Source organism: Netta rufina (genome assembly GCF_964035555.1).
Source record: "Netta rufina genome assembly, chromosome: 2".
Taxonomy (NCBI): domain Eukaryota; kingdom Metazoa; phylum Chordata; class Aves; order Anseriformes; family Anatidae; genus Netta; species Netta rufina.
In genome coordinates, this window is record NC_140124.1 from 89,911,194 (window position 1) to 89,983,282 (window position 72,089).

Below are 72,089 nucleotides of genomic sequence, written 5' to 3' on the forward strand. Positions count from 1 at the left end.
CTCAAAACCTCAGTTTAAAAACCATCACTTGTCCCCAGCCTTTAAAGCTGCCTGGGAATATTCTTTATTTCCATTAATTGTTCATGCTTTTTTTTTTTTTGAAGGCCAGACACTTAAGTTGCTGATTGTTGCCTTTGAAGGCCTAAACCTCCTTAACTTTACCAAAATCCGTGGGAGAACAGAACTGCTCCACGCAATCCAACTCGCAGTATCTGACGTCTCTCAGCACCCGCTAATTGGGAGAGACAGAATGCCACTGTGGATTAATGCACCTTCTTTCACTCTGCGCACCTGAGCTGAATCTAATCTGCACAAAAGTGACTAAAAATCAATCTAATCTGACAGTGGTGAAATTATTAGGTATAATTGTATGCATTCCCAGATCCTTAGGTGGAGGAGACAGATTCCTTAGATCCTTTCGGGAGAGGAATTTAAATGATTTACTTTTTTTTTTTTTTTTTTTTTTAATCAAAATAGTAAAGAAAACATTTGCTTACAATCATAAAAGATGAAAGGTGATAAAGACATTATCTTGTGTTCATATCAGCACTTAGTATTTGCGACAGGAAGCAACACACCCCCATGCCAGAAGTGTGGTGGAGGAAGGAAGGAATTGGGGGAAGGGAAAAACCTTGAGAAGTACTCAGATGCACCATGTTTAATTACACAATACCGTGCATTGCATTGTCAGTGATGGGCTCCTCTTCATTCAGAGAAGCAGAGATCTTAGCCTGCTCACACGATGAAATCGTTTGCAAAATTCCCTGTTTGCAAAGGGCTGTATATGCCCACCTAATGCGGAGACGAGCACAATTCTGACTTGCAGCTACTTTTTCTCTTTGCTCTCGCTCCCGTTTGCTGAGCTGTACTCAACTACAAATTAGGAGATGAAAAAGGCATGGCAACAGGCTGACATAACCTACTTTTTTGGTCAATAATCTCAGCAATAAAACACTAAACAGCGCTGCAAAAGAATCTGGTTTGCTTAAATACTAATCATGCCTATTGAAAAGTTTCAAATGCATTTGCAAATATGTTTACTCTCTGACATGACTTACTCAACAGTACATTGTTAACAATGTTCTTCATCAAACTCTTTCTTCAAGCAGGAAAATGCATTCATTTCAGTATTCCAAGAACGAAGACACGGATGATGAAATCATTGTATTCTGAACATCTAAAAGCACAGCAAATCTGTGGGTCAGAACTAGAAAGGTATTGCTGTGATTAAATTAAAAAAAAAAAAAAAAGTGTTTGGTGAAGGAAATAGAGTTTCTCATGTGAAAGAGAATCATCATTCTCTCCCGCAGTCATATTTTTTGAAGATGCCCACAAGCATGTGGACAGTGGAGATCTAATTGATACTGTATATCTGGATTTCCAGAAGGCTTAAAGAAACTAAGCACCAGCCGAAATATAAGGAGGGTTCTCACACAGATAGGTAACTTGTCAAAATAAATAAATAAATATGTATTTTAAATTATATAGATGGCTACAGGAGTTAGGAAAGTAAATATTACCCTTAGAGATCTGTGCTGGGACTTATGCTGCTCATTGTGTCCATAAACAAGAAAGGGCAACAAAAGCTGCTCTTGTTACTGCATCCCCTCCTAAATAATGATTTAGGGTAGTGGAGGTGAGGGCTTGTAATGAGGAACTGCATAGAGACCTTACGTGACTTAGTAATTAGGCAAGAGGAAATTCGATGTAGATAAGCATAAAAAAGATACACAGGAGAACAAAGCTGTCCAAATTTCAAAAATACAGCGAGTTGACCAGTACTACCCTGGTAGAGAGACCTTGAGGTCACGACGGACAGATTATAGAAACATAAACTGAAGTGCTCAACAGTGGTCAAAAAGAAAAACAATTATTGGAAAAGGAATTGGCAGTACAACAGAGAACATTGCCTTGCAATCTATGGGGTGCCTGCATCTTAAACGCTGTGTGCAGTTTGTGCCCTCCATCCCGAAGATAAAGTAGAGCTGGAAATGATCCAAGCAGGGCAACAAGGAGAGCCCAAGTACCATCTTCTGTGTAAGAAATGGCTGAGTAAGCTACAGCTCTTGAGTCTAGAAAGAGGAAATATTTAAGATTGAATGGCAAGTGTGGGTCTCTCCAAAAAACAGCAACCAAAAAGCATCACATTAAGCTAGAAGGGAGTCGGGTTCAAAACAAGGAGAAAGAGGCGGGTCCTCGCACACGAGATTCAGCTGCAAGAACTTCTGGTTGTGGGGCGCTGTGACTTATTCAAGGGGCACTGAATTCACAGAGTCTACCAAGATCTACTCAGTACCCAGAAATCATCTGCAGCTCACCGACAGCCTGAGCCACAGGTGGATGAGGGCTGGGAGAAAACCGCGAGGCAGCATCCTGTGCAGTTGCCCTGCTCGCAGCCTTCCCCGCACACCTGCTTTCAGCTCCCGCTGAGGGTGGCGCGTGGAGTTAAACAGCCTGACCCCTGCAGCCAGCCTCACGTCTCCTCCTTGGTGGGAAAGCACATGCTTGTATGGGTGAGGAAGGAATTGACAGAATCGCAGAAAACCGAGCTGGAGAAATTCTTGAGAGGTCATCTAATCAACCCGCCTGTCTCCTGGCAGAAGCGGCTGCGCTTGATCCTTTGTGGCAGGTGTCTCACCTGTTTTTCAAAGCTTTCAAAAGCGAGCTATTCTGCGGCGAGGCTGGCCTCCTCCGAGAAAAAGCTCTCTGGAATATAACCCACGCTGCAAAGTTAATCCCTTTATTTCTTCATCATTGCAGGCATGGAGAGAGACGGGCCCAGCGGAGGGCAAGGCAGCGGGTGGAAGGCCTGGAAGGCCTGTCCTGTGAGGGGGCTGAGGGCATCTGGGTTGTCTCGTCTGGAGAAGAGGACACCAAGAGGTGACCCCGTGGATCTCTGCAGCGTCCTGAGGAGGGGATGCAGAGGGCAGTGAGGGTCCCTGCTTGTGGTCGCCGATGGCAGGGCACAGGGAACGGCGCAATGCTGGGCCAGGGGACGGTCACGGAAATCAGAACAGATTCTTCTAGTGGGGTCATTGCCAGTAAAAATAGCACGCAGATTATGGCTAGTCTCAAAAGAACAGCCTATACTGCTTAGTAAAACTGTCTCTGATGGGCACAGAGAACAGTTTGCTCCCTCCTTTTCTGCAGAAATCTCCCCCAGCCACCTTTCCACTCCTCACGCCACACACATAACTTGGCTTCTCCACCTCTCCTCACAGTCCGTGCTCCCTGCACCTCGGATCATCCCATCCCTCGCTTCAAGAAAGACACGAAAGGTTGAGAGAGAGTCCAGAAGTGTAATGCCCAAAGCAAGACACAGCATTCAAATTGAGCCTCAGCAAAGCTTTGACAAGCAAAAGGATTACAGCCTGTGCCTCGCAGGCTCCCTGTCGCGCGCCTCAAGGCGCTGCAATGCCGGCGATTCACATTCTGCTCAGAGCGCACCCGGGCTCTGCGGCGCCTTCTGCCGCAACTCTTATCCTCCCGCTTTCACCAGCCCGTGATTTATGGAGTGCCCATCGTCGTCAGTTGTTTTTTTTTTTTTTTCCTGTCTTTTTCCTTCCCCTCCAAAAAAGAGATGACTTTTTTAGGAATTCCACAAAAACGGCGCTGATGCTTCTCTTGGTGACCCCACACACGGACCCTGCAGCCTTCCCACTACCAACAAGCTGGACTCTTAAACCACTGACTGCAAAATGAAGTATGAGTTTGTGCTTGTCAAAATAAACAACCAACCAAACAAAAGCCTTCTCTAGGCTTGGTATCATCTGCAAATTTAGATTTTATTTTTTAAAATTTTTCAGTCTGTCCTGTCCCCTGCGTTGCACAGTAGCACTCAGCAGAGTCTCAAAGCCCTTGGTGTCTCGGTACAGTTCCAGTAGCTTTGCACACCCATGAGACCCATCAGTTTTTTCTAGCACTTGAATTCGTACTTTGCATTTGGAGAAAAAGAAAAAAACAAGACTAGCAACCAACCACCAAAACAAGATTTTATCAAGCAGATGCCATCTTCCGCTTTTGTTCTGTTTTTCCTTGTTTGTTTTCTTGGTTTGGTGGTTTGGTTTGTTTGGTTGGTGTTTTGCTTTTGTTTTGTTTTGCTTTTTTTTTTGGGGGGGGGGAATACTACAAAAATATTGGTAAGTGTACAAAGCAAATACCATTCACAGACTGCCCACTAACACTTACTGTTGGCAATATTAACTTATTTAAATTTATATCCTACTAGCAATAAAAGCACCACAGCCTTGCCATATCAGCAAATGCAATGTTATACTATAGAACTAGAAGTGCTAGGATGCTGGAAGGCTTGCTCTAACAAACAGAGATGTGTATGAGCTAATTCCCGTGAACAATTTATTCAGAGACTTCAACTTCTGCTCTGCTAATGAATTCCAGAGGACGTTTATATTGCTGTGAATTTATTCTTTATTTAAAATTATTAATAAATTAGTTATATGACCATACTCAGTCTCCAGATTGCTTGCAAACCATTTTCCATCCCATCAAGATCTTATGTTAGTAAATCAGGTTACTCAGCTAATCCACATTTTCTTCAGTCCACAAACCTGCAGCGGTTTCAAGGTGGCTACTGCATTAAAGATTATGCAGATGAGCATCATGACACTTCTATCTTTCTCAGCTGCGTATTTCAGAAATCACGAGCTTGTTCACATGCACTGCTACAGAAAGCCCTCATCATGCTTCCTGAATGCAAACTAAATAAGGAAATTCTTAAGCGATTTTCACTTTCAAAAAGAAAAGATTAAATCTAACTGGATAAATCATTTCATAAAGCCTTTGAGACAGTGGGTAAATACACTAAACATGGCATAATAAATAATTACCTGGGATATACAGGGTATAAGCTTCCAGTGACTGCACAATGCCAAGCTTCCTCATTTCACAGCCTTAAGTCAACAGAACAATGTTTCAACTCAAAATCAAACACTATATCATCTTTTCTTTCTTTTTTCTTTTTTTCCCCCACTCTTTTACCATAGTGAAGGCTGCATTTAACATAACCTCTTGGTTTAGGTGTCTCCTGCCTACACAGCATTTTGGTTAAGCCTGCCAGACGCAGCAGGGATGCAATTTTTGGTCAGAAGTCCACATTTCAGGTAACACCACTGTTGTTGCCACAAGCTTGCGGCCAACGTAGCTTTGCCAAGCTACAAGCAACAATTTCAGATGAAGTGCAACTCAAATCTATCCCGAACAGCATTTTGAGCCGCCTCTTACTGCTCGTTTCTGATATGTCAAATTCATCAAATTTTAAAATAAACTGAGAGAAGGAGAAGATACTAGGAAAATGGCACAAAAGGCATTTCTAAAGAACCTGTTTCTCTTTTTGTGTTACTACGAATATAGAAATGGCTTTTTCAAAGCTTCTAACAGGAAGATTGCATTCAATGTTAGATATTTGATGTGTGCAGAAAAAGGCCTTTAATATTACAGAAGTAGTCTCCTTAATCCAAGGTTCAAATGCCTATTTTAAAGGCATTCGGCATTATATTTAAACAAAGCTAGTGCAGTGCCTGCAGCTGCAAATTGCAGGGAACAAATGCAAATCACAAGAGTTCACACTGCAGGCTCTGAAAAGTCATCAAAGCCTCCAAGTACTTTTAAAGAATAATGTACAAAATGCCACAAGACCTCACAAAGTACCCTGCAGGAATCCATCGCTTTTTACCTGATGGAGCGGTGAAGCTAAGAACTTCAATCCTTTCTTTACCCAGAACCTCTATAAAAATGCAAATAGCACCCAGCAGACATACGTGCAATTAAGAGGAAAAAAAAAAAAAAAAGCTTCTTTTAAAAATTTAAATGAAACTTAACTAATTTTAAAGAGTTGGGAACTTGGAAATTGTAGCACAAATTGCATCTGGGCAATGCCACTTGAAGATGGATAACTTAAGAGCATAGTTGTCTGACACCATTGCTAGGCAATGTTACTGGTAAGAAATAACTATCATCACCAGATGTTTCTCAACTGCCACTACTTCTTACAGTGAATTCAACTTTAAGTAATACCTACCATCTAGCAAAAAGTTGTCCCTATTTTGTAGACACAAAAATACACGCAGAAAGAGGTTACACATTAATTTTTACTACCTTCTTTTTAATTCAATAGATTATGTACATTCTCTTGCACCATTTTAGACCCCTATTCATTTTATAAAGTGTAGCATACTTTTTAAAATAAAATAATGTGAGATAAAAGGGTGAGTGAATGACTGAAGCCACAGATGATTTCATTCAAAGGCCTAATTTTTCTAGTCGTACAGAAGTAAGACCAGTCGGAATGCTTCAAGCCAAGCGGCCAGGTGGGATATAAATTAAGGACTAAAAAATATTTGATTTCAAAGTTTGGAATAGAATAAAGTAACAGTTGTGAAGCCGGCCTTTTCCTTTGGATAGAGCGGAAGGGTACCAAGGCAAGTGGCTCTGAGGCAGGCTGTGTTTTCCCCATGGCTTCTGCCTATGGATCTGCTCCATCATGTGTCTCTGCACCTCAGGTACATGCTTATTTAATTTTCTTATTAGCTAGGCAGCAAATAAAAAAGATAGACCTTGCAGTACGAGTGCAGGAGATGGTGTTCACCTTGAGCCAGGTTCAAAATGAGCAGCAGGAAGAGCCACATCTCACTCAGCTAAACCATCGACTGCAATTTGCACTTCTTCAGGCAAGCCCTGGTCTTCAGGACAACGCAGCTGCCCACTGACGCATGTGATAGGAGCCCAGCCAGGTACACATTGCACTTCATCACCAGAACAGCACCTCTTCGTCTTCTGTGGGGCCAGGTATGGCAGGAACTCAGCCTTACAATCTCACAGCCCTCCCAGCATCCCTAATTCCTTCCCACATCCCCTGCAGACACTCTCAACGTTGACATTGCCATTACTGCTATTTTCCAATGAGTTGTAGGTCTTCTGGGATTTTGCAGTGTTTGGCTCCCTATAACATTGCATTGCACTCAGTATTTCTGAAATACCCATGGGCCTTCTGATTTTGCTGTTAGTAAACCGCTTGATAAAATGGGTACAGATAAGAAAATGCCTGGCTGCATACTATTTAAAAACGTTCACAGATGCAGCATGCTAATCCCCTGCGTGATTCACATGCAACATCTGCTCTACAGGAGCATCAGAGATGGTCCTCCCCATTAAAGCACTCCTGAGATAAGGTATGCCCTCTTTTAAAAAGGCCATGCCTGGGAGCTGAGCACAGGGAAGAGGTGGGACCCGGCCCCAGGAACGGAAAAAGACTGACCAAGATGAGAGCAGCACTTTGAGCAGACAGCAGAGCAGGTTTGGCTTTGTCAGGGGATACAGATCTTGGGCAATTCTCAGTGCCTCCGCTAACTTCAAACTCAGGTCACCATCTTGAGCACCTGATGGGTGTCTGTCACTTGAAGAGGGAAGAAATGCAAACAGTGTAGCACCTGAAATGATCCCCAGCAATAAGGACAAATACAGTGATATCCGCCAGTTTGCCCTAAATGCTGCTGGCAGCTCAGGAAGACAGCAGCTATGGTTGGGAAGGAGAAGATGGGACTTGGATGTATTTGCAGAGCCTTGCTTACACTCCTGGAAAGCAAATCCTGCCCCGCTTTTCTGTTGTATACACAGGTGCCTGGAGCACAGCCTGGAAGACCAGGCCTTTGTCCTCAACCCTCTTTCAGGCCACCTTCAAAGCTTTTGTTTCACACAGCATGGCCTGGCACCCCTACTGTGACCAAGATCAGGCCTCATTACAGCACCGTCTAAAAACGTGACCTAATTTTTACGCTCGAGTGTCAACTTCTTGGACCCCTGCCTCTCCACGAGGCATGTATTGGGTCACGATCTCACACAGCTGCAGCTAAAAGACGAATGGTCAGCCATTGCGGAGAGGTAGCTAAAAAAAAAATTATGGTAAGGCATTGACCAGTATGTTGAAGGCAGGTGCATAGAGAGGCTAAAAACAGTTTTATCAGTCATGTAGTTTGAGAGTTGTCTGCAACCCCACCATTGCCACCAAGCAGTGTTTTGGGGTTGGGTACTGAAGAGCACAGAGAGCAGGAGAGCTGTCAAAGCACTCGGGGACACAGTCCGAAGCTCTGCAAGCCTATTCAGACACGTCACTGCAGTGCAAAGTCACCGCAGGCTCCAAAGGCGAGGGCACACTGCCTGCCTGAGTCACCGGCCACGTCAGAGCCGGGCGTTGTGCGGCGTGCCTATCTACCTGGAAGCAGACAAATTGGTCACAGGATGGATTACCCAGAAAGCTGACTGTGGATGTCTGTCTGTGGAGTCATACGCTGAGAAATTTAATGGGCACCATGATTACCTGCAGCTTGTTTGTAATGGGTTATACAGTTAGTGCGGGGACAGCAACTGGGAGCACTTAGTGGGAGGCTCCTTGGAGCTCCTGGTCTGCAGCTGAAGGCACAATTAAAGCCAGCTGTTTTTGTTTTATTGCAGTGACTGATGTGAGAAGGCTGACACAGCCTCGGGACTCGCTCTGAAGGCGTTAAGTGTAACTTTGTCTTATTTGGGGCAGACCTGGGACAGAAACCCGCCTGCAAACACACCACCGTTACCTCAGGGGCTACCTCCCCCACCCCCCAAACACCGCACTCAGTCCCAACACAGCCTTTTATTTTTACATCTTTTATTTATTTATTTAATTCCCCGAGCGGCCGCAGCGCCCCACAGCCCCTCACGGGACCGTTGGGGCGCCATGGCAGCCCCTCCCCCGCCCCCCCTTCCCCAACCGCCTCCCGCCTGAGGGACGGGTGGCGCACACTGCGCATGCGCGGAGCGGCGGCGGGGGCCCTGCCGAGGGGGAGGGGCCCGCTCCCGCCGCCTCCCGGTGCCGCCGCACGGGGAGGGCGATGGCGAGCCTGCTCCCCGCGGCCGCCGCCGCCGCCTCCTCCCCCGCCGGCGCCCCGGCGCGGAGCAAGAAGCGCCCGGCGAGCCCGGGCACCGGCAGCGGCCCGGCCAAGAAGAAGAAAGTGGCGGCGGCAGCGGGCGGCTCGCAGGTAATGGGGGGCGGCGTGGCAGCGCGCATGCGCGGCGCGGGACCGCTCCTCCCTTCGCTCCCCCCGCCCCTCCCTGCCGCGCATGCGCAGGAGGGGCCGGCGGGGAGCGCGCGCGGCGGCCGTTGGGGCTGTTGGGGCGGTTGGGGGTGGGGCGGTGTCGTGAGCTGAGGGAGGCGGCGGGGGCAGCGCGGGACGCCTCAGGGCCATGCCGGCGGGCGTGTGGTGGCAAAACTCGGTCCTCAGAGCCTGATTCTGGGGGGGCAGCGTCAGGAGGAGAGTTCACAGAATCACAGAATTGAAGGGGTTGGAAGGGACCTCGAAAGATCATTGGGTCCGGCCCCCCTGCCAAGGCAGGTTCCTCAGAGCAGGCTGCCCAGGTAGGCGTCTAGATGGGCCTTGAATATCTCCACAGAAGGAGACTCCACAACCTCCCTAGGCAGCCTGTCCCAGTGCTCTGTCACCCTCACCGTGAAGAAGTTCTTTCCCATGGCTGATGTGGAACTTCCCGTGCTCCATTTTGCGGCCATCACCCCTTGTCCTGTCTCCACAAGTTATTAATACGCATTTCTTCTCACCTCCTACCTGTGGTAGCAGCACCGTGTGACACCAGTGCATGGCTCCCCAGGCCCCATCCCCAACCAAGAATGCCTTTCCCGAGACCACAAGGCAACACCTCATGCATCTCTGTGCCCAGGAAGAGGCCCAGGGTCAATACATCCTACCGTGTGCGCATAATATCTGTATAAACTTCAAAAGTAGAGTGTCTGGATTTCTTTTAGAAGGATTTCAGTAGCTAAGTGGTCAAAAAAAAAAAAAAAGTTGGGAAAAATGGTAGCCCTTTTATATGTTATCCAAGAAATAGTTTTTCTTGGTAGTATTTCATGACCTGTAGTAGTAGCATAGCCGCAAAGTATGTGCTACTGCCTGTTGGGTTGCTTATTTTCACATGAGCCATCAGGTCGGAGGAATGCATTTTTCAGCAGATCTTTTCTCCAGACAATTGGAAGCCATCGTGTACATGCCAGGGCACAGACAGAAACCATTCCCCGCTCCAAATGATGCTCTTGTAGCTCTTGTTTTCACCCTGTGGCATTTACATAGTTTATTTTCCTTTTCTGGTGAGCTTATCCCTAGGAGAGGCAGCACAAACCACAGTGATTTATGTAGCTAACAAACTGCACTGCAACCGTGAAAAATTAACTGCCTAGCATGATCACGTTTGACAACTTTTCAAGGTCTGTTAGAGATACGAGTCTGGAGCTTCAGCTTGGAGAGCACCGCTCTGCCTGTGTGTGCATGCATATATAAAGCCCTCTACACTTAAAAAAAACTTCTCCAAACACTTCAGCCTCTAAAACTGTTTCCTGAAGCTCACATCAAACTTCAGTCCATGGACAGCTTCCAGTATTATGAGACAAGCCATGATTTCTTGCCCGAACTGGGTTTTGATAGTGCGATAAACAGTTTTTGCAATTCTTCTCACAAGTGATTTGAGTGCAGAAAGGAGGAATTTCTCAACTTTACGTTCAAGTCAGCGTACGCATCCACTGACTTCAGTGGTGCAGATCAGTCCCATAAGGAAAAGGAAAAAAAAAACCACCTGAGGCTCAGAAGGTGTGTAACCTCAGGAATGGGACAAGAAGCAGCTTGTTGATCCTCCAGTGCTGCTGACTGGCTCTGGAGCGAGCCAGTTTAAACAGAAACAAAATGGGAGCTTTGCAGTTTTTGCGTTAGAAACAGTGATGACTGGGCACGTTCCTCTGCAGTACCTCTTTTAGTCTGTATCTCCACAAGTCCTGCGTAGGCCTGTTTATTTCTAACACCAAACAAGCAGCATTCTTCATCCGGCCATCTTACACTTGCACAGCCTTAGCGCACGTCACTGGCAGCACAGGTGTGGAGGCAGCACTTGTTATTCTTCTGACTGTTCAGTTTCCTAATTAACTTCTTTGATATCTTTAACAGCTTTTTACAGCCTATTTTCAGCCTTTCAGAAGACAGATATATCATGCTGTAGCTCAGCACAGAATGGTTTCTATTTTAAATAAACTGACATTGTGAAACAGATGGAGAAATAGCGAATTATTTCCTCGGTTAATTAGCAAACTACAGGTAAGAGGACCCCTGCCGAGAGGTTTCTAACTATTTGCAGGGTCAACTTAGGATCTGAGGACTCTGCTAATGCACTGTGAAATACCTCGTCTGCTTTTGGCCACTGCATTAACTACTAGCTTCTGCGGAGACCCTCGTGCCTGGCCTACTTCAAAGTACATTCACACTGTGCCAGCTTTGAATTTCCTCGCATCTGTGGCTCCATCGCTGTGAAACTCAACCAAAAGGGTTGTTGTTGTTTTGTTTTTTGGAACTTCCGCAAGTCACGTGAGCTTGTTTCTCTTTTGTGTGCTTCATGTCACAAATAGCTATTGCAGTGCTCATGCTCAAGACGTGTAGGTAGGTAGGGTAAGACTGTAGATATCAAAGAATCACCAAAAACGTCCTTATTTTCCAGAACAACCATTTTGCTTGAGGATAGCAGCTAGACTGAGTACCTGTGTGTGTTACAAACAAGAACGCACAAGTATCACACAGCATACAGGGTTTTTTTTTTAGCCCAATTTTGATCATGTTTCTCCAACACATGGTCTAGCATATGAACTGCTGCTTTCTCCAAGATACACTCCAGAGGCATTAACAAAAAACATTCTTCATAGTTTGTACGACTTGCTGACCCAAAGGTATTGAGTCATGTTTGCTTTGGAAGAACACTGCACACGGGCCTTGTCAGTCATGGCTACAGAAGGAGACACATGGTTTTTGGATACAATGCCTGTATTTACCAAACACAAAACGAAAAGTGAGTTTACAGGAAGGCAGGGCTGCAGATTGATTACATCACTTTTATTAGCCTTACACAGTTATTCCTCCCGTGCAGTCGTGCCACCGGAAAGTACCGCAGTCTTTGCTGCAGCAAGGGATTTTAAATGTTGAGAATCATTATGTACGTCGATGGCTAACCTCCATGTGTCAAAACCAGTGCTGCTTAGTGGCTTCTGTAGCACCGTTTGGTTAGATTCCTTGCCCAAAGATTTCCAATAGCTGCTGTGCTGGCTCAGCCCCGCTGCTGGCAGAGGTAACGGAAGCTCTGGGGCAGACTTGTCTCCAGGTCCCTTCTCTTTTTAATTACAAACGCTTAACCTGGGGTAGAATGAGTAGCTCGATACTGATCTAAAACTGCCACCTTAATATTCACACCATTACTTTCACAGATGATTAGAGCAACAGGAAGCGTTCAAAGGAGCGCATTCAATATTAAGATGTAACTGATGAAACAGAACGCTCGCACATGACAGCTAACGAGCTTAAAAGGCAAAATTTGCAGCGAGGTAAGAGAAGGATTTGGGGAAAAAAGTCTGTGATTTTGTCAGAGGACAAAGTGAAAATGTGCTAAATATTATGGGAAAAGCATATTTGCTTTCCTTATTTGCAAAACAACTTCATGCATGAGTGATGAAGAATGTAGGAAATGCCTCACTTTGAGAGTGACATCATGGTTTGTCTTACATTTTGAACAGATGTAAACTGCTTTGTAAAGTACAGAAACACACAGAGAGGGCTTTTGCTTCCTCTCTCCATCCTTGTAGCAACAGCAGGTCTTGGTACAATTTAGGAAATGAAGATTGAACTTCCTCCTCTGCAAGATTTCAGTGGTATTTAGGAGTTACTCACATTATTAAATGCATTGATTTTATCGCTGACTGCGAACGTTGCAGCAGTGCTACTGGAAACCGTTTTACCTAACTAGTGCTCATATGGGTATTTCACACCTTTTTCTGAGTTTCTCATTTTATGCTCAAAAAGAGAAACCATACAACGATATTGGAAAAGTCAAAACGGCTTAAAGTTTTTACTCTCTTAAATAAGCTCCTCTCATGCACAGTATGAATGTGGAAGGAGCGACTCCAAGATGTACCTAGAGCTCCATTTTTCTATTCTGAATGTAACTGAATGATGCCATTTTGCACTGAAATCTGGAGGGTTCTGACAGACAACTGCTCAGCGAGACTTCAGTATGTGCGTGGCTGCTGTTATGTATTCAGAAGCTGTCCACTAAAAGCAGAGAGCTTACCCGAGGACATAAATAGCGTGGAATTGGGCTCCAAACCATACGTAAATGTAATCAGTTCTCCTGTTCTGCTGTTTTACCAAGTCTATCACTGTAAGTAGGAAGCCATCAAATCAATTTTAAAACAACTTTGTTTTAAAAAGTCCATTTGATCTGCCTCTAATTTCCTGAAAAACGAGGTTAGGCAGGATGAGTTTAACTACAGAATCAGTGAGTATGATGGCAGCTACTGAGCAGAACTGCTGCTTTCCCCGTGTTCTGGGGCGAGTGTCTCCTCTGGTATGGCACGGTATAATAATGACTTTCTGATCTGAAAGGAAAAATTAACTGCTTAGGAATTCAGACCTGGTTTACAGGCTTAAGCTGTGTAACAACAAACTTACTCTAATTATCGTAATACTATTCCACATAAGACTTTCTGTAACAGAAAGGCATAATTATCCTCTGTAGCTGGAAATTAAAAAAAATAATAATAAATAATTTGTGTTTCTCACCATTCTGCTTGCCTGGAAAGAGACAGCAGGACCCTGATAGAGCACGATAATAGGGAGGAATAAGTACATCTATATTTGCCAGTTTATTAGAAAGCTATCATGTCATGCTCTAAACTAAAGTTTTTCTCCTTTTTTTAAGCATCTCTCAGCCCTTAAGGTTATGACAGTAACTGAAAATACGTGAGTTTAACCAATGAAACAGTCCCAATATGGAGCTACTGCTTGCTCCAAAGGGTGCCTTTAAAATCCCCTTGCTCCCCGGGGATGCTAACTCAAACCTGATTAAATAGAATTAAATGGATGAAAAATATTTGAATTGGATGAAGCGTGGCTCTCCTGATACAGAGCAGTCACTCGCTAGCCCCTGATAAGAACTGCTGAGGTGGTGACCTGTTGCAGGTACAGTCACGTTGCACGCCTGTTCACATCCCTACCCAGGAGTTTTGGCTCTTACAAAATGTGCTCAGCCAGCTTGAAACAAGTGGCCTTGCCTTCGCAAGAGCGTTAGCAGTAGCAGGCACAGTGTGCTAGCCCCATCACCGGCAGGTATCGTGCTCACTGCAACATCACCAGACCACAGAGCACTCAAAATCCCCCAGACCTGCAGTTCTCTGCGTGAAGCAGCGAAAGGGCTACCGCTTCGATCTAGCCCTTTGAAACACGTGAGACCACAAAGATGCTGTCTGCGATGAAGCAGACGGTGAACAGCTGAAACATGAAGCATCTCTTCTAGGAGGTCTTTTGTCCTCTTCCAGAAGAAGAGCTTATTTTCAGGCAGCCCGCTAACGAGAGCAGGGATTATCCCGAGGTACCGGTTCCTGTCACTTGCACATCTGAAGTCAAATCCGTTAAAGATGCAGAATACCTCCAGTCCCCGGCAGGGAAATGCAATAATTAAAAACAATTAGCAGATTTTGCAGGGAAATGTGTCAAAAGGTACAACGCGTGTGCTTTAGGTTTAGCTTTTTTTAAACAAGAGGGAGTTGCTTTTATACAGCAATCTGGATTAAAAGGGAGCCTGTCAAAACTGAGAGCTAAGCATTGACTTTGCTTGACGTTTATCACATACTGAAGGCTTTAGATGATCTGTAATCACAAAAGTATGTGAATTTCCAAACCGGTCTATGCCAGTCCCGGAGAACTACCAACCCCCCAGCCAAATGTGATTAGATTTGAGATGGAGAGTAAACACAGATGTGTTATGTTGTAAAAATGCAAAAGCATATGTGTGTTGACTTTTACTGTGGGCGTCAGCGTGCTGGTGTCATGCTATTTACCCTGCTCTCTCGCCTGACCCTAGCAAGGGAATTTTAATTTTTGCTCCAGGTGGGTGATAATGGAGAGCCTTGCTGTGATTGTACTCAATTCCAGGCTTCCTAATAAATATACAAGGAGGTTAAAAGAGATAATAAATATGGTTCATTGCTTCTATCACAGGGAGATAAAATTGGATGGATTATTTTCTTATGAAAGAGGAAGAACAATCTAAAACACTTAATGCGTATACTTTAGCATGACATTTTGTCGGAGAGGTAGTGCTTCTTAGGAGCAATCTAAGAATTCACTTAGCTCATTAAAAAGTTCAGGTTAACAAAAGAAAACTTGGAATAACTTAACAAGATATTGCAGGTTTGAATAGCTGTCAGACTGTTTTTCACATTTCTGTAAAGTGTAGTGCTCGTGTTAGATAATATTTCAGTTCAGTAGCAGTTACGTAAATGTGTTCATTTTGGTTTAGAAAGGCTGATGGAGATATTACTTTGGTAGCCTGGCAGTGTTTTGAACACATTTTTCAAGCCTTCCAGGAAAACAGAACAGAGTCGTCAGCTGTCTATTTAGGGCCGTAGAAAGCCAAAAAAGTTGTGACACTGCATTGCGAAACGCACCGGGCTCTCACGGCAGAATTCATGTCCATCACCCTGAAATCTTGTCTCCCTGAAAACCCGCCTGCAATTTCGGGAGGCACAATTAAGCACCCTGCCCAGTCTCCTATCTCCATCTCTTACCCACCTTCACAGCCCTCAGCGGTGTGCTTCTGCCACCGGTATCATGCCAGCACCGGTTCAGAACACAAGTCACACTTATGGCACTGATTCCTTCTTTTTTGTATCAGGTGTCCATATAACTGCTATTTCTGTCCCCTGCTTGAAGCTCCTTCTGCTCCTGCCTCTGCCTGCGGGGCCTCAAGCCCCTTTTCTGTATGCACATCCTAACTGCTAGACTAGAAGCCAGGCTAGTGCTGCGGGAGAGGCACGTGGAAATGTGTTCCCTGCTGCAGCTGAGGATGGAGAGGGACCCTGTTTGGCCCAAAGAGAACGACTGCACAGTCTGGTACTGAGCACAGTCGTCAGAGTGGCCTCTCCATGTACCTTATGTTCCTTATGTTCGTTTTTTCAGTTTACGTATTTTATATGATAGTTTAATGCAAAATGCACAAGCAGGGATCCGAAATCCTTTCCTTCCAAAACTCTAGCCAAAGAGCTATGTAGTCACGCCATCTAATAACACCTATTTATGTGGTAATAAAAATGCATCACTGTTCATTCAAGAGACTAATAGGAAATGGATAGAAGGAAGCTATTTTGTGAGTAATATGTAATTAAACTATAGCAAAGTCTTCCACAGAGTCTGTTGTTCTGGGAAGAGTGAATTTCTGTAGTTACGTGGTTTCCAGTCATCTTGCCCCAAGACCTAAATACCAGCTGACTTGAAAAAAAAAAAAAAAAAAAAGGCCTTGCTGATTATAAGATCCTGCTCTGGATAAGAAGCATTTTGGGGAAATAAAGTGTGTATATATATATATATAAAATTATATAAACATATTTTTTTCTTTTTTTGGAAAGCACTGCAGGCCATTGGTAGGATTTACTACATGAAGAGACTCTCGTATCAGACCCGTCCTTTTATCATTTATTAAACGCAGCAGAAATGATTTGTTTTATATCATATATCCTTAGATTTTATTAAGCAGACAAAATACTGGGCTTCCACTAGGTATGTATTTTGACTTCTGTCCTTACAGTGCAGCACGCTCACAGCACTGCTGCCCTTATATTTGTAAGGATGCTGTGTGGTTATCACGGTAGCCTCATTTACTGCTTCCAGAGATTTATGCTTTTCTGAGTGAGTGAAGGAATGAGGAGAAGGGTGCAAAAGGCCGAGACACCTATGAGAGTTTCTGGGTAAGTTAGAGAAGGTTTACAAGTACGGATATTGTCAATTAGGTGGTACAGCTGGAAAAATCAGTCAAGCTTTCAAGCATACAAGTCTTTTTTTCAAATCTGAAAATGAATCAGCATTTTCCAAAGCTCAACACCGACTGAGAACATCTGCTTAGCGCTTCGTTAGGTCTGTATCAGCTAGATTGTCTCTGAATTAAGGTTGGTGGCATCCCAGGAGTACAGGGGCTGTTCATCAAGGAAGGGAGAGTGTGTTACAAAAATAGTTGTCACCTGTGAGAAAGGAGGAGGGAGTTAAAACCCACAGAAGGCTGTGTGAAAGTTATGTGCTGTAAAAAGTCTTCCTGTTGAACCAGAGGTATATTGTTATGCAGTCCATCCAGAAGCTTGTCGTAATTTTCCAGATAAACAGGTGCATTTAATAAAAGATGATCCTTCTGCCTAGAAACGTTATGCCCTGCAACCATCAGGGCTACAGTGAAATACTGCTGAAATGGAATGTGCAGAAATTAGGGCAGTAATTAACGTGAGTTATATGACTGCTCGTGACCAAAAGAGCTTTTCGTTAGCTGCCTGGACGAGCAGTCCTTTAGCAGGCTGCTCAGGGTACCGCAACTGGGGACGTTTCCCTGTAGCGTGTTAACGAAGCCCCAGACTCAGTGACTATGTTTTAATATTAGTATTCTCCCTTTACCGTAACGATGCTTATGGTAAAAGAAAAGCAAAAGAATTGCTTTTCCCCCTGAGAAACACCACGATGTCCTTACAGCAAAGCTGGCTCTTAGAGTAAGAAACTGGAACAGGAGAAAGCTCTTATTATGCCTTGACGTGCTCACAGTGTGTTCAGGCCCCTCAGACCTCATCCGAAATTGTCAGTTGCTGGCAAGTCCTTTTTCCTTGAGTTGAGTGCCATTGGTTACTTAGTCTAGAACTAGCAATGCTAGTTGGCATCCTTACATTTTCTCCCTTGGTTGGAAGGTTTCCTTAGGTTTTTGCTAAACCTCTTTTGTTGCAGCCAGAATTGGCTTTTGATGCAGCCACAGAATTGCCCTTTCATGCTCCTCCCTTCCATCTGTCCCCAAAGGTGGTTTTTTATTGGTATACTAAGTAATTCATTGTGGAAAACTTCCTAAAACGTCCTTCTAATCCCATCCATAACAAAATACTAAATAATAAATATGGAAAGTATTTAAATATTAAAGAAATGTTTCCCTCTCACCTATGATCACGGATGTCATACCAGACTTCTCTAATTCTAGCGTAGTGGAAAGTCAGGTCTCTTAACAGCTCTGCTTTGCTTCAAGTGCAGCAAAAAAGGCAGTCAGGCTACTAGTTCATATGCAAAACGTTCAACTGTGGCGCTTTCCAGGATGTGTGGCAGTTCCTCAACTTCAGTGATACAATATCAGGGTGAAGTGTGTTGCCACAAAACTTACACAGTTGAGCAAACAGCCACCTGCTTGTACAAATATTTCTGCGGAAATCTTTCACAAATTTGCCCCAAGATTAGTATTGCTGTACAACTCTCTCCTCCCTTTCCCCCCCCGGGCAGTCTCAAAATAGTGCACAATAGATACTTGTGTCACCTTATTTTCCTCTCAATTAAAATCTGCCACTTGTCTGTTTTGGCACAGTCGTCAGGATTTTTTCATTATCCGCTTAAATGTAGGCATCCATAGGATAATAATGCTCCTACAGCTTTGGTGATGACGGGGACCTGGTGTGCTGCTCAAAGCAGGAGCGCTTGGTGTTGAGTCTGCTAGATGAAGGAAAGTGCACGTAGCAGATTCAGGGCATGCACAGCAAGATTAGTTTTTTTTTGTCCCATAATATGGGACAGACACTAAGGGTGACATTTCTAGTCTGAAGATTCAAAAAAAAAACCCTAAGAGGTAGTTTCTTTTCCTGTCCTCTTTTAAGGACTTCTGGAACATCTGATACAGTTGCTGCTCTCTCATATCACATACCTTTGGTAGCTTTTGGAAGTTTGTAGGAAAAAAAAAACACATTTTCATTCTAAATTGCTTTAGCAGTGGATTGTTCCATATGTCACTGTACCTAACATTTGCCTTTGTTTTGGTATGACAGTCCTAAATACCTAGACACAAACGAAACAATCTTCCAAGTAACTTTGGAGAGGAGTGCTAAGCCTTTGCGGTAAGATGGGTGATGTTTACTCGTGCGTTATGACAGCAGGAGGTGTAGTTAGCAGAAGCATAACAGCGACAGAGTGAGAATTTTTATCTCCTTCCAGTGACAATTAAGACAGCCAGAATGAAGGCATAAAGGCTGCAAAGACAGGAAAAATCTAAAACTAAAGTTTTGTTCTCTATACCAGTTCACCGTTTAGCCCACAATACCTGGCTGTAAAATTAGACTATTCTAGTTCAGGTCTATACATTTTTCCTAACAAAAATAGGTAGGAGCTCTGGAAGACCTGTCTTTCCTCAAAACTAATTAATGCCTTGGAGGGAATACTCACACTTTGTTTCCTGTCCAAACAGGTAACGTTATACAGAATATACTAAAATCAGGAAAGCGAGTGTTTTTGCAGAATTTTTGTTTTCCTGTCAGCCATAGGAGCCGGTATCTTTCTGCTTTTCTTGCTCCAGGTTCAGGCACGTTGTAGATGAATGGAGTTGGATTCTTCTCCTGCCTTGGCTTCAGCCTGTTACTTGACAGAGGGGTTTTGATATGCTCCCTGAGCAGCATTACAGTGATAACAGCACATGAGCGTATCGTAAGCCTCCATTCTTTCCTCCCGACGTTCTTTGACCTTAGCTGTTGTGTATCGAATGATGTATTTTGAAACTTTAAGGTGCAGTTTAGCCAAAGTCCTTGACTGAACTGATTTTTGTTCTGATAGAGAAAGGAAAGTACTGTCAGGTTTTATAAAAAAAATCAATTGTGATTTACTCTAGTCTTTCTTGCTACTGTACTTCCATACATTTTCAGATGTAATGTCCATCAATTTAGCAGATTTCTTTCTCTTGGGGAATCAAAATAGTCTGTTAGCTGGGCTCAGTTTTACTCTTGGTGATACAAACCAATGTGCTTTTTCATTCCATTAAATGAAACATACGGCAACATATGGAAAATTTTAGCTCCAGAGCTGCTTCAGCATGACACTCAGCTCTTGAATTTGTCCGAGTTAAAATTTTCTTAATAAAGAAAACTGTCAAACGTTATAAACAAGGACTAGTCCCAGTCCACCAAACGAAATCGGAAAGTGAGAGATCCTTTGCAATTATGTAAGCCGAAGGGAGCTCTGTGGCAAATGCAAATTAAACCACACTTTTCTGGGATAGCGTGCAGCTATTCACAGTTGCGTCCCAATTACATTTTATTTGAGGCTTTTCCCCATAGAAAATAGTAATCTTTTTTTTTTTTTTTTCCCTTAAAATATCTGTAAGTTATAAAACTTTGTCCATCATAGTGCTTGGAAGTTTTTAAATGGAAAAATATGTTTGGCATCTGAAATCTCTTGAGAAGAAATCAAAGCTTTTACTGAAGATTGTTGCTCTGTTTCTGTGTTTGAAAGTTTAGTAATTTTGAAGAGGATAAAGTCAATTTGAGTTTTCCTGGATTTTGATTTTTTTTTTTCTTTAAGTGAGCAGCACCAGTGCAAAGGCAGCTCTCGTGTCACAAAATTGCTGGGTCTTTTTCTTCTAGGTTTTCAAGCAATGTTTGAGAGGCGGGGATGTAATTAAAATCTTACCCTCCCTTTGGCTGCATTTTTAATTCTGAATTCAAACCCTCACACGGTGTAATAGAGCTTTGCTTTAGGGTGTTTTATACCTCTATCAAAGTGACAAAAGTAATTAGTATTTTATACATTTTGGTAAGTATTTTGTCACTGGGAGCGCCAGTGCAGGTGAATGATAATGGTTTGAAGCTCAGGCGGTGACGGGACCCTAAATGGGAATGTCGCCTTTTAATCAAGAGCCCTTGGAGTCTATGGTATTGAAATGCCCTACAGAGAACATCGCAAAGCCATCCATCACCTTCTGACAGTCCAATCTTTTAGCGCATGAGTAAGATTTTATTCATCCTTTCTAAGGCACTTGGAGCAGAAGATGTTTTAACTCATCTCCAAACGGCGCTGTGGAAGTTGGAGAGCAGAATGCAAGGATTGCCTTCTGGCCAGTGTGTATGTCTGTGTTTAGCATCTTTACTCACTTAGATTGCAGCTGAAACTTTGTCCACGTCCTGCCTCGAACATCCCTCCCTGCCCCTCCCCTTCTACACACCCAACGGGCTGGAGTATTGCCACATTTTAGTCTTATGTTTGGAGTTGATTTGAATAGTTGATTAACTCTTGATGTTCAATGGAAATACTCAGCAAGTTAGAAGGGAAGGACTGCTGCCTCCCAAAGGGGAGATTTTGTGATTCACACGGAAAAGCAGGGGGATATGGGACTCAGAAGTCCTCTGGGGAATGCTTATAAGAAAGTGAAGTACATTTAGGAAAATGGACCTGGAGGTGTAAACTATTGTCACTATAACAACTTCAAAAATCTCATTTTGAGCTTTATTTTCTGTATTATAACTACCCTCCCTCAGCTTTCTTTATGAATTAAAGCAGAAGCAGCATTGAGGACAGTGTCAGAACTTAAACATTTTTGTTGTCAGGCCCTTGGGGTGTTACTTCTGATGTTAGTGGGAGCAGAAACCTGCACCAGGAGCCTTGTCTTTTCTCTTAGGAAGAGTTGGCAGCACTGCAACGTACTGACTTTGGTGGATTCTCTCCCAGTTAGTTCATGCTGTAAGCCTGACTGAACAGAGTGCCCACCCTACGAGCTGGCTGGAACCAAGAGCACTGACTGGCACTGTACTTCTCGTGGGTTTAGTAAATCGAGTTCTTCAGTACCCTGTGGAGCAAAATTTGCTGTGAATATGCAGGATTTCTTTTTTCCCCTTCCTGCTTCCTGGCATTTAACAGTTCCAAGCTGAAATCTTTTTTGTCCTACCCCAAAATAAGCAGATGAAATCTTCTCATCACTTTGAAGGGCGAATGTTCCTAAAACACTACCATGTACCAGAGTGCTGAGAGAGAAAAGGCTGGGGAAATTGTATCAGGCTTCATTTTAGTGTGTGGAAAGGAGGAGGGAAAGATGTTTTTCCCACTGAATCCAAGAACAAGTAAAATGCAACCAGATGGAGAAGACATGTTTATATGTGGTACTGAACAACTCTCTCCATCTCCAAACCTTTCTGTCACAGAGATGGAGAGAGTTATCTCGATGTTCAAGTGAGTGGTATCGAGTCTTCAGTGAGTTTCTTTTCAGAAACAGTCTCTCCTACCGACATAGGTGATGAGAAATTTTTAGCTATCATTTTAATCTGAGTGTAAGCACGTCCAAGTCTGACACCTTTCCCTGTGAATTGTTCCCAGGGATGTAAAGAGCTGCATTTGTGTCTGTCAGAGTGTACGCGCTCGTGTTTTAATGGCTCCTGTCATGTCATCATGCAAAGCTAAATGAATTAAATATGCAGAAGGTGAAAGAGCCTGTACCGGGCTTGTTACACCGTGAGAGATAACACATTAATCAAACAGCTTAATATATGTTCCCGTATGCACAATATTAGCTGGGATTCTGTTAAATAGCTGACATTCAAAATCTACTCCCAATTTTGAAAAGTCTGCTCGTATCATTGCTGCTGTCATCTAGTGACATCTGTGCTCTGTTTTCACATGGCATTTTCACTCGCCGTAATTGGCTGCTAGTGAAAATACAGGTATTACCCATCTATTTTTATAAATTACCATTTTCTTCCCTGGCTGCATGCCACAGCTTCATCAGGATGTCTCAGAACTTAAAGCTAACGAGTAAGGTGCTACAAGTTGGATATTGCTGCTTTAAAAGTAGACCATTACAAGAAAAAAAAACAGACAAAAGCCAGTGCAGAGACTGAGTTAAAGCAACTGTGTCAGTGAAATGAAAATCATCATCGTGGTATTGTGATTGTGCAAATCAGCTGCCAAAAGTAAGTAGAAATAATTGAAGTATCCACCTTCACATACAAAGGTTGGAGACATCTGGGTTCCTCAGCAAGCCAAACTGGGTGCCTGGGGCAAAATTATCACCAACTTTGAGGGCTTGACTTAAAACCAGATCCTTCTTACTACTTACTGTTCAGGAGCGACCTACAAGCCCCCAGTCATCACAGTAAGACAAAGCCAGAGGACTGGAAATACTGAACACAGAGAAAATGGATTTCAAAGCAATACCAAACCAGAAAACTGCACAGATGATCACTTTCATCTACAATTACTCTACTCGTTATAGTCACAAAACTAACTAAAGAATGATTTGTGGAAAACAGAGAAAATCAGTTTACCAAACTGCTTTTGCTCCCTTAAACTAGAAACTCCTTTCCAGTTCTTACAGAATTTATTTATGCATTTAATTTTTGCTTTACCAACACACTGTTCAGTTTACTTTCTATTTTTAGGTTCTGCTTTACCATGCAAAACTGTAACATCTAGGAAAAATGGCCACTGAAGATCATATTGAACCTTAGCAATGTGCAAATCCATTTTCTTTCTAAGGCATGACATGCATGGTACGCACTGATAGGATGCCAGAAATGCACAAATTGAGAGCCTCAAAATTTAGCTGTTTCATATGTTTTGTTTTTCACACTTTGTTAAATCCTATTAGTCTAAAGCAGTGAAAAAAAATAATTACAGAATAAAATACAGAAATAAATAGATAGGAAATGATACTGCAGCATACGTCAGTTATTCCAATATACGGTCTTAATCTTTTTTTTGGGGAAAAAAAAAGGTAATGATTCAGACAAGCACTTTCATGAGCTAATTCTGCCCGTTATTCAGTCCCATCACGGGTGCCCGTACCAAATCCCACAGTGCTGATTCTACCTGCAAGTAGCCAAAACAAAGAATTTGCCTTCCATGGTCTACAAGTTTTGCTTGTCCTCTCCCTAAATAAAACCAGACAGATGGAGCAAGCTTTGGAAATCACGAGGAAACCAATCCATCTGCGGTAGGGAATTAGGAACGGAATATATTGCGAAAATTAATAGATCCACCAAAACCTGAGATTAAAGCTCCTGTGTGAACAGGCAGCCTCCCAATGCGAGCTCTCTCCCGGCACAGACAGCACATACAGGGGGCCCAAGCTAGGCTCATTCCTGGGGTTTGGCTGTATTCGAAAGAAACCAGTGCGAAGGTAGCAAAGCTCAGCGTGGGGCTCTCCTCCAGGCTCGGCTGCTCCTGTAACAAACCCCTTAGGACTGGAGGGTTTGCCACAGGTCTGTGCTCTGCAGACATTTCGCTGTCTCCCACCCAGCTGGCGTGCACTGAAAACTTGACGGATGGCCTTATGAAAAGAGATGCAGAAAAGGAGGAACACCTCCACTACTGCTCCGCTCTGCCCCAGGAGGATCGACATCTATTAGTAGTGCAAAAGGCTGCCAACCTGTCACACCGTGGTTGTGGTTAAAAGTCGGCTAAAGCACATAAATACAACTTTATGGGAAGAATAAAATCGCACAAGCGGTCCTATAGGAAGCCTTTGACCTGCTGTCTGCCTTTTAAAACACGTGATTCCAGTCAGAGTGGCTTTTGGCCTGGCTAAGGAGGGTACTGCAATGAGGAGGAGGACGAGGAGGAAGAGGAAGAGAGGAGGTAAGACGGGAAGTGGTGGCAGCACGGACTGGCACGGAGGTTAGCAGCAGGAGGAAGGGTTGGTGAGAAAGGATGCCTGACTGACCGTAGTGACTCACAGCCTTAGCAGCTGTCCTTACTGCAGTTTTTTTTTACTGTTAATTGGAGTAAAACTAATGTCAGCATGTCCGGCTGTGATGAAATCACACCTGCATTTAGCAGGGCACCCTGGAAATGTGAAGGACCCTCCCAGGTCTTTGCAGTTAAAGCCCTCAACAGCCTGAGGAGGATTTCAGGCTGCTTAGGGACTGCTGTAGCACACGTTCCCTGTAGCTCTAGTTACATATAGCCGCTTTTTAAAAGCCACAATTTAGTTTTAAAGAGCACACTGGAAGTTTCTTCACTGTCTCTCTCCTTGAAGCGTATTTCGAATTCCCTGTAAAGGCAGCTTACATTACAAGATCAGTTAAAACGAAGCTTTCAAGAAGCTGTGAGGAGTTTCAGCCCGCAGTTACGCTTTCTTTCCAGCCTCACTGCAGAGCGTTTGGGATTACCCCAGGGCAGCGGGGTCGGGGGAGCTAGCTGGGTCATGGAAATGTGCTGGAGAGCGGCTGTGAATTCAGCAGGAAGGGGAAGTTACCCCACACGTGACTCCGGGTTACAGCACACATTGAGCAGTACATGTTCCCTGGTGACATGCACTTCCTCACTGCGCTGATGAAACCACAGTCTCTTAAAAGGACTACAAAGGGGGGCTGAATTCATTCCTGTTTTTTTGCCCCGGCGCATGACAGTGAAGAATGAACTATCATCGCACGAACTAAATGACCAGGCAAGCCAGCACAGCTGAGAGAGTTTAAATTCAACTAGTGTTAAAAGATAAAGACCACGTTTACTTGGCAGTAATTGTTCACTGAGAAATCTTCTTTCAGGCTCTAAATAACGTGTTGTACTTATCAGTGCATTATTCACTTGCAAGAAGGTCTTGCAGTACCAAGGTAGATCCGTGCTGGTTAAAATTCATTTGGCGTTGCCCCCCTAAAAAGCTTTAAAAAAAAAACAAAACTGGAGTATTAAATCATGTTTCTTACGCTTTAAATCCTGTTAATTTAAAACACGGGTTGGACAACCATTTGTTGAGGCACTTCCAGTTTGGGGCTGCAAAACCGCTGAGGCTATCAGAGTCTGCAGGCTGCACTGACAGCATTTCAAGGCCCCGTACTTGCAGGAGGTCACTGTGCAGCAGCCTGTTATTCTGGAAGCAGTGCTCCTGCCGAACCCTTTAATGTTTTTCTAGAAAGAAAAGCACATTCGCTGAGTGTCTCTCCTCCATGGTGCTACCGCTGTAAATCAGAGCTCTCCTACAAGCTGTGCTGACTGAGCGAACTGGCATGCCTCTGCAGCATGGCTTTTATCTCAGCTCCCCGCATGTAACAGGGATCACAGGATTCAGTCTTACTTGCTCCTCAGTCTGCCACCGGGCTCCCAAATTTGCCATCGATTGCATGCCGCAGTGGGGTGCCTACACCTGCCCCCTCTGCCTTGGAGAGGCCACCACCACTCAAAGTGTCCAGGGGGGATCCCATAGCTGCTGCTTTCCGTGTGCCCTCATGGGACTGGAGGATGACCTGGGGGGTTATGGGGTCCCCAAAAGCAGCAGCTGCTGCTCCAGAGCCCGATGCCTCTGCTACCATGCACAAACAAAATCCAAAATTTGTGGCCGGCACCATGAGTTACCCTGACTGATACCTGAAATCCTTAGGGGTTAGCCCGGAAGAGAAACCACGTGTAGAATTTACATTCATGAAGTGTCCTGCCAGGAGCAGTTCCCTACTTTCCTTCCCAGCAAGCCAGCAAGATTAGCACTGAATCCACAGAGAAAAACCCACCGAGGACAGCGAGTGTAATATGTAAACGTGTACCCAGCTGCAGAAATTGAGGCCTGTGTGTGGAAGGAGGCTTCTTGCCCTTTGCTGCTTATTCATTTCTAGTTGCTCTGCCTCAAAATACCAGCTACTGTTATGAGACATTGGTCAAATGCTGCTCAAAGCCTGTTCAGAAACAGAGTATGTAGGAGAAGATCACTGAAGGGGTGAAAGTGATGAGGTAATTTATCAGAAACCGTAGGATTGGTGTAAGACTGACCAAATGGCACCAAATTAAAGGAGAACACATTGAAGGGTAACTGAGAGTGCCGACTCCGCCAGTTACAGAATTTACACTGATAACGAACAGTATCAGAGATAATTTATTCATCAAAAATAATCTCATATCTCAAGCCTCATCTTTCTCAAGATTAATTGTAGGGTAACATCAGCTGCTGAAATCCAAGGTGCTGGGAGCATGCATGTGCAAGAATGCAGTTTGAAACCAAGCGATTCATTGTACAAAGTCATTCTCTTCAGGGTCGCTTAAGACAGTATTCTCTCTGCTCGCTGTCACCTAACGCACATGTTTCTAAACATCCATCTGCATTTCTTTTGTTTCTGTGACAGTCATTGCCTTTTGATATTGTCCTCAGCAAGGGAAGAGTCTTGTTTAAGCTACAGACTTGTGTTGCTTTCACTGATGTTATTGTGGCAGTATGCCCTGTAGTACGGCCTTACAGAGGACTGACCATGGTTTTGAAAACAGATCGTCCCTATTCATATATTTTACTTTAATAAGGCAATTAGAAACACGACTATTTTACTTAAAAACTTCTTTACTTTGAATGTTTACAACCTCTCTTTGCTATGTTAAAAACAGGTGATGTAGAATTAACTGGTAGCTCCCCAAAGTAGAGCTCAGCTTGCGGGGTTCCTAATCCTGTAATTACTTGGGCCTGGAGCTGCAAACACAAAGACTTCCCTTGTAATCATGTGGAGAAGATATGCCGCTCAAGGCCTTTGCTGTACAGTCTCAAATTCTAGGGGTACTCCTGTAATTCGGGAATAATAATGATCCTTTTTTTTTTTCTCCTACTTGAAAGAGTACATATACCAGCACAGAAGGTTTTGCAATGCGGGGTTTCACAAGAAAACATTTTTTCTTGTAAGTATTACCCATCTGAAGGTAGAGTGGGGAAACATTTTAGCCATCTGTTCAGTAACTACTGCTCAGCTTTTAGCAAAGCTTTTTGTTCCTCAAGACAAAGGACTCAAAGTATGAAATCCTGGTGGCTGAACTACTGCTGCCTCCACGGCAGAGTTCCCCGTGGCTTACGCATAGATGAGGATTTTGCTAGGCACACTGGTGTACGTACAGAGGGGTAGTTCTGGTTAGTGTGGAGGCTCAGAGGGCACAAAACCAGAAGAAACAAACAAAAACGCACATTGAGGCAGCCATGCAGAACTATCAGAAATTGGTTGGACCGCCACACGGCTTTCTGAGCTCTCCAATCACACACACACACACATTCTCCCACTGTTTTTCTTGCTAAACAAATAAACCATCAAGAAAAGCCTAGAAAACACCAACCAGTACCCATGTAGATTTCATGAGGTGTGTATTCAAAAAAATGATATACATAATAAAATCTTCTTTCCCCTCAATCCTCACTCGAGCATGACTGAAGTCAAGGATGGAGAATAAACTGATTCCGCAGTTATTCTGCAGAACCTTGAAAAGAAACTTTTTATAAACCTTATTCTCTTTATTACTGTTAACGCTTTATTACTGAACACTCTGAAACAAATCCAGTGCACACTTCTGCTGTTTCTGTTTTCGTATGCTGTCTTGCACTGAATAGAGAGGGCTTTCATTAATTCCGAAATGAAACTGATGCTGTTTTTATTCAGTAAGCTTTGGCCACCCTTTTCCTCTCCTCCCCTTTGTATGTCAGCTGTAAATTGCTTGACAAATACTCTGTTTCATGCTTCCCTGCTGCTGGCGTCTTTAAAGATTCAAAAGAGACAGAAAGGCTAAACAGGCAACAGGTAGGTAATAAAGCAAATAGCTCGGTCTCTGGTTAAAGTTGCTCGGAGTAACAAGCAGTAAGACTGAATTCTTTCTTCAGAGTGCAGGTGGAGAGGCCATGAACGAAAATAAATTTCTGAACACAGACTCCAGCACAGGATCAGTGGAAACAGCCGTCAAGCCTTTACCATTTAAAGACCCAAAATTCATCGTAAGTATATTATTTTAACAATTTGAAATTCCAAACTCTTCAAATAAAACCCTAGCTAGATGTCTGTTTAAGCGTCCTGCTAATGTAAATATTAAGAAAGTCGGGTTAACAGCCAAATAAAAGATCGGCAGTTCTGAAGAAATTCACCTCGAGTCCATGCCACGCTCTGGTCTGACGTGCACATTATATTATAACCCGAAAATGGCACACCTCCAGAGGGAGAACCATTATATTAGATTGTGGAGCAGAGCCAGGGAACCCGGTAGATCAAGGTATGCGCAGAAGTTTTATGTGCGGTACCTGACAAACTCAGCTGGAAAGGCACTATTTATACCCCTGTAAATGTAGGAACCCCATCTCCCAGTTCCTAGCCAAAGGGAGGTTGCAAAATAGTTGAACTAAAAGTCAGCCACACAGTCATTAGCAGCTGGCATTTTGCTCTTCTCCCAGTCCCCGAAACGATAGCAGACCTGCGGTGTCTGCGCTTACAGTAATTGCTAGATTCAGGAGCAAACACTCTGTGCTCCCCAGAAGCTTCGCCTCCCGGCATTCAGAAGTCATGAAAACCCTGACAACTGATGAAATACAGGCTGCTAAAACAATGTGAGATTTAAATTGGGGGAGAAGTCGAAGGAAGACTAGAGCTAGCGGTGCTATCACTGCTGGGTTTGTTTTTAATATCTCGCTCTGCCAGGGCCAACTCATTGGCACACTGTACAAATGCTTTCTAGGCAAGCAAACTTCTCAGACTGTTGGTCCAAAGCCAGTACTTAGAAAGTAGGATTTTATCCCAGATTTAATTTTGCATGAATAAGAGACAATATCCCACAGCACAAAACCTGAGTAATCAGGCATCGCACCGCTCACCAAGCAAGGGTTTGGCAGGGGGTAAAATTCGTCTCTGACTTTCAAGTTGCTCTGTGTCTGCTTTGCAGACATCTTCTGTCACAAGAGGAGCATTCAAAGAAACAACTGCAGACTTGGCTTGCTCTAATTCTCCAGTGAGCACCAGCATCTTTGAGAAACAGGGCTTACTGGAAAATCTCCACTAGTGCCCAGGGGCACTCCATGGAGCTTCCCTATAGGATTTAAATAGCCATAAGGCCTGCTATCTGTCTTTTCTTAGCGGGGCATCACCATTTCCAAAGAGGCAATCCTGATGTCTGCATGCTGGAGATGATAATGAACGTACAAGGCCCTTGACAACTGCTGCAGAAATAATAGGCAGTTAGAGTAACGTTAAATTACCCTCCCCAATACAGCAGCTAATTTGAGAAGAAATGTATTGATGTTGTACTAGATTTTTGTCTGTATGAACTGGTAGCTGTTACTTGAATGACTTTCTGCATCCTTTCAGCCCAATGTGCCTTAAATGGAAGAAAATAAGTCAAGTAACGTGCATCTCTCAATGTGCTTCCTTCTTACTGGCCTCACCCACACCCCTAACAGACACTGAGACCTTCCGTAGATCACTCTGCAAACACTGACTTGTAGTTAACTATACGGAGGACAACGCCTCCTTTTTTTCTCATTATGGCAAAGAGAGAGAATCAAACCAGCAGCAAAACTGTGTGTCTGATCTGTAGCCTGCTGAGGTCAGGTGGATGCTTCCTCTTGGCCTAAAGAGATCATGCCCTAAAGACCAGCTTTTGAAAAAACAGATGACTGAAAAAAAATTGTCCTGCAATGATTTGGGGGAAAACTCATGCAATGATTTTGAATTATGAATATGGCAGTACATCTGTTTCCATCTCGTGTTCCAGCAGTCTGTATTTATATGATCTATAGATTACTAAGATGTTGCTCTCAGAGCAAACATTTGCATGTACTTTCTGTATCAGATGTGCATTGCCAAAAACTGATAACATCATGAGCTTATGAGCATCTTTTCTGAACATATCTTACGTCTATGGAAAAAAAGCTTTCTCGTTGAATCCCTTCTGCTATCATTCTCAGCAATTCAGCAGCCTAATTTATAAATTAATCACAGCAGAAGTGTGCTAGCAGAACTTTGCTGAGTTTTGATGAGACTGATGTGTCAGGTAGTAATTACTAACAGCGATAACAACTCCCCAATTCCAAGAACGGTTTCTGTTCTGAAGTAAAGCTGTAAATCTGTGTCCTTTGATCATTTAGAAGTAGTACAGTATATTGTGCATCTTCTGTCTCTGGAGGGACATAAATAAATTACCCCGTAGCAATCCCATTTGATAAGTGAAACTACCATTATAGTACCTGTAGCAAGCCTTCTGTTAGCATAGCTTTCAAAATGTAAAATTGTCTTGGCAGCCAACATTCTATTTATTACTCCTTTCCCATTCTTCTGTCATTTGAAAGAAAAATAAAATTTCCAGAAAGCTTCTCAGAGTATTCATTACGTTTTGCAAGATCAGTTGTGTTTTCCACAGTCACAGATAACTCACAAGAGCTAGAGCCGCACCTGTAGTATGCCATAAAAAGGAGAGGGAAAATTGAGCCGTGTAATCACAATTTCAGGCACAGCTCCGTAGTAATAAGTTCTAATATGATGGGAAGGACGTTCAGAATCCTGTAATCTCAGGCTAAACCCAACCACATAGATTTTCTATTTCCATGTAAAAAGCAGATTTTAATTTCCTTCAGTTAATCCTAAACGTAGCAGCTTTGACACAGTCCAAAAAGCTTTGTTTTTCTTGCGACCAAGATTAAGTGTTCAGTATATTAGCCTGCTGATGAAATAAGTGAGGATAAGGAACGGTTCGTGACAAGAGGAGATGTATCAGAAAGACTATGAAGTAGAAGTGTCATGCTCTGAAATAGTATTCTTTATTTATTTTTTCTCTGAACACCATATTTTTAATTCTAGCACTCCGGCATTGGTGGAGCAGCAGCTGGCAAGAAGAACAGAACTTGGAAGAACCTAAAACAAATTCTTGCTTCTGAAAGGGCATTGCCATGGCAACTAAATGATCCTAGCTGTAAGCTGCTTAGATGCTTTGCATGTATTTATAAATAATAAAATCCATACAAATAACTTTCTTTAAAACAAACCTAAATTATTGCATCGGTGCATGCAATATCCTGTTTGAACAGGGTCCAGTGGGACATTCAAGACTTGTCCAGCCACACTAAGCAGCGCCAAGTGGGAAGGTGTGGGACACAATTTGGAGTGCCATGAAAAAGTTTGGGCACATCTGGGGAGGGAGTTCTATGAAGGAGTTGTATTTAGCAGAACCAAGTCAGAAAGCCCTTATTCCTGTCAGGTTTTTGTCACCTCTTCACTGCTAAATAGCCACCTCCGCTGCATGCAGCCCATTTGTCTCCTGAAGGTGTGGTGGCTGCTGCTTCCTTAGCTGTGTTTGAGCTGTTTGCAAGGGAGATTCTGCTATCCCTGCAGTAGCTGAGAACTCAGCCCAAGCTGCCTATCCAGCTCCTTATCCCAGATTCTTGGGAGACTTAAGTCCTACATCCCCTACTTAGTTGAGCACAGCTGAAACTACACTATTAGCGCTCCAGATTACAGCCAGCTCGCGTACGTCGACAGGACCGAGCTACAGCAGTGCTCTTAATCTCGACGTACTTCAAGATGACTCGTGGAGTAGGGTACTACTGAATGGAGCTGGAGGCAGAATTTGATCCTCAGATTTTACTTAAGCAACTCAGAACTTTACTTAGACATCTCAGAATCGACCATATGAATATACTTCCTTTTTTTTTTTTAATATACATTTTGCTTTATCCAAAAATAACTTGCCATTTTTTGAAGCATTTTAGATGCAGCTGTTAAGAGAAAATGCAGGCTACTGTGTGTGCCTGGCTGTTGTAACCAACAATCTGTTGACATTGCTATTTCTATTAGGTTTTATTTGCAATAGTAAATTTAAAGGCTTTTTTTTTTAAGATGGTGGCAAAGGAAATTCAGTTGCGCATTCAAAACCAGCTGTCTGTGGCATTAGTGTCGTCTGAATTATGGGAGTGAGATTTAAACATTCGATATGGAGGGAGCATCTCAGTTTATTGTAGCAGCTGGATGAGGCACAAGGGAGATCAGGAGGGAGGAGAGAAATGATCCAGGTACAAAATATTTTTGTAAACATTGAAATTTGGGGGTTTAGCAATTTAAATGTACCAGTCATATTTTAAAAAGTGGTGTCTCATAACTGAATGAACCTTGGTATCTAAAGGGCACCACAGAACAGCAATTTCCATCAGTTAATTTAAACATTCAGACAATTTTCTAGGTCATCGACTGGGCTTAAAGTGGTACATGCTTAAAGATTTACTTGATTTAAAAGATTACTTCGCTTTTCTGGATTATACTATTTCAGAACTGCAATCTTGAACAATGCTTCCTGGTCCTAACATACAGCATGTGTACAGTAATGGCTATTCTTTGCAAATAACTGCGGGAATTCATTAAGACTTGGAGGAAATCAGCACATTTCATTTCAAATAGCTGTCTTACATTTTTCCTTTTAGGGAGGGCAGTTCTGTTTACTGAACTGTTGGTCTAGTGAGGTGAGCAGAAACAGGCTGTTGTTTACGGTGCTAACAGGCTAAATGTTTTCAGAGGTAATTCTGCTTCGTAGTTCTTTGCCTTAATGCTCCTAGTTAATAAAGACCTCAGAAAGTAAAGCTGGTTTTAAAGAAATATTTGCTACCTCTTTACGTTTTGTGTTTTCCTTTTAAAATTTATGTAGCACACTGAACGTATCCCTTTGTTTCTCTCCAGATTTTAGTATTGATGCTCCTCCATCCTTTAAGCCTGCCAAGAAATATTCCGATATTTCAGGACTTCCAGTAAGTATCTTATTTTTTCTCTTCAAAATTGGCATCTTGCTTCCCACAATGAAATAAACCTGGTACACGCTTCTGGAAAAGATGTACGTGCAGAGGCTCCCATTCAGCCTTGCACTTAGTAGTTGTCCTGTGATTTATGGCCAAACCCCCAGTACTGTCCCTACATCACAAAGTCCTCGGGATCGTAATAGATGCCAGGACAGCTTAAATACCTTGTCCTGCCAGGTGCCTCCTATCACACCACTTCCCCAGCTTCGGACTCTGCACTGCTCCCCATCATTCTCGACTCTTTTAGTTTGTTACAGTGAAAGCTGGTGGCCCACAGTTTCCCTCACTCCTAGCTTTACCAAGCTTCAACCGCACAGTCTGAAACTTTCCATGTTGAATGTTCGTCTGAGGCTGTTCTTTTTTCATTATATCTTGTAGGGAAAATTTCAAAAAAAAGCTGGTTCAGCAATCTCCAAGAATGAGATTAGGCAAAATTATATTGATTGGCCCAGGCTAAAAAAAAAATGTTACTCTCAAACTTTCTCTCAAACATATCAGCCTGAGACAGACACTTGGCATGGACTTTTGAGAATTTCGAATATCCCCATACTGCAGAGCTGGAACTTGGTGTTTGGCAGATGCATAGCCTGTGTGTCACAGATGGGCTCTCTAACATGGTTTTGTTTGTAGAAAAAAAAAAAAAATACATTTGCCTTAGTTATGGTTTGCACATGCTCCAAAAGTCTTGGTAGTTACAATTTGGCACCTGAATTCCCAAAAGATTCTGTTGGCACAAAACATGAGTAAAGTCACTGAGTTCTGCCCAACAAAAATTTTGTATCTGCTGCTGACACTGTTCCTATGTGACATGAATAATTTTACTTAAAACAAAACAGGTGTTAGTAACAGCATAACTTCTCACTTTCTGAGTGCTCATGTTCTGATGCCTTCAGTGATTTATTTTGCAGAAGCCTGTATGAGTTTGTTGCAATGGACATGAATGGGAAGGTTCAATTTGGGGCTATGGGAAGTGTTAAGTAATGGTTACACTAAATAACTACAATATTGAAAACTGTAACTTCAAATAGCCTTAAGACAGAATTCCTGGGTCCCATCCCCCAGTTGAATCCCTAGGGCCCTATCCCACCTCACAGGGATGATACCACCTCACAGAGGAGCCTGTAAATAGAAACGCGTTATGTTGACGCAGGCTCACACAAAAAAGCTCCTCAGAAAATTAACAACTCTATCTTAAGAGTGAGGTTTGAGCAATGTGATTTGCTAGGAGTATTCGCTGTATGACATCAGCAGGGATAAAACAAAGAATTAAACATGTTCTCACTAAGAACCTTGCATTCTGTGTACGGAATTAGATGAAAGTCCATGTTGGGAAAACAATGGGTGAGCACTTAATTAAGAACTGCCTGATAGCAGATTCACGGTGCAAGGAATCAAAGAACAGCCATAAAGCCAGCTGTAACCCTGCAAGTCCTAACATTTGAGTTCTTCATTTGACAACATCTACTTTCCGTGACTTTTTTTATTTTTTAAGTAACGCATTTAGAAAAGCCACCTAGGAGGTGGCGTGTTCCCAGCTGTGCTCTTGAGCATGATTAGGAAGTGGAGTGGGTAGCGTGCATCGAGGCTGGTAACCCACGGTGCTCAAGAGGGAATGAGAAAGCAAAAATCTCCCTTGCAGATGAACTGGCAAAGAGAAAATGGAAGAGATTGCTCAGAAACTCAGGGAAAATAACTCCCTCCAGCCAGGCAGACTTACGGTTTCGTACTTGGAAGAGTAGTATTTTGTTTTAACAGCACCTCGTTTCCAGCCAAGGAGCAGAGGTCAGTTGAACGAGGCACCCTGCATTCAGTACCCCTACACCATACGAAGAGGCAGTGGGTGGAGGAAGGGAGAATAGGTGGATATGAAATCATAATGAGGAGGTTTCACCAGAATAGCAAAAAATCCAGACAGAGTCGCTCAATGGTGTTCATCTCTTACCTTTGCAACCCTTAAAGAGTTGCTCAGTGAGTGTTAGTGGTGTTCACAACGGGTGCTCATAGAGTTGCAGCAACAGCACTGATCTCTGAAGGGCTAATGAGGGGCAGAAGGCATAACAGCTGAAGTCCCTGTCTCAGTCCCACCTCCAAGGAACCAAACAATCATTCCAGCACCAGCACCTCAAAACTAGTCAGTCGTTGCAACTACAGTGAGATGATGATGATGCAGGTGATGGGTGTCGGTGAAGGCTGTGTCCCTCCCAGCTAAGGGGCCATTCAGACACTAGAAGCAGGCTCACCCTGTCAGCTCCTCAGTTTTTCTTTGCCAGCTCCTCCTTTCCATCAGCGACTTATGTGCTTTAACTATACCAGCTCAGTATAAATAACCTCCTTTCTCTAAGATTCCATTCAGTGCTGCTTTTGCTGTTTCCTTTTTTCCCTGGTCTTTCCACTTTTTAAAATTTTCCATCCTCTAATCGCATTGCAGCTTGTTCCCTATTTTACCTGGCCTGTGACGTTGCTCCAGACTATGATAAAAATACCATGTTTAAAAAAATCTTCTGTATTAAGAAAGATAACTGAGGCAGTGTGTCCTCTAAATGGCTGATCCTGAAATGATGCCTGAGAAGCACTGAGCTTATTTTCACCATTATTTCCTGCTAGGAAGATGTGTGGGGTAATAGAATGTTTCAGAAATCTAGTATAAGAAAAATGCCCCTCTATTTTCTGTTTAAAATCTGAAAGAGTTCGTGTAAGAATGTATTTTGTATGGAGATGCTGGATTCCCTATGAAAAAAAAAAAAAAAAGTAAAATAAATTCCTTAGCTTTGCTCATTTAGGGAAGAATTAAATGGTCTAGCAGGTACAAAAAAAAAGAGAAGTGTATTAAAACACTCTCATCAGTATATCTGCAGTTATATTAACTGCCACAATTAAATTCTATTGATTCTCTTCTCTTTCTCTGTGTAACACAAATGGAATTAAATTTACCAGTGGTCTAAGCAGAGCAGCCAATTTATCTCTGTAAGGCAGCCCAGAACTCAAAAGCTATTATCTGCTATATTGACACTGCAAAATAAAAGTATTATTTCCAAAGTTACAAGATGAGTATTTAGTTGTATTAACATGCAAAATAAAGTAATTTAATGTAAAACAGATAAAAAGAAACTTCATATAACTAAATTACTGTGTTTGAAGAACGTGCATCTGTGGCCTTTGGCTTAGTTTCTAGGTATGACAGAGTTGCTTCTTTGCAAAATCACCTTCACTTTTCTGATCTGTTTCAGTTGCTGCTGAGGTAGGATAAGTTTGTTTTCAGTGTAAAGGCCTAGCGTAAATTACTGACAGATTAGTAAACTGTGTGTTAGTTACATGCACACATGAGTGCATGCAGTGCAGCCCCATATGAACTTGCAGAACTGCCATCATTTTTTTCACCAGGGTTGATGCGCAGCACGCATTGCAGATGTTGTTTGTCTAGTATACTACAGAATCCCACACATCTGAGCAGCTTTCTACTTGGTCAGCTCTTCCCTAGGTACATAAGGCCAAATGTAAAGTGTGAAATAAAAATAAATGTATACCTGGCGTAGCCACAAAGTTACCACCAGGGATAAATTTACTCCTAATGGCCTAGCTTCGCCATTTATTTGAGAATGAATTGATGGCCTGACTGTGAGCTGACTACATTTAATTAACCTTGTAGCGTTTCTTGGTGCAGAATCAGGCTATAAACAACACTTAATTTTCTTCTAAGTCTTATCAGGCCAGATCATTAGGTGGATTGTTACCATGGCTGAACAGATCCTTTCCAACATAAAACTGGTAGAGGCTTCTACGCCTTTACTCAGTGGGTGTGAGGAGTGCTCCGGGCCCTCCTGGCCTTCTCTGCTTGGGTAAGGGTGTCCCAAAAGAGTGCAGCTGCCCGTGCCTTGCAGCCTGCCACCACCTCCTGCCACACAGGACGCTCCCAGAGCCTTGGCAGGCACTCTGGAATAACGCTGGCCTGCTGTGACTGCCCTGGAGGCTGTAACCTCTTGGAGAGAAGGCTGCCCTTGAAGCAGGCCTTCGTCAGCCCAGCCTCAGCCTCCTCTGCTGCCCCTGGGCTAGCACAAGCTCAGGGTTTCTGTAGCAACAGGGAAGGGGAGAGGATGGAAGGAGGCTGGCAGCGCTCCCAGGCACCCGAGACCCAAACGTAGCAGAGGATAGGAGCCTTGCCCAGGGCTCGCTGGCCAGGCTGCTATCCTGAAAGCAGGCGTCGGCAGCAAAGCAAAATGCTCCGCTCACATTTCTTATCAGTTCAGTCACAGAGCCGCAAGCTGAGACTCCCTTGCTTCAACAACCACTTTAAAGTAAATTAAAAGCAAAGTTGTATGCAGGAAGAGAGAATCAGTCCAAAGCTATCCGAGCACCCATAATTCAGCCTCTTTGTTGGGTAATTTGTTGGCAGCAGCCCGACTGCTTGGAGAGCTGCCCCGTGAGAGCCTGCACAAGGCACAGAGTTGCTAGGGTGAGTTTGGAGAGTTGTGGAATTCCTTTTGCACCGTGCTTTGTGTGAGACTGGTCTAGCCCTCTGTGATGTTTAATGCATTTCTAATGCGATTTTATAGGGGTCTGTTAACTGCTCATAAGTTTTGACATGAGGAGGAAAAAAAATTCTTTACAAACTTCTGGTCACATGGCAGAATAGCAGTGCTGGTCCTGCAAAAAGAAGCCCAGTAGTTTTTGGTCCTACAATTTGATGCTTTTTTAATAGCCCATTTTGAGATTTTCTTTGAATAGTATCTTTGCCATTGTTTCTTTTCCAGGCAAATTACACAGATCCCCAGAGCAAGCTGAGATTTAGTACTATTGAAGAGTTTGCCTATATTCGGATGCTCCCTTCAGATGTGGTTACAGGATACCTGGCTCTAAGGAAGGCAACAAGCATTGTTTCCTGAAGAGACCAAACATTGCTGGGTATCACTCCTGAAGGGCTCTGGTTTTGAGAATCACGACGGAAACTGCCTGCAGGATTGAGGTTCTTTAAAACTCTCCATGGATATTTACATCTGGAAGTAGTTGGTGATACATGGATTCGAATGAACATGCGGTTTTAATTTGGATAAATACTTGTATTTGTTAGTTTGCCAATTTGTAAGCAATTTGGTTTGGTGAACAGAATAACTTAGACCTTAAGGATATGGATCGGCACCATAATGTCCAAGTTACATCAATTTATTCAGAGAAAGCATTTCACCCCTCCCCTATATATTTTACGTACTGCCCTGGCTTAGAAGAAATGGCCATATGAATAGAGGGAAAGGTACTAAGATATCCCAGCTTCCAAACCTGCCTTGCAGATGTGCTTGCCACTTGTCTCTGAAGAAGTCTGTCCCACGTGTAAACATGGAAGTTAAAATACCAAGATCTGCTATATCAATGACTGCTGGTGGTACTGAGCACTGTGGAAGTGAACAGCTTCATGCAAATATTTACACTGGAGAAATGTCAGCATAAATAAAGCTGGACTCAAACTTGGTTTAAAGTATCTTAAGAAATATGTATAATGAAACCAAAACAAATCACCCTGCGACTCTTAAATGTGACACTTTGTAGTTTTTGAGTACTTCATTCCACAACCCAACTGTTCTTCTGCCTCAGTTAGTACATCATCATTATTATTACTAATCAGTACAAAAAAGCACTTATTTCCCAGACTTTCTTTTTAATAAAAAGATGCTATAAAAGCATGAATTCCACTGCCCAGTGACATTCTGACACCCAGATGGTCATCATCAAAGCAATACCCCCTAGGTAAGGACACGGACCTTTGCAGTGTGAGGTACCAGGAAGTATGCGATGGCAACTGAGGGCTGTACCCCTTTAGAGGAAGGAGAACAAAGAAGGGTTCAGGCTCTTGCTGAGGGGTTGACAACTACTTCCTGACAGCAGAAATGATCATGATTTTTCTGAAACTAAGCCTAGGGGGAAGTGGGCAGAGATTTTTCTATCCATTCTTTCTTTCTGTCCTCTTCCTTAGGACAAGCTGCTGATTTGTTTTCCTCCCTCTCCTCCACCTTTGCCTCAGCCTAGCTTCTGTCAGGTTTTCATTCTTCATTTGGACTCCAAGTTCAGTGTCAGCCATTCCTAGCCTCCAATGTGGCCTGTGCCACTTCACCAGTGTACGATCCTGTAGCTGCAGCACAGGCCTCATTGAGCTCTGTGAGCTGGTGGGCGCTGGCCACAAAGGCCCCAGGTGAGTTACCAGTTGCTGTGGGGACGCTTTTCTGCCATGTGCAGAGCTGCCAGGTGCTTTGTGGCAGACCCATCCCATAGCTCGTTAGCATGAGACCCTCTGGGTTGCTCACGGGGTGAGACACTGATCAGCAGCAAACACAGCCATCCTCACCTCACCCAGGCTCCAACAAGGACGTGGGCACTTGCACAAGATCACCTCTTCTCTCTTGAGTGCACAGGGAGCACACCGTGGTGAGTAGCTAACCCCTAAGCTGCATCCTGAATGCGCATTTCGATAGGAATGATAATTATTGGAACAGATATTCTTTTCTCATCGAAAGAATAAATAAGCAGGGCATTATTAATGCTAGTTTAATTTCAGCTCCAAAACAGGAAAAATCACTTAACAATGGGGTGCATTGTTCAGCGAATGCATGTAGGACTCATTCCTCAGTTTTTGTGATCTAATATTTACAAAAACAAAGTAATTTTAAAAGTCTTTGACATGCTTACAATAGATCCTTCAAAGCCCTGGATATCAGATAATGCTACAACTGTATCGCAGAGCAGAAAATAATAGGACAGGATATCTCTCTCCATGCCAGTAAGCATCCAAGCCACATTCTCTTTGTATCCGAGTTTTAGAATGGCTCTTCTAGCTTACTGTACGTACTGAAGATGTGTTTATAAGATAAGCCTAACGCTGATAGGAAAAGAAAACATGTAGAACTGCTCTAAGATGGCTTTTGCTTTAAATAGGCAGACACCAGCTTAGAAAATCAGATTCCGCTCGCTTGTTCTCTCCCACAAATATTTTTAGCATTCTTTGGGAATGACTGCCTGGGAGCACAGGCTCCCTCGCTATCAGGAGTGCTCCAGGCAGTCCCGCACCGCGCGGGGAGGTGTTACTTTTCTCAGCTAATTTCTCCTGAGCAGTGTTTATGCATTCCATTTCCAAAACCTAAGTGTCTTAGTGAGCAAGTCAGCGTCAGAAAAGGAAATATGGCTTAGGTTTAGCACAAGCGTTAATGACTCCTCTCCCATTGCTTTGTAGCCATGCGGTGGCTGTTGGATTCCCTTTTCCTACCTTGTTTTTTTCCTTCGTCTGCTACTGGCCCTTTTCTTTGTCTTAGTCTGTGGTACCCCACTTACTAGTAGCCAGCATGTACAATGTTGATCAGTCCAACTGGGTTCTTTTGGGGGATAACTTTTGGGCCTGCTGCTCTCATTGATGGCGTCCGTCAGAGAACTGTGCAACACCAGCCTTGCTGCATATAGCAGAAAACGTGGATGTCTGTGCCACTGAGTGTTTTTAAAGTATGTGTTACTCCCAGCTTTAAAAGATCTGAAAATAGAGGAGTACATTCATATTTTGAAGTACTTGCAGGACCTTATCTAGATAAATGAAAGGAGTTGGGTTTAAATTGCAAAGAGGACAACAGGAAGGAGGCATTTGGAAGGAGAAGCAGTGACAAATACCGTTTCAGGCCTGAGGGGAATCTATTGAGGCTAAAAGCAGTGTCACACAGGTAAGGCAGGAAGCCAGGAGTCCCAGCAAGGACAAAGGTTACTACTTGTGGAATATCACCCGGGTGCTGCACGCTGCAGACACGGATGGCTTCGCCCCGTACCCCACTGGTGTTGGTGTCACAGCGTGGAGCTCGTGGAAGGGAGCTTGCGGTGAGCAGGATGCAGTCCAACTGGCACAGCTCTGCCCATACTCTTTTTGGAGGGTGGAAAGCTTTTCCTTGCCTCATCTGTCCTGTTCCTTGGAAAGAGGAAGGATGTTCGCTTGGGGCCAAGCTCCTGTTTTTCTGCGCAGCTACATGATCCGCTCACAGAGCAGGGACTGCAGGGATGGGGCTTGCCTGCAATTTACAGCGGTGCTTTTTAAAACAAAAACCAAAAAAAACCACCAAACACAACTGCAGTAGCTTGCATTTATCTCGTGCTTTGGGTGGCTGTGCCTGCCCTCTAAGCCGGAACAAAGCAGGCAACTGCCTCTGCAGGAGGCTGCCCAGGGCAGCAGAACCACCACAGCTCTGCGGCCTGCTTTGCCACGGCCAGGGCTCAATGCTCTGTGCTCCAGGGCCCAAGGAAGGGGCCCACCAGGAGCAGCTGAGAGGAATGAAGCTTTGCCAGAAGCCGTGGTCACTGCTTCCACCCTTCCCATCCTCTGGCAGATGGAGAGCAGGATCTCTGGGGCTCGCTCCCTGTTGCTGCTTTTGCCCTGCTGCACCTGGGCGAGCATTGGATTTGGCCTCAGGTGCTGGAGAGCAGCTAAATTTCATTCAACGAAGCCCTGCACCAGCTCATGTTGGAGCCCCTGCATTTCGCTGTCCTGTATTCCCCTGCTTTTTCCCCTCATAGCATCCTGGATCTCTGTGGAGTCCTACTGATGGCCTTCCCCAGGGGGCAGGGGCAGCGGGCACATGCAGGGATATGTGCCTTCGTCTTCTTTAACAGGGAGGGGCCCATAAACATCAAACCCGCAACGTACAAGGAAAACAAAGGTAAGCAAAAGGGAGGACAAGTGAAAAACATCAAAGTAAAAGTGAACCAGTATAAGGTTAAAAAACTTTTGTAAACTCAGAAAGAAAAAAGCTCAAACTCCTTGCATGGTTGTGATTTTTTCCTGAAGGAGTTAGGTAAGCTAATAAATTAATCCAACTATAATTTATTACCACAAGACTTACCATCAGGTTTTAAGGGCTCTTACAGTCTCTAATGTATGGGGTTTACATACCCGGACAAAAATAGCACATAGATTTTCTGAAACACTTCAGGGAAGAAGACTTCCACAGACCTGACAGTAGGTTCTGGGGAAATAAATAAAACAAAACAAGACTACTTTGTGCTCCTTTAAGCAAGAACAGCCAAGTGGTATCTGCATTACTACCAAACACTTCAATCACTCCAGGATGATGATGCCACCATTATTAGAATTCAGAGAAATCCCTTATTTTCCTCGTTTTGGTACGCGTGTCCTGATTAAAAACCACTTTTCTCTGCCGGGTGGGTGGGCTGTGACAAAGCAATATATCTTCGTGTAATAAAACACTTCAAGCCCATTTGGTATTTGTATGTATTGCCTGACTTGGTTCCCTATTATCTGAGGAGCGCTGCAGAACCCAGTCTTTTCAGATGATTACACTATTGTAAATCACACCCTACAGTCAACAATAGCAGTAATCTCTTGGGAGACCCAATCATAACAACTAACAAGCTGCTTAAACTGCTGCTAAGTACTGCTTGTGTGGTTGCATATGGTTTGAGACCTTTGAGATCACGCGAGTTGGGTACGCAACATGGCCTTCTCTGGCACAGTAGCCTAAAATCAGTAATTGCTACATCAAAACTCACAGGAGGGCTGGGTAAGTTGGTTTTGAGGCTGGGTGCACTTGCTGTTCACAAGCACATTCTCCAGGTGATATCCCATCAGCTGCTTGCACGCTGATGGCTGCAGTTATCACTTGGTGCTGGTACACCCAGCTCAGCACCACAGACAACAGCACCTGGTTCATGGCTATCCGGAGTCTCCGTCAGTGTCCCAGACCTCACATGCAGCAATTATTCTTCTCTCATACGAAGAAATTGTTTGCAAGCCACTAACCGTGCACAGCACGTGTGAACAGCATCCCTTTTCTCTGCAGGCCTCGGACCAAAGCACAGTTGGCATAAAACCAGAAAAGTAAAGAAAAGTAACCTTCGTGTAGAAACTTCTGCGCCAACACAGATCACACGCAAGTTCTCAACATAAAATCGTGGAGTTCTTGAGGGCAGCTCCCTACCCTTTAATGGGAAGAATGAGTAATGGGGAATGTCTTGAATTTTGGCTGTGACCCCACTTATACCCTAAGGGACAGCAGTTTTACTAGATGGCTGCTCAATTCCCTTCTGCCAGGGGATGGAGATGGCTCTAGGAGGTCATCAAACACACGCACACTGCCTGCATGCTGTGCCTCAGCTCAATGGGTTCATGACTAAGAGAAGGAGAGGGGACAGAACCTTTTAAAGGACTGGTCTCTTGGCCCAAACCCTCTCTCATCTTCCAGCCTAGATAACCTGGATCCCCACGTGCTCGTAAAAAGGGAGGGAAGGAGACACCCCACCCAAATGGAGGGATAAATTGTGCAAAACCTTCGGCTGCTTACAGAGCTGGCCAAGGGCAGCTGCAGAGCGAGCACCTCCCGTCCTGTGACTACAGCTGCCTCCCTCACCAGGTGCCGAAGCAAAACTGCTATAGCAAAGAGAAATCCTTTCCAGAATACCCTGTGGGTGATCCTTAATCCCCTGAAACACAAATACGGCATTATGGTGGGTTTGTATTTGGAACAGAGAACATAACTGGACCGTAACTGCGAGATGTGTCAGAGCTGGTGATGCAGAGCCAACGCCTGCCATCGCTCTCGTGCACCCGAGTGCCTGCAGCAAATAGGCACAAGCCTTGTTCCCCTCATGTCAAACAGGCTTTTGTTGCTGGAGCCAATGGCCGAGCACAATCAGCCAGATATTTTTGGCATCTAAGAGCCAAGAATTTTTGTTTGTCAACCTTCATCTCATACCAGGCTGCGCGAAACACGAGAACTAAAAAAAAATAAAATAAAAATATAAAATAAACACAAACAATTCCCAATTCACATTTCCAGCGTTATGTGAAGCCTTCCTGTGAGCTTTGTAAACTGAGAGTCACTAGCACCCTTCTGGTGAAATATGAAGTGCTCCAAGTAAGTGCCCTGGCTTCACCCCGTGCTTTCCTAACCCTTGGGGACCAGCACGTCGAACCCCCCTGGTCTCAGGGAAACCCCATCTGTGGACAGTTCATTTCAGCAGCTGTCTCCACGTCCTTCTGATTTACCTAATGGTGAATCAGGAGCCAAACTCTTCGTGGGCCTTGACTTGTCCTTCTGAAGGACAGAGACTGCAAAAACCAAACTGCCCCACCAAAAGTGAGGCAGTAACCACCCCCCCCACTACCACCAAGGAGTGCTTATATCTTTTATAAAAAATAAGCCACACAGAAGATTTCTAGGGGAAGATTTCTAGATGTCCGGGTGCCGTCCAGCAGTCAGTCAGCAGCTGGTAACAGGTATCCTGATGCTCCTCCTTTGCACCTCTGTAATGGGAGCGGGTGGCCAGGTTTTGGAAAGAAGGGGGTGGCCTCTGTGGGACGGGGTTGGGGCTGTGGGATGCATAAGGATAACAGATGCCATTTTCTGACCTTTCCCAAAACAAATACTTGAAGTTACAGCTCATTTTTTGGTTCAGAAAGAGAGGAACTTTGTTGTTTACTTCATCCCAAAACAAACACAAGTTCAATCAAGAACACGAACCACTAAGAAATGAGGTCCACAGCACCATCAGTAACACCACCTCCCTTGGAAGACGATGTGATGCCCTCCACCTCCCACCCCCCTCCCTGCACCAAAACAAGCAAACAAAGCCAGCCAACCAACCAAAAAAATATTCCAATAACAAAATGTCCTCAAACCTTCACAGGCCTGTGATATTAATCTTAAAAATGAGGACAAATAATGATCAAGTTATTCGGAGGAAGCATTCACCTGGAGACCTGCAGAAGCTACTTACTGAAACTGGAAGAGAAGCAATAGAAGAAAAGAAATCCAAGTGGAAAAGCTGAAACCACAATAGGAAAGCTAAGGGTACATTTTGCCAAAATGACGGCCTTCTGCAAATGATAACTGAAACCCCAGGGCAGCCCAAACGTAGGAGCATCCCCTATAGCAATCCTGCTGTTGAAAGGACCATTGAAGCAAAGCCTAAAAGGGAACGAGTTCACCAGAAAATCAAAACCGGCTTGCCACAGATCAGTGCAGCCATCCTAACATACAAAGTGTTCTCCATCAGCAGGCATATTTCATTTCTTAAACCGTACAGCTACCCAAGGCTACGCAGTCACCATCGGAGAAACTTCAGATAACAAACGAAGAAATGACACACCCGCAGGCAGACTTTCCAAATTTTACTCTATCTGGCACACTGGTACTTCCTCTGTTCTTACTACTCTCCTTCCTGCCAACTTGTCTAGATTAGAGGCATTTGCCCCCCTGTAACCCTATCTATGTACAAACCCTTAATGTAAACATATGCATTGCAAAGATTTTGCCAGAAGCTTGGGGTGCAGCAGTACTACAGGCTTATCTTTGGCCATCTATTAAATGACTTCCTTTTAATTCAATTAACAAATTCTCACCTCAATGAGCCCACACACAGGGCCACACAGGAGGCAGGTACCAAGACCCACAGGAGGTGCTGGGGATGGCACGGTGGTTACTGCCACTAGGGTGCTGGGGTTTACTTGGAGATCCCTTTATTTTTCTTGGCTCAGACTTTAAATTTATCTATACAGAACACACGCACACATTTTGAATGGCACTCTGTTATAGAAATTGCACAACTAGAAAAAGTATCGTATGTGCACACACATGGGGGTGCACCTTGTAGGTAGTTTATGGTAGTTAAGCAAAAGCTAAGCAATGAACTCTGATTTCATTTGCTAAAATATAAAACCTAACGTTGCTAATGAGCCACTAAGAGCCGTTCAATAGGTTGTCTATTAAAGAAAATCTTGCCATGATGCTAAAGTGGCTTATAGCCATCTTGGGTATCTGGGGAAGAGTGAATTGGGTCTGGTGCTTTTGAAGTTCCGTGGGGTTTTGAGAAATCCAGACATCTGCATTTTAATCTTTGGAAAATCCTGAGATCAGCAAGACTATCGTCTGCAGGATTTAACCACAAGTTGGACCCACCTCTTCACAAGTCTAGAAGTCTGATGATTGTTGTAGAAACCCTTTTTCTTATATGTACACGTAATGATGGGGTTTGTGCTGTAAAACATTTGTCTCCAAATGACAGGGTAAGAACACGATAATTCATGCTTGCTGCATAACCGAGTTACTAGATGCGTCTCAATGACTAATTCAAATAACTGCAGCTTTTCACCTGCTTCTTTGTCTGCAATATTTTTATGGCAGCTGCTTGTGTCAGGCCAGTAGCAGCCACAAAATGAGTGCTGTGAGCAGCACGGAGGCAAGAACACACAGCGCCAAGCCACTGAGCAGCAGCCAAGCACAAGCCTGGGAGGAAGAAACTCCAGAGAAGCGCAGAGCTGATGTCCAGCAGCTTTGGCACCTCCTGGCCCTGTATACATGTAGCAGCAGTTTTGCTGACAGATGTGCTTTTTAATAAGTTCCACTTTTCTCCCTCGTTGCTGTTATTTCATATTTCCACGTCAGTAAAGATGCGGATGCAGACCCTGATTTCCAAAACATTTGAGATTTTGAGTTGAACAGGACTCTGAAGTCACTACCCCTGTGAGCAGGGATCTCCAGCTAGGTATGTAGTAACAATGACTTCCCTTTTGATTAAAAAAATGAATCATGTCAAACGCTCAGATTTACACACCCCGTCATACGTATTTCTAGTACTAATCTGCACTGCCCTAACTGCTTTACACATTCCTAATGTTTACTTTAGCTTCTCACATCCTCTGCTAATCAAGCCCGATTTTTCCATGACCCAGGCCGCTATCCTGAACTCCTCTAGAAACCAATATGACACAATCCCCTTTGGAAAAATGCAATAAAACATGGGTGCACACCCAATGGGATATCAACGATAATTAGAGTCACTGCTCATTAAAAAGTGAAAATAGGTGGATTGTGCTGTAAGGTGAGCTGGTGAGAGCTATGGCAGCAATACTGCGCTGCTCCATAAGTAAGAGGAAAAAAACATTAAAGCCATTTATGGCACTCATTTCCAACAAGGGTACTCATTCCAGGTATTTAGAACAAAGAACACAGTGTATTTCATCCTTTTTTTCATCTTTTCTGCTTCTAGACTGGGCAAATTAACATTGTTTTCTTACCACAAGCCTCTGGAGACACTACATTCTGAGAATGTTTTTCTGAACACTCAAGCTAAAAAAGAAATCAGCCAGCTACTGAGCTTTAAAGGAAGGAGGAAGGCAGTGGTATCTCCGTTTGTGCACCTTGAAAACAAGTCATCTTGCTACGAGCCATGCTGGGTGAACAGGGGGTAGGCAGAAGCACTGCAAAATCACCTCCCTCTGACCTAGAGCCAGCCTAGCTCATTAACACCAGTATTTTAGCATGTGTCATGGTGAAAAGACTTACTGACTTCTTCAACAAGGCTCATCGTTACCCAACCCTACCTGTGTGCTGACTGGGAGCAAGGAGAGCTGCCTTGTGTGGCTGCTCCCAGCCACCGAGCACAGTGCTGAGTGACCTAGGCCACCTAAAACCACGGGGACACCAACCCCACGACAGAGGAAATGTCTGCACCACTAAAGGGAGAAATACAGAAAAAAGGGAAGAAGCACGACTGTCACCCCCCTCTGCAACACTTTTCTATAGAAATTTCCCATTTTATATTGAATATCGTGCCTTTTTTTTTTTTTTTTTTTTTGCAACCAAGCCTTGGTGGGGTAAAGCTTTAGCTGGTGTCCGAGAAAGGAAGCAGAGGTTTGGGATGCTCGTGACTGCTTGGTGGTGGCGGGGCAGAGGCAAGGAAGTAACTTTTTAACCCGTGTTGCATGCTGAGGCAGGACCCCGTGCCAAGGCCACCCCCAGCCACGCAGCTGGGGAGCTCAGGGCCATGTCAGCACCATAACACATCTGCACCAGCTTCCCAGGACATGCACATGCTTGGCTCAGTATCTGCCGGACAGGCTGATTTCCTGGGGAAAATAAAAAAAAATTCCCCTCCCTGCCGTTCCCCTGCTGTCAGACGCAGGAAGGAGCCATCTGCTGCATGAGCTCACAGGAGCCATGCCCACAGCTGGGCCGGCCGTGGCATGCTCCAGCCCATGAGGCCCGGTGACATGGTGACACCCCCCTGGTGACATTCCTCTGCCAGCAGGGACTCCAGGAAGCCGCCTGCTTGGCTTGGACACAGGCACCATGACACAGACACAGGTGGCCCCATTTGTATAGGCACAGGGGAAATTCCCCTGGGGACCCTGAGCCTGGTGACAAGCAGGCCCCTCGCTGCGATTACAGCTTATGAAGGTCCTCGTTGGGGTGCCTCCATCAACAGGAAGAGGAGGAATCTCACTCCTGTGGCTCTTTTGGGGAAATTACGAATCAGGCCTGGAAGCCACACTGCAGCTGACACTTTATTTCCACCACAGGCTGGGCCAAGGTCCCGCTCCCCGCTGACCCCTTCTCTCGTCAGCCACGGGAAGCTCCTCCAGAGCAGCCAGCTGAAAGATTTACTCATTAAAGCAAGGTCCATCTCTGCATGCATACAGTTGTGATTTTAAACTCTTCCTCAGCTGTTTTTTTCTGTATCTTTTGTCAGTTTGTGGTGTAATCCCCTTTTTAATGTGTACACTGCCATCTTTTACCTTGTGTTATTTTGCTCCACTGGAAGAAAGAGTATTAAATATATTTAACAGAAAAATTAAAACAAGGATTCAAGCTCACCTTTAATTGCATTGAAGCATGAGCAAACCAGCAAGAAATCATTTTATTCTGAATAAAGTTAGATGAAGACCTATCTCCACCAGGCCTGGGGCAAACAACCCGCAGGCTGGCTTGAGCAGCATGCTGGAAGTTGCTCCTAATGCAGACTCTACCACGACAGTGCCATTTAATTTGGTTGCAGGAGGGAGATGCTCCCGTTATGATGGTGAATGCCATGTGAGAGGTCATATCTTGGGGGAAAAAAAAAAAAAAAAAAAAAAAAAAGCACAGCTCTTCCTAATGGGGAAGAGGAGAGTTGAGTCCTCAACAATTTGCTTTAGCAGCCGCTTCCCTCCTGCTTCTGTCTGTAGACTTGAAGCCTCCTTGGCCATGACAAGCAGTGAGTCAGGGCTTGGAGCTCCTCTCACCCTCACCCCCCTCTCCCCTTTTCATCACTGGTCTGGCAGTGGAAAGGCTCCCCGCAGGATCTAGGAGCCAAATCCTGCTGGAACTGCAGTTGTGTCTTGGTGCTCTCATCCCAGCTGCTATGCTGGCTTCTGCATTTAGGAGCTGCTTAAATTTCCTGCTGCCTCAATAGGACACATTTCTTGGTAGACAGAGAGCCTGTGATTGTCAGTGAGACCACGGTGTGAGGAACTGAAAGCCCAGTATTGCACAATAGCTTTGTATCTCTGCTAAATGTTTCATTTGCAGCTCTGTTCTGGAGTTAGAGCAAGTTCACTGCCAGCTACGGTAACTAAAGTATTCAGTACGTGTAATTTATTTTACTTGATGCTTCTTCTGACCACAAACGGGTAACATTTTTTACAGTCTTCTCTTATAACCACGTAGTGAAGAGGTTCAATGAAAACAATTTTTGCCTATGGTTTGCTGAATACTACCAATACCACAAAGTATTTCTGTTCAGCATTCAAATATGCTGTGTGATTGGTCACCCACGTTAAACAATATGGTTTCTATTCCCTAACCAGTTTCCTACAAAGGCCAGAACTATCTGGAAAAAATCAAAAAGGCATTGAAAGAGGATATAGGGAGAGAGACAAATTGCTGAATTTTTTTTAAATCTGATCTCTTTCTTGCTAAAGAAAGTACCTTATGTAAGGCTGCACACGTGCAGTTCAGCCTCTAAAAGACTCATGTTCTTTCTCTGCTTGCAGCTAGACCTGTCTAGGTGGTGTTTCACTCAGCACATCTACTCAGAGCCCTGCCTTGTGCACACATGCTTTGAGTTTTTATTGCAAGAGGCGAGGACAGGTCTCAGTTTGGCTTCATTTACTGCTTTCAAATCTAAATGCCAACATGAAGGTTCACAGAGATGCTTACTTTCATGTCACATATCTCACTATTTCACATATTTACCAGCTCTGTGAATGGGCCATCTCTGCTTTACATCATGCTGGCTAAGAGGAGCACTCCAGGTGTGCGAAGGGCACAGGATTAGAAGGCTGTGCATCTACTCAGGTCCTGGGGGCATCAGATCACATTGAGCCAGCAGTTCCCCTCTGTCACCCACTCTGTCACCAGAACAAACTATGATGAAGCAGAAGCAATGTCTGCTTTCAGACAAAAAAAAAAAAAAAAAAAAGCAGACTGCTTTTTTGCACCTCCAGAACCCCACAACCCATTATCCCGTTTTCCAATGCTCTGGCACTCAAGCTTACAAGTTTTAAAAAGCTACAAGTTTTAAAAAGCATTTTAAGAGCACCCAACCAAATAGCAAGTTTAATGTCCAAATTCAAACATTAGCAATCTCACAATGAGCTGAACTGTCAGCTTTGTCAGACAGGACTGTCCCAAAAAATCTTACCAAACTGCTCTGTCTGTAGCTTGAGACACTTCTGTATTTTATTTGGTAATGCAAGCTCCATGACTTTTCATGCTAGAGGCAGCCAAGGATATTTAAACTCACAGCTTCCACCAGCTAAGTGTTATGTCTAAATCTGTCAATCAACTTAAACAAAAAAAGCACCTATATTTTGAATGTTAAGGTCTGCACTTTGCATTTATGGCTGGTGAACGTGTTGAAGCTTGATGTAATATAAATGCTTGGCTTTCACATGACTATAACAAATCTCCAAATATTTGAAAAGTTCTCAACATGAACATAAACAGCTAGCACTGCAGTATATGGTAAGTTCTCAATAATTTCACAAAACAGATAAGGAACCATTTACTCTAATATAAATCCAAGAAACACTGTTGTTATTGGTCTTTAGATGGTAGTTGGCTCTGACTGCTTGCTATCTATAGCAATAACGTGTCAAGCCTGGGCAGTATGGATAATGTTTAAACGTCTATGTTTCATTTATTTAAGCTTGCATGAGCATACTTCAAGAATGAACGCTGGGCTCTTATTTTAGCCAATATTAACCATAGATTTTTTTTTAAGCGAAAACATATTTACACTTTTAATATGTATTTTTCTCAAAATAGACATGCCGCTGCACAACTTCAGCAATAAGAATGATATGTGCAACCCCTAAGACAGCACAGCAAAAAAAAACAAATAAGATACACGGTGCTGAGAGTCAGGTACTGAAATACACAGCCTTGCCAAACCTCTGCTTATGTAACCAGCTATTTGAGAGCATTTTGTATGTTAAAAAGATCAAATAACAAAAGCTGAGTACTGTCTGCCTCTGTTACTTATGCAGGTAATCCTGGGGGGAGCTGAGACAACTTAAATACTGTGTTACATAAATGCAAGTGGATGTTAAACGTTCTACGTGGCTTTCAAACCCTCCATCATAACCTCTACAATATTGAAAATGGTTTCTCAGATAAATCATATGGCCATCATAGAATACTACATCATGAAAAATTACATCCTTTACTGAGGATTTAGTTAAACAAACAAAACCTCTTCTGCATACCAGGTAGCACATTATATAAATGAAACCCTTAAAAATTGTGAAAGAAAGAAACTAGTAAAAGTGTGCATTATCCATGCAACAAATTCCAACCATGACAATTTAAAGTGTAATATCAGCAGAAACTATTAGCAAAATACATTTACTGGGTACCGAAACAAAATACATTATCATTTGCTGGAACCAGCCAAAATAAATATCTGCCAAATAATAAAACTATTTACATGGAGACATTCCTATGGGGCTATGTATTTGATGGGTTTTCTTCATATTGGTATTTGAACTGGGTCACATACATTCCTGTTAAGATGACATTTTATAACATATTTATAGAAACTCATCTTGTCTGCCACATCTTGTTTCAATTAAAACTTGATCTTGAAAGAAGACAGAAGGATGGAAGTAGTGGGACCCTATGGCACAGGCTACTGATGATATATTAACATTTTATGCTGTGCTTTGACTGGATGGGAAGGCTTGCAGGAAAATACCAACACAGAAACACTGCCCTGAAAAACCTGGAAAGTGTCCTTCTACAGCAGGAGTAGAAGAGTCCCTGACACTTTTTCTCATACCATCTGCATGCTGTGCTCCTAAGCCTCTGTATGTCATGAATCAGTTCCAAACCTACTAGCCCTGCAATTCCCACTTCTTTTGCCTTTTTATATTATGTTCCTTCCCCAATTATCTGTTTAATTGTTGTCATTTTTGTATTTTTTTTTTTTTTTAATTAAAAAAGAGTGCAAGGCCACCATCCAGTTTGGAACAAAACTTCCCATTTCAGACTTTTAAGAAAAGCTCTTGGTATATTTCGATTTCAAGCATGCTTCTGGGATGCAAATAAGTTCTAAGTGTAGCTGAACTCACAAATCCTGACTGGTTTGTGATTTTTCTTCAACTGAATTTCATGTCCCTTCCTTCCATCCCAGTAAGTCCAGTCCATCTCTCCTGATGACCTCAGCTTTCCCAGTATTTACCATCAGTTCTCCCTTTCACAGGTTCCTGCCTGCAACACCACCCCTGGCTCCCTCCTGAGTCCCCTTGGCCCTCCCTGAGTATGAGGGAGCTCTCTTCCACATTTTTGGCTGGCTATAAGTGATGTGTGTGGACATAAGCAGGGCAAGAGATAAGGTTAAAATTGTGAGGAAAGACCAATCGAAAGTTTGAAGGGTTAAAGAACTGATCAGTAAACTTACAGCTGCTGCCTCCCCTCCAAAAGAAGGTGCCTTCAGGCTGCATATGGTTCAGTGCAGACTTTTAAAACAGTTGTGCTCTTTCTCAAAGGAGACAGATTCCTCAGAAGATCTGGAAATCTCTGGTCACCCTTCATTTTCAGAGAGCCAGACAGTTCCTCAGTACCTTGGGACCCTCTGTTCTCTCAAGTGAGACAGAGATCAGCTGGCACAAATCCCCCTGGACAAGTGGTGGAGAGACGCTGCGCTGTACCTTTATGTAACACCAAAACACCAACACTGCAGCTGCCGGTGCCCTCACCCAGCATTCATGGTGAGGAGCCAGATGACTCAGGAGCATTGCCCCTTCAGAAAGCAAGCCTGTGTCCCCTGTGCATGTCACCTTCCTGTCCTGGCTGTCCCCAGCAGCTGCTCCGCACCCGTCCCCAGGCTGACCTGAGTCCCCGTGACATCTCCCTTCTGCCTCTCACATTAGCCTGGCCTGCCGTATTCCCTCCTGCACACACACTCATGTTTCCTTCCTCCATTCTTCTGTCTCTGAAATTAGTCAACTTTAATGTTTTTATGTTAATTGCTTTTGAATAACAGCCTTTCTGGAAAACAAAAGGCTTCCCAGAGCATTGGTTTCCTTGGAAGTGTTCCCATGGCCAACTAAAAGCTGAAATAACAACAATAATAGGAAAATTTCCACATAATATATAAGACTTTTACTCAACAACTAGAGAAAAGGTTGTGGGTTCTGTTTGGGTTTCTGTTTGATTTTTGTTTTTTTGCATTTTCAGGTCAGCTTCCCTGCTCTGTCCTCCCAATCTCCCACTTCCCCAGAGCTGCCAGGAATAAGGAATAAAGCAGAGTCTCACTGCAGTCCCCTTTAAAAGGGTGAGAGGCAGCGACCATATTTACTGAGAGCACCCTCAGCTAGAAGGAGCAAGGAGCTGCATGGCACAGCCGCCTGCCTTGGCTTGTATTCCTCTGTTGTTAAAAAGAACAGGAAATGATGGTCATTTCTAAACCGGAAAAATTTGCAAGAAAGCTTCAACAAACCACAAGAAACTAAAACGCATGGCAACAATCACAGGGCCCACGACAAAAGTGGAAAAGCTGACAGCTTTGATTCATGGCCTGTTAAAGGTTACGATGCTGCCATAAAGTACTATGGAAACAAAACCAGAGCTTTAAACACTAAGCAGGTAGCTGCTTCAGCAAATAAACCCAGGGCTCGCTCTTTTTCGTATGTCTGTATGCAAGATGGTGGTGAAATGGGGCTGGCCTCAAAAAGGCCGTGAGGCTTTGGGGTGGGGGAAGGAGTCGTGAGAGACAACTCACTCACAGAGCAGTGCATCTCCCCTCTTGCTTGCGTGGAGCCAAGCCAGAGGTCAAGGCTGCTAAAGTCTTTCTTACTCTACCTGCCTTCCTTCTGATCTCTGGAGCTTCCTAATGCCCCTTTCCACCCGTGGAAATGAGGGTCAAACGACAGTATTTGGACAGTGGCACAACCTGAGCCAACAGCAACTCTACAGCCGGCCTGAGTGGTTGAAGGGTTCATAACCACGTAGGTGCTCTCCTACCTTTGTGTCTTCTGCCCCAGCAGTCACCGACTTGAAGATATTCTGCTATTTCTTCTCAGCTTGCTCTTCTTCTGTTATGCTCCACTTCCGTAAACTTCTAAAAAAAAAAAAAAAAAAAAAAAAAAGAATAATTTGATTTAAGAGGTGCTGTAAAGGAAGACATAAATTGCACTCATCTCATTTCAGTGTAGGATTTTTCTCACAGCATGCACATAATGTTTGTTAACTTCTAAAATATCACAGAGCACTACAATCTCATATGTTGAGTTGGCAGAACGGGAGGCATAGCACATCGAGACCTAGCTCCCACAGCGACTGGCACGCTCGCAGGCTTGGCAGGAAAGCTGCTGCTGAACCATCTTCTGTGAGCACAGAGATTTCCTCTGGGGGGGCACTGGCACAGCTCTGCACGGGGATGCCTGCCTGCACATGGGGCTGCCAGCAAGGAGGGGAAAAAGGGAAAGAGTCCACGCTCATGGGCCCACCTTCACACCATGGTGTGTGTAGGTTAAAGGAAGACAAAGCAGAGGACCAGGTAGGGTTTGGTGCTTTAGAAATCTTTACCTTTTGGCAGGGCTAAAGGGCTTCCCAAACATCTTCCAGCACATTTTCATGTAGAGGAACACTGGTAAGAAAGCCCCTCCACGTGATGTTTCTCAAAACCAATATCTTCTAAGTCAAAGAGGACATGAAAGGGAGGAAGAAAAGACTCCAAAATAACCTCAAGGAGGAGAAAGAAAGGAGCACTCACAAGTGAGAAAAGACCAAGCCCCAGCCCACATCAGCTCTTATAAAACAAGCCCTGAGAGGCTGCAGGTGCTGCTTTCCTCCAGCTTTAAAGGAACAGCTTGCAGCAAAGCTGCTGGAGGGTGCGTGAGGCCTCAGAGCTAGTCAGGGACCCTCAGCCAGCCTAGCCTATCAAACTGAGCCCCCAGATCAGAAGATATGTTTTTAATCCTTTTTGAAAAACATTTTCTGCATTCAGTGATAGCCATTGTGTGTACTGACACCTCCATGAGCTTTGTGAAGCTGCCTACCCAGGCTCCACCTGCAAGGGGTAATGAAAGGAGCCCTGTCAGCCAGGAGAAAAACACAGCTTCGACAATGGGGGCCTACACAGGCAGGATTTTGAGAGTGACCCAGTTTTTAGAAAGGAGTTTCTATTTCCTTAGACAAACAGTATTAAGGTGTTGTTTGCTCTGTGTTAAAAGGGAGATAAAAAGCTTGCCATGAACCTGTTACGCTTGTTTGATATCCACTGCCTGTGCACATGCATGGAGTTGAGCCACTCACTGCAAGGCTGGGAAGACAGAAAGGATCACAGCATCCCCCAGCAGCAGACAGCTGAAGCTGTGTTATGTCAGTTTAGATCCTGTTCTTTTTTAATATGTGGAGCTTTGTATCCAAAACCTGCCACCAAGAGCCCCAAAGTCTACCTTGGTAGACTCTGCTGATTCTGGCAAAAGATGGGCACTGATGGACAGAGACTGAGGTGCCACAGGGCCTGGTACTGGTGTTGCACCAGGCCACGCACACAGAAATCGTGGTTCACCACGGGTCGTGTTCCCAAAGGTATTTAGGCTTTTAGTGCAGTCACTGGGGACACTTTCTTAACACTCTTGGGCAATCATTCTGTAGTGGCTTTCTCCTTTCAAATCCCAGCAAACAGGGGGGTAGTATCAGCATGTATCCAAATTTTATACCTCTGAGTACCACATAGAGTAAAGACAGATCCCTGCCCATGGCAGGGGGGTTGGAACTAGACGATCTTTAAGGTCCCTGCCAAGCCACTCCATGATTCTGTGATCCCCAGGGTATGCAACAGAAAAGAGAAAGCCAGAGAGAAGAGCCAAGTGAAAAGACAAATATATGTGAGCCTGAGGTTATGAGTCTATCGCTGCTGGGCAAAAAGCATTTATTCATTCAGAGATGGGAAAATAAACAGAAAAAAAAAATCAATACTCTGTCCCTCTATGCTGCACATACCCAGATGAAAATAATTAGAATGCATCTCACTGCTTATCATCTGCAGCCTTAACGAAGCGTAAGTGCACTGTGCTCTTCCAGGACTCCAGAGTCCTGGAGCAGGGACAAATTCCTGTCAGACACCGAGACGGGTGAAGTAGCCACTTTGGCTTGGCAAACTCGCCTAAAGCGCCGAGAGACAGCCACTGGCCCTGTGTAAGCACTGCTGTGGAGCTTGGACTGCCTCCTGGCCGAGCCTGCATCCAACACAGAGAGAGCACAGAGGGACGCACGGCTCCTGCCGATGGATCTGCACACTGGCAAGGGATGTTTACTGCGAGGTGGGAAAAATGTGGAAAGCGGCGATCGTGCCTGAAGATGTGTAGAGATCAACAGCAGAAAGGGACTTCAGTGTAGCTATCTTCATCACCGTAGGATTTTGCTCTTAATCTCCCCCACTTGCCAAGAGAAGCTATACCCATCTAGAGCTATTTCAGTTGGGGCTGCCTCGATGCTGTCAGCAAACTGTTTGAAGTTCCTGCAATTGGGGGATAAGCAGCTTTTATGCAGAAAAAGCTGGCACTTCATAATTTTTAAAAACTAAATTCAGACATCAAGCAAGGAGGTCTTTAAAAGCTGCCACTGATGCAGATTTTGTACAAAGAATGACTGCTTTTCTCTCAATTTGTGGAAAGGTAAAAAAGTGTCTCTCTCTCTGCCAGCAGGCTGAAAGCAGCTACGGGCTAAACCTGTCACTCCATGCTCAGCTTAAAAAAGACGCTGAATATAAATGTAAAAATACAAAAATGTGTTGGATGACAGGAAAAAAGGAAAAAAGAAAAAAAGAAAAAAAAAAAAAAGGTTGGCAATACTTTCTAGTAATTACCATTAAATACAGCAAGTAATGAATGCACGGCTCCGTGAGACTGCCTTGCAGAATTGGCTTAGTGGCAGCACCTTCTCTCCTTTACATTTCCTCTCTTTCTGCTTGTTCCCCCCTTCCTGCACACGCCGCAGCCAGCTCTCCGCAGCCGTGACCACACCTGGCAATGCGCAGCCTGCCCCAGGGCCTGTGTGAACACAGCAAGGGATTGTGTTAATCCTGTGTGCAGGTTGCTTTGCTGGTGACAGCTCTGGACATCGGCACAATGGTGGTTTATTGGGTGTTTGTTACAGACTGCTTAGGGGGTGCCGCGTTGCATATCAATGCAGCCAGCTCCATGACGTGTTCTCCCAGGCAGCAACTGCACAGCATTGCCAGCTGTATGCACTGGATGCAGCTACTTTACCTAAACCAGGATTCAGTCTTCCACTGATCTGGGAAAAACATGAATGGTTTCAGGTACAGGGGTGAATCGTGTTCCACTTGTGTGCTGTACATGTATACTAGTGTTTAATTTACTGCACTTTCACCTCGTATCACTAGCATGCACATACTGCAAACAGGACAACTGAGCAGAAAGTTTGGGAACTTTTCTCACCTCACGGATTTAAAAAAAAAAAAAACAAACAAAACTAAACTAAACAGCACATCAGTTACTGTATTGAACAATAGACTAATAAACTCTAGTATTGCATATGCCATATAGTAAAAGTTAACAATCCCTTATTTTTCAGATTAAGTGTCTTCTCTCACAAAGCATACCCTGAAGGACTCAGCATCAATATTTTTATCATCTATCTAGGTACTTATATGGCTCCCATCACTGCTGTATCTGGTTTTATCGTAGCTGTGAAATACAGAGCCATAGAATCTAATATAGAATCAGAACCATGAAACAATGTTTGCCCAACTGCTTTATAACCCAACAAAGAAAATGAAACGAGAATCCCAATAAGCTCCAAGCCCTTTTTATGATGCTGAAACACTCACCTTCTAAGTTATCGATAAAAAATTGCTATTGTTAGGATTAAGTTTGAGCATCACCTGGAAGAAAGCCACCACTTCCCAAGAGACTGTGATGTGAGAAGGAGAGGAGAGTGTGATTCCCATTTCTTCTTTTATGAAACCCTAAAATAGAAAATATTTGTTCTATTGACAACAACCAATTGGTATGAGTGCCTTCTAATTTTGCTTCTGTAATAAAACAGGAAGGCAGAAATGAGAAGTGCACACAAGAAAGCAAGTGCACATACGTTGCATCTGATATGACCTGCCTCTCAGAACAAAATGGTATTGCCTTCTCAGGGAAGACCTAGTTCATTTTGGTCCCATCATTATTAGCATCTTTGCAAAGTAAATGCAAGATACGCCACTGGTCATGGTGTTGTGCTCTCCGTAGAGATATGATCCACAGCACAAGACAGTTTACTGTGAAAGAACTGAGATTATGAGAACATGAAGCTTTCGTATGCCTTCTTTTCTTGTGAACACAGCTTACTTTTAGTAATAGCTCAGGTGTTCTCATCTTAGACAGAAGCAAGAGCATGGTTTTTACTTGAAGGATGAACCAGGCAGGTGAAGAGGCTCACTCAGTGTATTGGGCTTATGTGGCAAGGGTTTGGTAGCAGGGAGGCTGCAGGGGTGGCCTCTGTGAGCAGAGCCCAGCAGCTGCCCCATGTCAGAGCACAGCCAGCTCCAGCCAGCTCCAAAAGGGACCTGATGCTGGCCAGAGCTGAGACAGGGAGGCATCCTGTTGGGCCTCTGGGAGAGCAGATTGAAGAAAGGGAAAAAACCCTGCTGCACTACAGCTGCTGGGACAGCTGTGGAGGAGCCCCCAGTGGAGCAGGTGGATGTGGCCTGGAGGAGGCTGCGGCCCATGGAGAGCCCCCGCAGGAGCAGGGGGTCTGGGGCGAGCTGCCGCCCAGCCGTGGGGGACCCGTGCTGGAGCAGTTTGCTCCTGGGGGATGGATGGATGGATGGACCCCGTGGGACGGAGCCGTGTGGGAGCAGTGCTTGAGGAGCTGCTGCCTGTGGGCAGCCCGTGTGGGATCAGTTCGGGAAGGATGGCATCCCGTGGGAGGGACCCCACAGGGAGCAGGGGCAGGGAGGGACCCTGAGGGAGTGGTGGAGACGAAGTGTCAGGGACTGACCATAGCCCCCATTTCCCTTTCCCCTGCACTGCTTGGGGGGAGGAAGTGGAAGAGGGTGGATGGGTGGAAGGTGTTTGTAGTTTGCTTTTAGCTTCTCATGCTCTAGTCCGTTAGCAATAGGCAGTAAATTACATTAATCTCCCTGCACTGAGTCTGTTTTGCCCCTAAAGGTAATTGGTGAGTGATCCCCTTGTCCTTGTGTCAACCCTTGAGCCCTTTGCCTAGTATTTTCTCTCCCTCTTCCTTTGAGGAGAGGGATTGAGAGAGCAGTGTAGTGGAGTTCAGCTGCCCAGCAGGGTGAAGCCACCATGGTCAGGCAATGCATAGGGCTGGCACACGAGACTGCCAGCAGCATGCAGGAGAGCAGACAGGGAACCAGCTGCTCCAGAGAGCTCCGCAAATCCTGAGCTGTGAGACCTAGTGTGCAGCTGGGCACCTTCAGAGCTGAGGACAAGCTGGATGGGAGGTAAAGCAGACTGGTGCTCAGCATGACGTGTTGTGAATAGGGATGTACAGGGAGAAGTATGTGCAGTAGAAGAGAGAGGCTGGGCAGAATACGTACATGATATAAAATCAGAGGGAGCACTCTGCTTGCCTAGAGGACAACAGCTGCCATCCATACGGAGATGCATTAAGACTCTCCCCAAGGAAAAGTTCCTCAGGAACCTTTGAAACAGGAAGGCTGTAGGCTGGCAGCAGTTTTACCACCAGGTCATTGGAAACACAGAGTTCCCCTTCCTGATCTTACTCGGTTATAGACAAGTCATCACTTTGTCAGGGATCCGTCTCAGCTCTCAGGAGAGTCTCAGACAAGTTCTTAGTCTACGACACGTCTAGACAGCAAGACCACGGAAGAGCCACCCACCAAAAAAACGTGAGGCCTCAGCCAGGAGGTGCTGAGCAGATAGCATCACGGCTGGCCAGAAACATGTGAACAAGCAAATGTGGGGCATGAGACAGAAACAGTGCTCGTAAAGTCAGTGCTGGGTGTAACACCAGTGCTCTATTTCAGATGACAAATCTCGCATATGCTGTTGTAAGCTTGAGTGACCAGCCTGCAAGCAAAATCCATGGTGCTTCATTAAATTAGAGGTCAGAACGTTTGGTTTATCCATGGAAATGTCAAAGAGCAAGAGGAAAAGGAGGTGTTTCTTCACAGAAGGGATGGCTCCACAAAGCTGCTGTTTCAAATCTGTGGAAGTGAAACAAAAAAAAAAAAAGCACCTGCTGTGTTTGTTGTCTGTTCTCTCCACTTCTGAGCAGGGGTGGAGGGGAAGAGAAAGGGCTGCCAGATGCTCTTTTGAAAGCAGCTTTTCTGTGCTTGGGGCAGACAAACAGGGCCTCGGGCCACCTGTGGCTGTAGGTGATGCCCATGCTGAGAGGCACTGCAGCACCCAGCAGCACCCCAAACCAAGCAGGGGCAGCTCAGAGGAGGTCCAGGCCCACTGTGGCTGCCACAGTTCCCTGATCTGGGGAACTAGGTCCCACCTCCGCTCCAGGGCTTTGGAGGATAAAAATAATGTCTGTTTTCAGACCAGCCAAGCTAGAAGCTGAAAATCAGCAGCTTTTTGGTGTGTGCAGAGGGCAAGGAGGAGTTGGGCTCCACTGCAGAGCTGGAAGCCCTGTGGCAAGGAGGCACAGGGGAGATACAGGGTGAGGGCTGTGAGACATCACAGGCTCTGGAGGAGGGCAGGTGGGGGTCCTTACTTCTCGATAAAGCCTGTTTCAGAAGTGGTGACCCAAGTACTGGACTGCACAAACTCTCTCTCCAGCCCCTTGCTGGGTCTGGCAGCTGTCTCCGCCACGCTCAGCAAGAAAAGTCTGTGTGTACCTTCAGGTCTCAGCCCCAGTGGCAGAGAGCAAGGCAGACTAGCAAAAGTGCCTACTGCTTCCAGGGCACGGATCACAACTAAGAAGGTAAGTAGAAGCCCTGGGTCTTTTCTGTGATCTGAGGCCAGCTCCATGGAGAATTCAGGGAGTTAAAAAAAGCCGCTCTCTTTTTACTGCAAACACCTTCTGTTCTGGACTATGCGGTTGCTTTCACAGCTGGGAAGGGGATATTTTTTTGCCTTAAATAAAAAGAAAAAAATGGCTGGACTCTTTTGAGCGTGCTTTGGGGAACTTCAGGAAGCCACATGAAACAAAAATGCTCGCTATCACACCTCTGGAAGCTTTCCATGGCTCCTTGGGTGTCACCGTGAACTAAGTTACATTGTACAGTCATAGACCTCTGATGAACATACCTCATCCCATAGAAAACCTCTGACTTTGGTAGCAACTGATGGAGACATCTTGATCATGAAACCACATCACCTCGGGGCTGGCCCCGGGTGTTCAGCATTAAAGCGCCTGCATCAGGCTCTGAATTTTGAAGTGCCCATCCAAACGAACTTTGTCCTTTCCACAATCCACCTCAAAGAGTGGACGAGAAGATCTAAGAGGAAGCTAAAACTTGTCGGAACAGGTCCAGAAGAACTTCTGCTTTCATTGCAGGAGATAACAGGCTCAGACCCCATACAAGGAGTAAACACAGGAAGTAGGGAACAAACAGTGGGTGCTTGTTCTCTGTGAAACAGCTTTCAACTATCAAAAATTTCCCATGATTTTCTTCCACCAGAGCAGCTAATACTTTCTTTTTTTTCTTTTAACGGGGGCCTCACCAAATGGCAATAATTCTCTCTTCTGTCATAAGACAGCTCAACCCCAGGAAGAGGCTGGGTGAGCACATGAACGGGATCCTTTTGCAAGGCTTAAAAATTGCATGAAGGAGCTCCGGAGAAATGACATGAGAAGGGGAGGCACGTGGACCTTAGCTGCTCCCTTCCCATGTGGGTGTGGCGATTCAGACAGAGGTCTCCTTCCACACACAGGTGTGTGGGTAGGGGCAGTCTCACTCTCAGCTGTTAACACTCGACTTGCATTAAGCAGAGGCTGGGGGCTCGAGCACATTTTACATTTTTTCCTTCTTTTCACTCTCCCATTTTTTAACAGACAAGTGATTAATATCCTGGGGCTGACCCTGATCTTGCACAAGTGCAACTTGGACTTCAGTGATGGGGATTTCTATTTATAATGGAAAAAAAGAAAAAAAGAACAGAATCAGTTTCTGCCCACAGCAGCACTACAAAGATTAGAAGAAAAAGGATTGTGAGTGCTATAAGACTAAGTTGTCATAGCAGCATAATTACATTTGAGTCTACTTTGTACGAAAGCAGACTGCCAGAACCTCGTTTTGGAGGGAGAATCACTGTCATGAGAAAAAGAGAAGGCTGCGCTGCTCTGTCTAAATTGTATTAGACAGCAAACAGCATTTGGTTCTGCTTCTCCCTGCAAATGAACCTCCTTGTACGAACCCAAGCAGGCCATTTTCATTTGTTATGAATTCCGAGATAGATAACATGAAACAGTTCTTTGCAGAGTTTGAGGAAAGTGTATCAAATCGTAAAATACAGCGCATAACAATCTATTAATTATAGATGTGAACAGTGTTTTCCAGAGGTTACATTTCCACTGAATTAAAATTTAAACAACGATGAATTGGTTAGGTTGCCTTCCCGCTGAATAAGTAATTTCAGGAATCGTGTGAATATAGATTTATCAACTATCAGTACACACTCCCTTGTAAATACAATTTTATTTTATTTTTTAAAAACATAGTATCCAGAAAAAGACAAATCAAACCAAAACGCACCTTAATTGCCAGTTCCCCGATAAGCAGACAGGTTAGCTGCTCAGCAAAGCTTTTCATGGCATGCCTCAAGGTGACATTTCGTATGGATGCTAACTCTGGCAATTCTGTACACAGGTCTCCTTGCTGGAAAGCTGTCCTGAGGGGAGACATCCTCCCATTGTCACAGGGCAATGTTCACACCGTATCTGCAGTCTTTAGGAGCAGATCGGTGTATAACTTTCTTCCACACACCTAGAAGGGGAATCTTAAAGCCAGTCGCCAGAAGCTGCTGGGATGGAGGCAGCAGGCAGCTCTTCCCTTTTTGTCTGAGAACTTCGCAGCTCTGAGGACACCAGTGAATAACCTTGAGTCAGCAGGACGGAGCAATATATACACGCTGCTGTCAAGGCAATCGCTTTAAACAACTTTACGTAAGCTTGGGTTTGGTGCGACTAACTTGTAAGTTGCTTTTTATAAAGAAATAGACATTAAGAAATGCAAAATAAATAAATAAATAATAAATGATGAAAGCTTGATTGTGTTCCCACGCTCTCCAAACTGAAGAGGCTCACAAGCCAGGCGGACACACCGTTTCTGTAACAACCTGGAGTAGCTACAGAACATGCCAAAACTACACAGCCAACGTTTCAGGCTGAAGGTCACAGAAGTAATATAGGGGAAATGGTGTCAGCAGGAAAGCAGACAGAATATATTCAGTAGGTGAGAGTACACTATAGCTACCCAAAACCCTCATCCAGAGTGAAATAAAACTCCTCAGTAAACTGGCGTTTATTTATTTATTTTACATTTGTCGCTGTCATTTCTTTTTCAGAATGTGACGACTTTTTGTTTGGTTGACTGGTTTGTGCAGTTTATTACTTGTGAAGAGAATCTTTAAAGTGAGAAAAGGTGTAATTGATGTGGTGCCTGAAAATAGCACCTATCATACGCTGAAATAATACTCGTGAATCATAAGCAGCTTCATTTGTTTCCATCAGACATTCACTCTGAAGCTTCTTTGTGATCACCTGAGCGTCAACATTGTCAAATATTTTGCGGCCAAAGCACACACAGAAGAAAGGAGAAGTTTCCTACCAATCCTTGTAACTATATTGAAGGCTGTGGCTATATTTATGAACAGTCAATATTGTCTGTGCCGTATTTTATTTTCATGGTATGAGTAAGCAGTAGGTAAAAACAAAGATAAAAAACACCTCTTAGTTATCTCTTGAATTTTACAGGTCTGGCAAAATACTCTCTCACAGGTTTCCTGCAAGATCCTGACATACTTTCCCCTCTCTGCAGATAAACATGCACGTTACGATACGTCTGACAGACTTATCCTTTGTCTATTCATGTAATTGTGCAATCATTAACATTATTTACCTCTGAGTTAAACTTTCTCGTCTTCTTGGGAGTGACATTAAAAAAAAAAAAACAATTGTAAAGGTCAAGTCTGAGCTCTGTTCTTTCTGGTTTTTCTTTACCAAATGTAGAGCTGGAGATTTCTGATTATTAGGTCAGATGTTGTTGCCTCAACTGCAGTCGTGCCGGGGTGGAGCAGGGTAATAATAAGGTGACGACACTGGCAGTCAGCACGGCTGCCAAAAGAAGGCGAGACTGAGTTTGGAGCCACTCCACTCCTTCTGCAAAAATGCTGCAAGTACAAGCTCCTTGCGAGGCCCGGTGGAGACCTCAGGAGCTCCTTTTGGGCACCCACAACGAGAGGAGATCCCACGCATCCACCTCCCGGTGCTGTCCCATGAAACAGGGGGGGGCAGAGGGGAGGTGGAGGTGCCCCGTTAGCCCTTTTCTCCTGAGAATAAAACGTTTGCTCTCACCTGTAGTAGATGATACTCCTACACCAGGCTACCCCACGCCCCAAAGCCAACAGAAACGCTGCCCTCGGTGGTTGCAACCAGGAGCCAGCGTTGTGCAGAGACCCTAACACACATCCCAGCCCCTGTTCATGTTCACAGCCACCGTGAAGGCCTTGCATCCGAGCCTCTAATCATTACTGGGTCCCCCCTGCAGCTCTGCCTCCCCTCCCGCCCCGGGACGAGGCAGAGCTGTCGCAGTGCCCTACTTTCTGCTGTGGCCTAGATCCGCCTCCAGCTCCAAGGACACGAAATGCTCGACCTGCATTTCTTTAGGTTCACTCTGTCCTTGCCTCTCACCACCTCATTCCTGGGTGCCTCCGCACGCTGTTCTGCCAGGGTCTGTGTTTCTGTAGCAGCTCGGTGCGTCAGATCAGGAGACTGGCTCAGCTGGGAGAAAAACATATTACGTTTTCCTGGTTATTTTTCAGCTGGATCAGCTTCCCAACGTGGTTCACTGGATGGTCACAGGAATACTTCTGCTAGCCTCAGCAAGGGGCTACTCCGGGGTAGGGACAAGCAGCTGGGGACAGATCAGCTCCTTGAACCACATCTCAAGATGATTGCCCACGCACCAGTGCCAGCACAGGGGGGGAAGCAGGAATAAAAGGTGGGAGAAGAGGGCCTGGCCAGCAGCCTGGGCTTGGGTTGACTTGATCAAACCAATTTCAGTTACAAAAAAGGAGCCTTCCACCTGCTTTCGTTTACTCTGGTTTCCAGAAAAATCACATTAAAAGTTTGAGTAGCTGGACACCCTCCAAGGAGCATGATATTGTAAGCTTTTCTATTCCTGCTGTTGCTTTGTGAAACCTGATAAAGATCCCAAGGCTCGCCCACCTTTTCTACTCATATACCTGATGTAACATCAACTGCATCTCCATACAGAAGTGGTCGCTGTCACTATTCACACTGACAAACACAACGAGACCAGCTGTGGCCATGGGCTGCAAGGCAGTTCCTGGCTTAAAGGATTCAGGACCTAAGGAGACTATGAGAAAAGAGATGAAGAAAATTATTTGGGATAGTGGGCTCCAGAGAAGAGCAACAGCAGTTGAAGTCATAACTGAAGGATGGCCAGGGTTTTGTCCAAAGCTGCAATTTCTCACCTTTGGGCTTGATGATTCTTATTTGCAGCAAGCTGAATTGGCTCTTGAAATAACCAAAATATACCCAGTTTACCAAATGACCTCTATTAGTGTAGCTAATTCTGAGTCTCGTGGGCTTTCCTAAGTCAAACATGCTCTCGCATCTGCTTGCAACAAAAATAGATGATAGCACATCTACACGCGTGGTGCAAGCTGACTCCCCCTTGATATTAAAGCAACCCTCCAACCCTCAAAAAAAAAAAAAAAAAAAAAAAAAAGAAAGAAAAAAAAGACTGAGGATGATCTTTTATTGATCTTTTATTAGCCTGTGCTGTCTTTATTGGTGTGCTAAAGGACTCAGGTGAGGCATCGGCTGCACAGCAAAATGTGCCCTCTTCCACGGCAGATAAACCCACGCAGCGAGGAGGAGGATGGGGAGCACAGTGACTACCAGCTAACTCCAGCCTGCCCTGGCGATGAGCTAACACGCCGTTTTCCCCGTGCTGTCAAAGCTTTTGTCACGGTAATAGCCTGTTTCCTCTTTGTGTTAATATCTCTGTCAGGAGAATGAAGCAGCAGAATTGAAAGTGCCACGGTGTGTGATGGCAGGGCCCTAGTGAGACTGTGCTGGCAGCGTGCTGTGTTTTGATTAACTGGATGTTCCTCTAAAATTTGTATGAGATTATTTTTCCGTCGAAGCCCCGGCTGACGAAGAAGGAAGGGCTGGCACTGACCGAGGCGGGCTGCCTGCCCGTTCAGGACCAGGCAGGGGCACTCGGGTGCTTGTGCCTGCTCTGGCTGGGAGACACCGCTCTTGTCCTTGCAAGCCACTTCCAGTTCCTCCTCGTCTCTCTGTCAATAAATGTAAACCATGCCTTGACGCATGAAAGGTATTTTGGAACGAAACCCAGAAGCCTTGGAGTTTTACAAGATCTCCAGAAACCTGGCAAGCAAACTTTGTGTACCAACCTATACCTACCGCCACCATCATCCTCCCCAGATGTGAGCCCTGCAGCACGGTGTGTGTATGCTGACTTTCAGCCCTCTTCTGCACATTTTTGTGGTGACCCAAGATCTCGACAAGGTCGGTGCAACACCAGTTGCGTACCTACATGCCTCTCTTGTGCCCCTTCTGCCATCCAGGCCAGCAAGAGTTTTGCTAGGAGGAGGCTCTGATCTCCTTGCAAGGCTGGTTGGGATGTGCAGTCCTGTGCAGAGCACTGAACATGGCTTAGACCTCTAGAGCTCACTGCAGCAGGACAAGTGATTGCATCCACCAGCTTTCTTTTTATTGAAAACTCAACTTTATTTACGCAACTGAAAGAAATCCCCCCTGCAAAATATCCTCATGCCCTAAAACAGACATTACAAAGTGTTGCACTGTGAGGCTGGACTACCACAAACTTGCATCAAACTCACCGAGAGCTGGTTTTGATTTCCTTTTGTGTTTGTTGTTGTTGCTTTTTAACGGACAAGCAATAATGTCATGGAATGGAAAAGCAAGATGCCATTTACGTGACACACTGCATTATCAGGATTTTTACCAGAATATTGAGACACACCGTTTAATGAAAGAGCATGCCTGGAAACCCAAGCACTTCTCGCTCAGATAATACAGGGTGTGGAGCTGAACCTTTACAGTAAGTCTTGCAAACCACTGCTTCTTGCTACGGATCAAGTGGACAAAGACAGGGGCGGGAAATGTATTGAACAAGACTGCAATGTAAAAATAACACACATAGTACATGACATCTGGAAGAGACGTGATCCGTGGGCATTTCAGAAATGAAATATGACAGAACATAGGAAGCGAGGTCTTAAAAATATTAAATACAACACAGGTGCACCAGAAGGGAGAAAGGAAGGAGAAAGGATTACAAGCGAGGGGCTGCTTTTGCTTATGGAAACACCAGATAGCGGTGCTGGGCAAGAGGAAACAAAAATAAATAAATACAGAAAAGATGTGGGAAAACGACGAAGGACATTTTGCAAAAGGACACTGCCTTGGCAGGGGATGCGGATCGGACAGTGTGCGTGCATGGAAAACAATAGCGAAGTGCCATAAAAACCGCCCACCACCGCTCGTAGCCAAGAGCAGCGAGCTGCCGCGGCTGGGCGAGCGCACGTGGGAGCGTCGTGGGTCGCAGCAGGAAACGCCACGCTCTGTGCTGTTGGGCTGTTTTGCAAACATGGGGGGAGTATGAGAAACCAAGGCAGGTCCTTCCATTTGTTTATACTCCAAATAAATAAATAGCTTTTTATTTTTCTTTTAATGAGACCGGGTCAGATGGTACGAAACACAGTCCTCCATTCGTTACGAGTTAGCAAAAAGCGAGGAGAGGGAAATCCAATGTAAGAAATGCACACAAAACCCACCAAACTCTCCCCCAGTCCACAGAAAGTGCTTTCGAGAGACCATGCTGGCATTGCTCTTGGTTTAAGAGCATAATTCTCATGTTATTTCTTCTGGTATCACCAGAGCTTTCCCTAATCTCGAGGAGTTATTCTGTCCGACCTCCGAGTGGCAAGGCCGTGGTGATCTCGGGATATAAGCAAGGCAAAGCTCGCAGGGAGAGATAACATCTTTTATTAGTCTAACCAGCAGAGCTGAAGAAACCTGCCAAGCGTGGACAGAGCCTACATTCATTAGCAGCAGATACACCGATTTCAGGCTCTGTGCGCTGCAGGAGTGCTGAGCCTGCAGTTTATACGGGTCACAGGCAAGCAAGCCAGCTCGAGCATCACACCCAACCCAGCCAATTCCTCATGGAGCCTTCGCAGCCAAGGTTTGAAGCGCTATCTTGCTGCATAATACTAAGCTGGATAGGTTAAGGCTATTGCATCCCTACCTGCGTGCTGGGCTTCCTGGGTTCGGAGGCTGGAGAGCTTTTGCCACAGACCAACAGCAACAGCCTCGGGCAGCGACGTGTCCTGGCCCACATCCTTCAGGACCTACAGTCTGGTGGTGCTCAGGGTGCAGGGGCACTGCCTGGCCCCCGCGCTCCTGCAGGACTGAATCAAGAGCAGGGTAAGGGCTCATCCGAGGCGAGCTGTCTCTCTGAACGCACACCTCTCTTCACTCCTACTTGAGTCACCTTCAAAAGCTCTGTAAAGGCACTCAGCTCGTTTCAAAATGCCTGGTGCTTGGGCACGTTATGAGGCTGGGAGTTCACGTTGCAGTGATAGCTTCTCCCAGAGGATGAGGGCGGCGGATGGCCTCTTAACATTTACCTCTTGAGATAAAACTGTTATGAAATGAAAACTTGCTGGAAGAAGAAAAAGTTACATAAACTTTTTTTCTATGAATAGAAGCCTTTGAAAAACTCCAGAGCTAGTTTTTGAGCCAAGACTAAGAGAAATCTGCAGCATTGTTGGTTTGTTTTCTTTTATGGGTTTTTGACTTTGAGGCAGAATCCTGTGAATTCTAGGTGTTACGGTCTTTTTATAGTTTCATTATCTGAAGTCCACAGACCTTAATCCTTTCAGCATCCTTTTCTGCAAATACATATGTACAAACTTATATATATTTATACATATAAAGTAAAACATATTTCAAGAATAAACACATGGTATTATACAAGGGGATGAGTCCCGAGAGACTTAGGACACTAAAGGTTTCTCTCTGTCCTTTGAAGTATTTGCTTTAAGGCACAAATTGCCAGCAACTGACTTTATCTTTAAATTAGAAAGCACAGGCCTTAAAGCTACAACTGCCTCGAACACTCCTGGGAAAATGACTTCTTGCAGCACACAAATTATGTAGATGAAATCACATCTCCCATATATTAACTTGATGGTAGGCTCAGGCCAGGGTGCTCTTGGTAGGACTGTATGAAAAGGGAGGAAGAATTTCCCACAAAGCGTTTTTAAGCAGCGATCTTATGTTTGGAAGGAGGAAAGGAAAGTCCTTGGTGCTAGCAAGCTTTAACTTCAGCAGACTGAACCCTGCATTCAAGCTCCATTACGACAGTAAATGGCTAAGCTGTCCCCAGGTGATGGTGAGCAACCTGCAGCTTGCAGCAGCGAAGTCTCACCAACAACTGCAGCGGATTAGGAGCGAAGTGGGCACATCACATTCACAACAGCGTGCTCACTTTCATTTCCATTTTTTAAATCTCTGCTTTACAGAGGTCAGCCTAGGGTGCAGACGTGTTGGTTACGACTCTGACACTCTGCATACGAAACTGCAAGTGCCCTCCAGACTGTGAGCTCATGAAAGAGGGGTTTTGATCCAATAAAGCCTTCTCCCAGCTCACGGAGCTCTGGAGGTGTTTGGCTACTGATTACTTTTTCCCATAACAGAGACAGGGTCAGCCGCAGTCGCTCAGAGAGATTTGTAGTTCTCACTTTGTGGAAATCCTGGCCTTTGGGAGATGTCTGGATGAGCAAATTGTTCAATCTGTAAAAGCTCAGAAACAGAATTTAAGCCATACACGTATATAAGGATATGAATGTATATGGACATATTTAATATGTATTTTGGACTACCCCACTTTCTCAGACCTTCAAAAGCTGCCTGGACGTGGTCCTGGGCACCCTGCTCTGGGTGTCCCTGCTGGAGCAAGGGGCTGGACCAGAGAGCCTCAGGAGGCCCCAGCCAACTCCAACCATTCTGTGGCTCTGTGATACCTCCAGGGTGGAAAACACTGGCATGATTTATTTATTTCTAATTGCTTACTGCAACAAGAACTTGGAGCCTCCCTCCTCCCTTTTAATGTTGTTGTTAATGTCTGTGTTTTAGGGTTAAATTATGCAAACTGTTTACCGGAAGATGGCTGTAACTTATAAAATTGAAGGCCATGCTTAATTTTAAGCCCCAAAAAATCTGGAAAGTAAAACGTATGCTTTTAGTGCCACGTAAGACTGAGTTCCTGCTTGAAACGTGAGAACATGACCTCACCTCCCTCACCTTTCCCCCACCTGATTGTAGGGATAGGTGCTTGTATCAATACCTCATCCCCCAGGGAGTGACACCTTACCATTTGGGTTGTTTTGCACACACAAACCCAAGTCTTTCTCCTGGGCTCTTACAACAACAAGCCTTTCTGACCTCCTAAGCGGATTGATGGAGCAGAGCTCTGTGATTATTACCGAGGGTCACAGAGGTCACAAATGAGGTCAGTTCCTCCCTGGAAAGCTTTTTCAGAGTGACACGCTAAAGAGTTTGCATCCCAAGGGCTAAGCAAAGCTACCATCTTTCTTGTCTTGTCATCCTCCTTTTCCCTTCTCGACCTTTTAATGAACAGTCGTGTTTCCTGACTCAGGCTGTAGTCTTAGCAGCAACGTTCAGAAGCAACTTATGCACAATTTTAAAAGCCAACCTTGCTTTATTCATTTATACAAGATTGTTTAGGTCATTTGAATGACCTCTATTGAGGTTTGGTACCATTCCTATCATCATTTGAGGCTTCCCTATATATAATTTTCAGTTTGTTTGTTTATAGAGATGTGCATGTTCAAAATCTATAAACCATGCCAGCACTGCCTTCCCTAAGCTCACACAAGATTTGAACGTGCAGTGTGACCTAATATTGACAAGCGCACACAGATCAGAAGGTGATCGTCAGTCAGGAGGAAGTTGTTCATGATATGGTCCCGTCCCTACCTTGTTACTGGGTTTGGTTATTAACTAGGTCCAGATGAGAAATGGCTTATCTAGTTTGCAGATACGCATGCTTCTTCCATCTACTGTGTTTCTCAACCTAAATTGTTAGAAAGTCAATTCCATTATACTCTCCTCTTCAGTTACGTAGGACAAACTTGTTGAAATAAAGGAAAAACCCTTAGAACAAGTCACAGAAAATGGCTGTTA

General features: G+C 44.5%; 1 protein-coding gene across 1 annotated transcript; it reads left to right on the forward strand.

The window, feature by feature from the left end:
* Positions 1 to 8,814: 8,814 nt before the first annotated feature.
* On the forward strand, positions 8,815 to 39,066 carry INO80C (INO80 complex subunit C). The gene is made up of 5 exons (XM_084283116.1): positions 8,815 to 9,026; positions 28,453 to 28,563; positions 31,409 to 31,520; positions 33,275 to 33,342; positions 38,139 to 39,066. Exons 1-5 carry the CDS (start codon positions 8,880 to 8,882, stop codon positions 38,268 to 38,270), a joined length of 570 nt encoding a protein of 189 aa, XP_084139242.1. The 5' UTR covers positions 8,815 to 8,879; the 3' UTR covers positions 38,271 to 39,066.
* The last annotated feature ends 33,023 nt before the right edge of the window (positions 39,067 to 72,089 follow it).

Coding starts and splice junctions, on each gene's coding strand:
- INO80C (XM_084283116.1), top strand. CDS start 8,880: ATGGCGAGCCTGCTCCCCGCGGCCGCCGCCGCCGCCTCCTCCCCCGCC. Junction 9,027..28,452: donor CGGCAGCGGGCGGCTCGCAG/GTAATGGGGGGC, acceptor TTCTTTCTTCAG/AGTGCAGGTGGAGAGGCCAT. Junction 28,564..31,408: donor TTAAAGACCCAAAATTCATC/GTAAGTATATTA, acceptor TTTTAATTCTAG/CACTCCGGCATTGGTGGAGC.